The sequence below is a fragment of the Lipophrys pholis genome (genome assembly GCF_963383615.2).
Source record: "Lipophrys pholis genome assembly, chromosome: 21".
Lineage (NCBI taxonomy): Eukaryota > Metazoa > Chordata > Actinopteri > Blenniiformes > Blenniidae > Lipophrys > Lipophrys pholis.
Genome location: NC_137649.1, coordinates 20,041,962 through 20,113,489, shown reverse-complemented (window position 1 = coordinate 20,113,489; position 71,528 = coordinate 20,041,962). Strand labels below are relative to the sequence as shown.

Genomic DNA, 71,528 nt, shown 5'->3' with positions numbered 1-71,528 from the left:
GATACAACATTGTGCTGCACTAAATACAACACAGTGCATGTTGGATTATTGTTTGTGGTGGATTTCTACCAGCTCAGAACCTACCGACAGCTATACAAAATAATAATGGAGTCAAAACAGCAGCAGACATTCCTGCACTGTGCACCTGTCAATTACAATAAATACAGCACTTCTCAAGTCCATGATGTCATCTGTTTAGTCTGAATACAGATTTTTGGTTCTGTGTTAGAGAGCTTAGATGGACTTTAATGGAACGGCACCAGATTACCTTTGCAAGCTCACCCAGAACTGCTTTGTTATTGGACTCAGTCTGCTTCTTTAGTGCGTCCCAAAGGACCGCACGAACACCACGACAATAACCTGATCCTTCAAACAGTTTGTCACGAGTTAAAGAGTTAAAAAAAATGTGTAAATGATTACGTGCACCCTCTACACTAAACCCAACCAATCAGATCAGGGATCTTCGAGTCAAATCTGCGTTTTCAAAAAGGTTGCATGTTCAGTCACTCCGAGCACCCTGGTGAACGCAACAAAAGTTCCTGTTACAAGAGCACAACAAGGCCTCTTGTGATTGTGCAAATGCATTCACCTCAGAAGATGACACAGCACAACGCAAACAGAAAAACAAATGCCACCGCTCAGAGCGATTTCCATAAGCCTCCTGGGTTATTTTACTGTAACTGAATGAGTACGTTTCACCTGGTTTGTATGAGCACACTTCCAATTCAACCACCCGATAAAACTGTTCAGCATGATTGTTGACGGCCGTTGTTGCAAACTCGTCAAATGCTGAGACGCTTCATAACCGACGCAAATTGTCTTCGCGACTACAAAAACAGAACTCAAAAACCAGCTTGACTCCTGTTAAGATTGGCCTTGTCCTTTTAGCGGTACGGGCCGCGCACTGATCCATGTACCTTTTTTAAGTGCTGCATTTCTCCAAAGATCTGTCATCCGTCTTTCAAGAACCTCCCAACATTTCCCCCGCTCGACAAACAAGTGTTTTACAATAGACACGGCAAGATCCATTAATCAAATGCCACTTGTAAGCCAAGCAGTGTCCCTCGCCTATCAAACACTCTAAATACTTATTGAAACGCACAAGTTCCAACTCTGCTGATAAAGGGACTAAAGGCTTCTCAGTGAGTCACTGAGGCGAGAGAGAGAGAAAAAAAAATAAAAAAAAACACCAAAAAGATTTTCGGTGTCACTCCACAGCATGAGCCATAAGAAGAGACCTGGGCATGTAAAACAGACCCCCCTCCTTTCCCATCCATAACTTAAGCAGAGATCAGTGGCTAACACTCTTAATCCCAAGGGGGTGCTTTCTGAGCTGTAATTTAAAAATAGCGTTTTAATAACACACCACTGCTACAGTACATTAATCTCAGAATTAATTATCTACCCCACCCCCTGCCTATTTGCTTGAAAGAGGCTCTTTGCTGCATTTCTTGTGTTTTAGTTCTATTTATTCCACGAATGAGCGGATAAAGAGATGCATGTGGAGTGTCGAGTGCAGTAATTATGCGGTTGCTAGTATATTACCAGTACGTATATGAGAACAGGCGAGTGAATTAGAGCGGCGGGAAGTCGTCTTCGCAAATGGTCAGCAAGGTGAGCCGATCTTAAACGGCGCGGCATACGTTTTCGCAACATAAACAAGAAAACAATTCAATTAAGGAGCGCGTCAGATAAAAATGTGAGCGTAATCTGGAAGTATTATAGTGAGCAGCTGCTGCGTGGAGGACGACTCTGTGTCGGTTTGCATTTTTATGCAAGAAAATGTTTTTAATCAAACGTCACTCCTAGCAATAGAAAGTCAATTCCAAAGAGAAATTAAAGAGCATAATGTGACTGTGAGCCAGGCCTAAAGGCACCGCAAATATTCAAAAACAATATTAAACTGCAATAAATAAAATATGAACCTTCTTTGGCAATATAGCATTCAAGTGTCAGGGGACCTGGGCACTTAATGCAAGTTAATGAAACTCAAGAATCGTGTTTAAAGGCACAGCAATCACTGAGCATTTGTTGAAGGGTGGTGATGGCGCTGCGGAGCCCTCTGGCAGAAGTTGCAGGGCTGACAAGAGATCAAGTTGAACACTGACACTGATTATTGGTATATAAGCTTAGGATGTTAATAGAAAAAAAAAAAAAAGAAGACAAATCTTCTTCTTGTTCTCTAACCCCCCCTCCCCCCCGCTCCCCTGATTGACTGACTGACTGACCTCTATTGTCATAGCTCCGCGCCTGACAGTGATCTCCGTGCATACATCACTTTGTATGTTCTCGGATGAGTAGCGGCAACGTGCGCGAACTCTGCATGAGGCAGGTGCCCCCGGGTCTGTGTATCGCAGATAACCTTTACAAGGAGGTGCAGTTCACGCCTCCCGGCCTCGCGCCTTCCCGCTATCGCATCAAAGGATCTGGATGTGGTTGGATTCAGACACAGGAGAGACAGTTGGGGCCTGGCATGCATGATTGATGTTGAGTTTGTAACATTAGGTATCATAAGGTGTAATATGGAAGATAGTGGCAAGTGTAAGATTGCATTTGAGGCGGGTTGAAGGAAATAGGGAAGTGTGTGACAGGTCGTGGTGTTTTATGGTCTCCTGCTGGTCCTTCTCTGCTCGGAATATCTGACCATAGCTATAAATACTGGGACCTGTTATTACTTTGTGTTATGCAATGTGGTAACTCAGACTTCTCCTGTATCCTCGTCTGCCTGAGCTCTCATTTGTCTGCATTTGGCTCCCGCCCCCCCCCCCCCCCCCCTTAAGAATCCCTTTTTAGACTTTAATGTTTCAATTAACGTTTGATTGAGTTATGAAACACACAAGTACTCTTTGCGCCGAACCGTGTTTAAAAAAAAACCAAAACCTAAAAAAAAAACGACATACATTTCTGTTGTTTGTGACATGACTCCGCTCAGATTTCTGTGTCTCCTACATGACATCCTATTAATTTTGTTTATATCGAGGCAGGTGGTTGTCAGTAAAAGTCATTTCGTCAATCAATTTTTTTCCGGACTGACTATTTTTCAAATGAAAAAATAAGTTGCTAATTTTGTCAGTGCTCTTTCTAGACACTGCAGGTTTAATTGCTAATTGTTAACTGGGAATGAATGCATTTGCATATTAATTAGTTAGCCCATTTGCATTTTTAATTTGCTGCCTTCAAAGGGGGTGAGATAAAAGGTCGCACAATTCTGAATAATTTAAATAATTTATGCTCCATTGGTGAAAAGAAGCTGAACAGAAGTGTTCTGCGGATATTAACCCCTGAGAGCTTTTACCGAATAAAGCACTCCAAAAATTGTTTTAACAAATCTAATTAAACGGAAAAAGGTCTGAACACACAACCACCCAGAGCACCGGGAGCTGGAGTGTGTCCTCGGGAACAAAAAAAAAAAAAAACGCTCAGGAGAGAGTGATGGAGGGCGTATGGATATGGAGGACGAGACTTCCAGCCCTCTATCCGGATATGAAGGCCTCTCGTAGTCTTTTCATCATTCAGATTGATCAAATACCCCTACAGGAATGCTGATGGAGCCAGTGCTTGGTAATAGTAATTCTCTCTGAAGTTAAGCTGCTCTTTGCAACGTGACACACTCCATAAGCAATCAAAGAGATGCATGTACTGTGGTGGATCCTTGAAAGTTAGCCCAGACTAATTTCGACTACGCGTCTAAGTTGTCATTCTAATGAATGGACGCCACAAGCTAAAGTATATTAATCAGATCATCACAAGCAGGCAACAACAATAAATAGACAACCGTGGCAGCCATGCTTCACTTTAACTTCAACCTCAACTTTCTTCTCCTCTTCCAACTACTCAACTGTCCATTACAAAAAAAAAGATTTAAAAAATAAAATGAAACTTCTTTTCCATTTTTGCGTGCAAGGAGCTGATATTTTCACTCCCTCTTCTTCAACCAGGTCCTGACTGCATTGTGAGACTGTCTCCTCTCCTTTGTCCCAGTGATCTTAATTACAGGCCCTGGGCCTTGAGCGGAGAAGCCCATTTAAATCAGAACACATCCAGCTTCCATTATGGGCTTGGCATTTGGTCTTTGTGCCCATGCTCTTAAATTACATGCTGCCAATCCTAGTGGGCACGGGCAAGATGAGGAGCGGAGGATGGGTGAGAGAGATGAGGTGAAAGAGGGATGAGAGGAAGGGAGAGAGGGAGAGCGGAGGGGGCCACAGGCTGCACTTGTCGACAGAACGCTCACCCCTCCCTCCCTTCTTCTGCCCTCTTTATCACCAGATAACTTATGTAAAGTAGCAGATGAAACCCATTCCCATTCACGTCGGCCTGATTGTCAGAATAAGCTTGCATTCCTTTGAAAAGTGATTGACCGTCTGAAAGGGTACAAATTAGGGGCCTGTTCGTCTTTTCTTCTCCGGTCGTGGGGTTTATTTGCGGCAGATTCACCCAGGCCCAAAATTAAGTGAACTCAGGCAGGGATGAATGGGAGAGCTCTGATTGAATAATTGATTTCCTTTGTGCGGCCTGTGTTTAAGAGGGATAACTAGACATCCTTTGGAGTGTAATGATTGTAATTACTGCGATGACTGGTCATGTCAAATATGACACAGGAAAGGACTGTTATTAACCTTTATTCTCCACATAGGAGGAAAAAAAAAATACTCACCCAATATCCTCTTGTCTCTTCTGTCTGCATATGGGTTTCACCTCTGGTGGAGGCATGGCTGCTGTAGGTTGAATGCATGGATGAACTCAATCCCTGTCTCCTACTCTTGTCCCATGAAAGGTAGATGGGTAATTGACTGTGCAGTCGGAGTCACTGGTGTGTCAATGACTCAGGCGGCTAGTGAGCCTTGGGGTAACTCTCAAAGTACAATGCATTATGGCTTCAGGATTTAGGTGTAAAAGATGGGAGTTATAGTCATGTTCATGATATCTGTCAGATTCTCATATGCCTTGACCTCTCAAGCAGGGCGGCCCGAAATGGGCTTTAATGTACTTGACGTATTTGAGGGCCTCAGTGAAACAGACATTCATCACATAGTGATCAGATACAGTCCGCTAAAGTCACTGGACATGTGGTGTATGTGAATCGCTGAACTACTGTCTGGCTCACTGACATTTGCAGCCCTTCTTTCAGAGCCGCACAGAAGTATTTAGGATAACCGGAAAACTTCAATTTACACGAACAACTGTAGATTTTCTCAACTCAGCAAACTCTATATCGTTTCTTTCAGGGTTTCCACTTATCAGCTGCATATCAAGTTGAAAACACAAAACTCCCGTGTGATGACCTTCCAAACATGTTTTCTAGTCCACGTGCAATCCGGTACTGTGAGATTAAAATTTGGGAGCACTGAAACCATCCTAAATGTTTTCTCGAAATAATGACTTGAAAAGGTGATCAAACGCTCCGTAAATGAGTAACGACCTGCACCTGTTCATTCGACACAACAAAATAAAAAAAAACTTTCCTCACAATTCTGCTTAAGATTTTATGTTTATTGCAGCTATAACTATAAATGTAGGTATAAACTCCTCTGTTAGGGTTTAATTCAATTGGCAAAAAAAACATTTGAGACTATATCTATCATGGCAGTAGTAAAGACAAGCCCAGGTTATATTTGGAAGAACTGTTTGTTAACAAAACAGCAAAGATATTACAGAGATGATGTCAAAGTGAGGCCATGCAGTCTGATGATGAAACTGTACCTGTACTTGAAGTAAAATGTGTTTGACACCCCTGGTTTGGAGTCATAAAGTTGATTTGAGATGTCATTATCAGCGGTCAGTATAAAACCCAATACAGTGAGGTTCACTGTCAGCTCATTGTAAGAGACATCACAGTCACTACTGTTTCCCGTTCCACCACCATATTTCTATTTATTGTTTCGGTGCTGGTTCTGGTTAATCCTCTTCAGTCTTTGCTGTCAGGCTTGCCAGCTGTGGAGACAACAGAATACTTCATTTGCAAACTTCATTTGAAGCCTTTAAGAGGGTATCACAAGCTCTCATGACCAGTGAGCAACAGATGGCTCCAGGTAGACACTAATACCTTTTCCACGGGACCCAGGTCATTCATGTCATGTTAACGCTCCAGCGAATCAGTTTATATTAAAGAGGTGAAGCTATTATTTTCTTTAGCCCTGTGAGAGGATATCAGCGCCAGTCTTATGAGGTCAGTCCAGTGCTTTACAGTGTCGTTTGAAGCTGGGGGTGTATGAGCATCAATATCTGTTAGATTGATGGTCATGAAATCTAACCCTGACATTCCCCACAGGAAAAATGACTCTCACTTTGGTGTTTAATGGGCTTTTTCCTTCTTGGCTGTCACTCGCCTAAAATTGCAGTTTGTCAAGTATTTTTGGATCACACCTAAATATCAGTGAAACCGATGGTATTACTGTCTGCCTCTGCGAGGTGGGTCTGCGAGCAGACTGTGAGATGTGGGTCTAACTTGTTGCAGGAGGCGTGCACTTTTCAAAAATGATACCAATAAACAAGATTATCACAAGCTGCTGTCAAAATATTACATTTTCACTCCGCAGTCTTATCACAGGAACCGCGCAGACTTAAACAATAAACATACAAATCGTATCACACGAGACATGTTTAACTTTCAGATTATTCTTTCATAATTCTCACTTGAGTTGGTAAAATAAGGCTGATGGTGTCTGTGGGTGTACAACACTGGCAACTCAATTAAAATGTAGGCTGAAGCAGAATGTAGGGTCTTGAACAAGACATTGAGCTTCTTATTTACTGAAGTGAAAACCATATGCGCAGTATTCAAAGATTACAATATACTCTTCATCTAGCCACGACACTATATCATCTCCAATCGTGAACAATATTTCTAACAGTAAACTACTGTATACACAAACTGAGCACAATTTCTAAACACACCCCGTCTGATGGAAATCATTAAATCAAAGGTCCCCTGCTATCTATTTTGGTACGGTCTGGTTCAAAGCAACAAACTCAAAAAGTTGGGTTGTTTTCTCACGAGTTGCATCCAAACCTGTTGTCGCTGAGTCGATTCCAGGTTTGCCAATTTCGAGACGAGGTCGCTATTTCTGGAGTTACTTTTCCCAGCAACGCCGTGGCTGATCAATAAAGGCCAGAAATAACATGGTTGTGTGTGTGTGTGTGATGTGCACATTATTTTTGTCTGTACTTGTGTCTTGGATGCATAATGATTCCTGCACCAAATATAGCGGAAAAACAAATAAATACTTCAAATGCGTTGTCTGTTACACCAATGGTCCAGAAAAGAAAAAAAAAAAAGCATCCCTGGGGCAGATTTGACCCCTTTTCATCGTTTCCAAAACCTTTCTGAAATAAAAACTGCAAAAACGACGTGTTTTGGCTCGAAATGTTGTGTAAACGGGGTCTTTGTCCGCACCTCACAATCTAATAATGCCGGTATTGACTATTGTTGTTGTGTTTGTCTCTCATATGTCTGCCTGTATATTGTATTAAATGATTGATCTGGACAATCTTGTCGGTTTGTTGTGCATGACAAACCAAAACAGATAAATGGATAAAGGAGAAACACATCACACTGCAGGAGGAGCTCCACGGATTTATATTCGATTGTAACCAAAGTTTTATGATGACCTTTCAATGGAACACAAAAAACAAATAGAAAATTTAATTTTAACTTTTCACATTGTGATTTCAGCACAGGAGAGGGACGTCAAAGTTTCAGTTTAATAAAAAGGAGCCCGAAGCTAAACAGAAAATTTGAATTCGTGTGTAAATATAATCAATAATGAACAAATACAGACCTTTTTTTTTTTCTTCCCCCCACTCACGAGTCTATAAATGAAGTCACACATTTACTCTGGAGTTGGTTGCGACTGTGCCATCCTGCTATTTGTGTTCCTTAATGACTTTCTAATTCCTCATCAGTGGGTAGCTAGCCTCCACAGCAGGCAGACAGAGAGCAGTGGCAGGGTGCCATCCAGGAACAGGTGCTCTTCCATGTTGTGCTTATGGTGTCCGTAGGCCTCAATTACAGCCTTTAGGTTGCTTTCACATTGGAGGCATTTCAGACAGTTCAGCGTCTCTCCTCTGAGCCCCTCTTTTTCCACGCTCACACGTTTGGGTGCTTGACTCCATCCCTTCATGGGGGATCCATTGGTCCTGCTGCTCACTTGGCTAAGGCTTTGCTCTTTAACTCGGTGGCAAATAATTGCAGTGGCACTGAGCAGGAGAGAAGTGAGGGGCACTTACTCATTACAAGTCATCCCCATTGGAGGATGAGACTTTTTCCAGTGAGTTTCTGTGAGTTTTGCTTGGATAAGGTTAACTCGTCTTCCACAGTTAGTGGTGTGATATTGAGAGCGGTTAGTTTAGTCCAAAACTCTACATAGGTTGTTTAAGCCGACTTGAGTAAAAGATTAAATGAAGATAAATTTATCTACATACTGATGGTATAGGTAACTGTACGATTACAATATCAAAATCCTGTTATCCTTTTCATTTTCATAACAAATGGTCCTTTATGCACTCTGACAAACAACTTCTGGTTAAAATGGTCGTTCTTAAAAACTCCTCTTCACAAGCTCGATGTGAGCTACCATGCTGCCGTTCAATTCGTGGCTGGAGCTCCTTGTGCTCCCAGCCTCTCTCCGTCCACGCAACCTGGTTTCATTTCATTTACAAAACTCTTGTTGGGAAAACTCTTCTATATCTACAGTCCTTTTCAATATTCACAAAACAAATCACAGTTTACGTTCTAGTAGATTCATCAGTCTGATCATAACTAAAACTCGTACCTCCTCGTGTTAGTTTTTTGCTGCAAATGACTGGAATGATCTGCAACAGACCTTCAGACTTTCTACATTTATTCCTCTTTCACAAGCACCATACAACCAGTAATGAAGGATCACTGCACTGGCTTTCATCTTTTATGGATTTGATTCTTAATATGTATCACTGTAAACACTGTAAATAATTCTTGCCTTCTTTAAAGGCTGTGTGACACTGATTTATAGTATGTATGTATGTATGTATGTATGTATGTATGTATGTATGTATGTATGTATGTATGTATGTAAAATAAATAAATAATTTATTTATTTATTTATTAAATAAATAAATAAATAAATAAATATATATATATATATATATATATATATATAAATAAATAAATAAATAAATAAATAAATAAATAAATAAATAAATAAATAAATAATACAAGTAAAGTCTTACCACAAAGTAAGCAGGAATCTGTGACAATGCTTGATCTACTGTCATTTTTTTTCTTAACTTTGTTTATTTTGCTGGTAGAACATTTATACCTGAACATTGTGTTGTGCTTTGCCTTGTTTTCATGTTCTGTTTTTCACCATGTACCCCCCCCCCCCCCCCCCCCCCCCCCCCCCCATAGTTCTTGTGTTTCAGTTCCAGGTTTGTGTCTTTTTTTTAATACCACTGGTAGTAGTTCCTGTGCCTCATTGTCTGTCCTTTCCTGGTGTGTGTTGGTCTGCTGTCCCCTCATATGTTTCTGTCCTTTCCTGGTGTTTATCCCAGCATGTTTGTTCCTACTTCTCAATCCCATCCATAACCCTCTGTAGGACACTTTGGACTTTTTTGTACCATTTTGGATGTGTGTCCTTTTTGCTGCTCTGGCTTGCTGTAGGCTATTTAGTTTGCTGGGTTCGACTGTGACTAATGTAGATTATCTTTATTGTATCAGTCAACTTAGTGGGAGTTATTTGAGGAAAACATTGTTCAGGAGAGTCGTGCATTTTTCATCTAGATATTTGTGTTCGAGATCATAATCTTACAGAAGTTTGTCACAGTTTTGATAACTCGTAACAAATACTTTTTTCTGTCTTCACTTTACTTTTAGGCCTTGATTTCACACTTTTATCCAGGTCAACCTGTTTTACCCGGTGAAAATATTGAATTAGCGTCTTTCACTCATATTATCTGAAAAAAATTTTTTTATAAAAAAAACTTTCAAATGGTCTGGTGTTTCTTGCTCTCTTTTTATGCTCTGCTGGCGCTGAGTTTCTTACATCTTCCTGGATGCTTTAAAGCCCAAGCAGAGTTGGTGTTTAGGGACATTTACCTAGGAGCCACATATGCAATAGGTAACTCTTATTTGAAACACTGAGATTCAGTCCAGGGAGACGCTGATCAGAGCCTTTACTGCAGGCAAAGTACCAATCATATTTCCATAAAATAAGATTAGAATGAGGGGAAACAGCAATTGTTTACTTAAAAAAAAAAAAGATATTTGTACACTAGTTTTCAGGGATTTTTTTTTATGAATCTACATGTAAATCGTGTTGAAAATTCTGTCACGATTCACTTAATCAAGTGTGGGTGATGTCAGTTTTGTACCTCCAAAGCCTCCAAAATCAACCTGATGTAGCTATTGCAACAGGAAAACAGAAATTGCACAGTGGAAGGTTTTGTTACTGGGTCAGACATTCTTCAACACCACGAAGAAAGTTTCCTCTCTTGTGAATTCTTAGTAATTCTAAGGTTTACGTGGTGTCAGATGAGGAATTAGTTGGGGCAGTTTATTCAGTGTTAAAAAAAGACAAACTATGTTCTGCAGGCAGTCACAGAGATAAACAAGGGAGCGAAATCCAAATCATGAAGCAAACATATATGTTAGTATCAAAAACAGACCAAATATATCTAAAATACATCCAAGCCTCATTTACATGTGTTTCCAAGTGGAAAATGAAAACTTCCGTTGCATTTTTGTTGCTTTTGTTTCACCTCTCAATGCGGAACTTTTCGAAAATGCTTCAAAAGATGGAAGACACAACTCTTTTGAAAAACTGCTAGTGTGACAGTGCACCACGGCCATAGTAAATAGTTCTTAGTAGATGTAGAGTAGATGGACAATAACAACAATGGCAGCTTCCAGAGTGTCATGACTGATTCACTCACGATGTGAAAAGTAGGTACGATCCATCAATCTGTTAACAGAACAAAATTAACAAACAACCACTTCATAGCAGGACTTTTCAAATAACAGAAATAATAACTTTCTTTATTTTATATCACAGTATTGATATTTCCTTAAAAAAAAATTGCATAATTCCTTGTAATTTATAGTACCACACACTGAACACCAAACACGAAAGCCAAGAAAAGATGAAAAAATAAAAAATAATAATAAAAAAAATGTGCCAAAGGTGTTATACTGAACTCCTGCAAGGAAAAACTGACACAGGCACACATCCCAGTGAATGACACGTCTCTTCCAGCACACTGGTCAGATCACTCAGAGCAACACAACGCGGTGCACATCGAGCGGGCCTCCTCTGATCTCACCTAGGAAGGAGACAACACTTTCATATCAATACCCTGTCATCTCACGATGTGGCATCTTCCCCTTTGAAGGTACAGTAGCATTGTTGCAGTTGCTCAGATGTGAAACTCCGGCTTTTATCATTCTGTTTTGGGCGAAGAGGAGAGGAGTGGGAGATGAAGGAAGCTATTTCTTTTTAACTTGGACCCACCAAAGTGGAAAGAAACAGCGTGTTGACAGGTGTGTGAAAGGAGTACTGCTGGGTCAACTGGGGAGCTTCAGAGACCAGTTTAGAAGGCTTCATGAAGTCTTTCAGAAGAGGAGGAGGGGGGACAGGCTCACTGGCAGCAGACTTTTATAGCAATCAGAAGTTAGCACTATTTTCTATTGATCTCAGAATCAGTAAGACTAGTATCAATCCAACTTCAAGTCTGAGGACAGAAGCCAGTTATGAGCTTTTTGTCCTGTATTACCAGCCAGCTGTAAACTACAAGTCCCATCCCACAGCAGGAGCATCACTCCTCCCATTAGCCTTGGCACAGTGCCCACCACAAATGTGGAAATCCGTGGTCGTCAGGAGGCCCAGTTGGGACAGGGCCCTCTGTCACTCACCGCGACACATGTCATAAACTCATTGTATCGCCATCAATCCGGGGACCTAACCACCTCCGCAGCAGATGGAGGCCCAGCAGGAAGACAAGGGGCCATGCCCTGAGCCTCTGCCCCACACAGAGTGCACACCACAGGGGCGAGAGGGGCCACAACTATAGGGGTGCCCCATACCCCAGACTGGACCTCCTGTGGCTAAACCTCTGGATTAAGTCCTAATGTTGTCCATGATTAATTAGAGACAAGTGTGAGTAAGCCACCACTCCCCTCAAATAGACACAACTACATAAAAGTTTCGGGATATTTTCCTACCACGCCGTATCCTCAACATCAGCAATTACTGTGGATCTCATTTGGATCTCGTAGTAAAGGTGCAAACAGTGGGCACCAACATGCCTCCCAAATTTAGAAGGGAGAATAGTGATAAACACGGTCTGCAAGGGATAAAGATGTCTTGCCTTCCCTGAATGGGGATTTGTAATGATATTCATAAGGAGACCACCTACTGGGGGCACGGGAAAAACTGTTCCTTAGCAACAACATACACACTCTTACAAGCCATATCTGGGGAAATTTTGACCGGATTGGGGATGCAAACAACAGAAAAGCTTTAACTAGGGCATGTTATGAGGCTGCTCCCTATGGCTGAGTATCTGGGAGTCTCGTCTGGCACAAATCTCCCCCTAATGATACATCATGCATATAAACAAAACACAATAAAGCCAATGAAAGCCAGCTTGTGGTATTTTTTTTTTTTTTTTTTTGCTGTTGTTGTTGCTGAAGCGAGTCTCAAACATGTTCTGTTCAAAATGTGACGTGAATGATTACAGATCACATAATTAATGTGGCAATACCCATTAGGACGGCGTGCCTTATTTTTCACTCAAAGTACCATTGAGGCAATGTTCTTAAACTGCACTTAAAGATTTTACAAGGTGCAGTACAATAGACGCTCTGTGCTCTCGAAAGGTCATAAAGTCATAAAGTGGTCAATACTGCCGTTTAATTCCGGCTCTCCCTCCAGCTCTCGTTTCACATAATGATTTGATGAGAAAAATCTGATGGCTCGGGAGCATTAAGGATTGTCTTGTGCCCATTTATTGTCATTAGTGAGCGAGTCCAGCTCACGACTGCATTGTGGGATTACTGAATGTCACAAAAGTTGCATTAGGGATGGGAAAGAATTATGAAAGTACAATGACTGTAAAATCTATTTGTACCACATAAACTTATAAAGGCTTCTCTTGTGCTACTGTTTACATTTGTTAAGGCTGGTCTGTGTTGCAAAACTAGGCTTCTCACTCTCTGCACTACAATAGGAGTAGTTTAAATTGGTCAATCAAGTGTTATTATTTTTCTGTCTTCTGGGTGAAATCATCATCCTCCTCCAAAAAAGCATAAATACAATTGCCATCCAGTAATGACTGATGTTTGTTTCTCCCTGTCGTTAATTACAGTGAATCAAAGACAATGGAGGACTTAAAAGCATCTCTGCGCTAAGAGCTCAACACAGGTCAACTGACAAAACATTATCTTCCCGATGCAGCACTTCCAAGAAAATCATCAAAAAAGCCCCAAGAAAAGAAAAGAAATTGAGAAATATATATTCTTTTTTTTTTCTTTTCTTTTTTTTTTTTTAAAAAGCAAAACATGACAGATCTTAACAAATAGGAAAATTATCAATTAACGCCTCACTGCTATCTTTAGCTTGTCAAAGTGAGAAAAAAAAATTAAAATTAAAAATCCAAATGTTCGTCACTGGAAGATCAGTACCATTGTAAAAGATGAGTGGATGTTAAAGCTGATCCCTTTCACCCTGATCTGAACCAGTTGGTACTTTTTACCAAATGACTAGTCTGTTAGCAGTGTGTGAGTGTGTGTGTGTGTGTGTGTGTGTGTGTGTGTGTGTGTGTGTGTGTGTGCGCGCGCGCGCGCGCGCGCGCGCTCGGTGCTTCAGCAGAAAGGCTTCATTGCCCTCTTCTGGTGGAAACATGATTTTCAATGCTGCTCCATCACAGAGCAAAGATGTCAAACACGTTTTAGTTCAGAGGCCACATACAGCCCAATTTAATCTTTAGTGGGTAGGACCGGTACAATAGTGCTTTAATAATCTTTGAATTTAAGTTTTAAAGTTTTTCTTTGTTGGTCACTGATTATATGGGATTGAAATGTCTGGACTAAAAATTACTTCAACGTCAACATAAAGCCAATTTTAATGAAACTTTATGACACCAAATATAGTAAAATATTAAAAGAAAAGAAAAAATTTCTATAGCTGTTGCATTATGCATGTTTTTACAAACAGACCCTGACAGCGTGTCTTTGAGCAACGAGATAGCTATCTTTCATGCCATCGTCACTAATATGGACTTTCTTCAATCATAGTTGATATATCCTCGGTTTGACTTCAACCTCGGCATGTGTGAGTTTTTCTCTGGGGAGCTGGTCAAAGGTCTTGCTCAGTGAGCATCAGTGGTGGCCTGTCTGCTGCGGGGAATTGAACCTGCAAACTTGCAATCCCAAACCCACTGTTCTTCCCCCTTGGCCACTGCTCCTTCATTCAGCTCCTGATGTGGAACAAAGTTATTTACATAATGTAAATCCTTCACACTGACAAGCAAAAACATGATCCACTTTTTTTTAAATGATTTTGTTAAGTTGGTGTCGGTGTAATTAATAACAGAAGAAGTGTTCGGCACATTAATTATACGAGTCGCGTTCCAGAAAGTGTCTCAGACACAAGACGCAGTCCACACGGCTCTAATATGCGACGTACATAGAGAGCTTACAGAAAGCTCGCAAAGTTTACTGTAAATGTCAATTCACTTAATAGACTGAACAATGTGTGAATACAGCAAGGACGAGTCTGTGGAAGGCTGGATGAAACGAGCACCCTGTGCATAGAATGAAAACTATAAGATATGTAGATGAAGTGATTCATACTCAACATATATAAGCAGAACAGTTGTTTAAAACGAAATAGCTCCGCCAGAAGCGGAAAATAATAAAGGTTCATCCACACAGAAGTAGGATCAATTCAAGTGTGTTTGTATCTACGTAGCTCTCTCAATCATCCTCCTTGGGTAGCTCGATACATACAGGTAGTGTTTCTTAAGTGTTCTTTTTTTTAAAAGGTTGAACATGTTTTACTGTTTTATATGATGACCTGTGAATGAGCGAGGAACAGCTCAGTGAGAGTTCATCGGTCCAGGTTGTGACTTTATACTGTACTGTTACGACAGCAGAGGTGGACTGAGACGCCGAGGCAAAATAAAAATAAAAGAAGCTATGCTATTTAATGAATAGTACAAATGAGTTGAACACAAACCGTTGGCCTTTCTTGTGTCGTTAGACGCGTTTAATTATCAAAAGACTGGTTTAATGGACTTGGAGCAGTGTGCAGCACCACACTTTTCACACGTTACCCTGAACCCCCAGGTACTCTGAACAGGGAGAACATTCCACTCCACACAGCTCGGCCTCCAAGCACAAACTTATGCCAGGTATATTTTCACAATAAGAGACAATGACAGATGAGGAAATCAGCCTTTGTCACGTAAAAGAACACAGACGATCTCCAAAATTATGTTAAAACTGTGAAGCTGCAAAACATCAATCATCAACCATCAATCCTTTGAAATGGAATCAGCAATGTGGGCTTTAATCAAGCTTTAAGTAAATCACAGTGGAAACATTTGTGCTCGTCTCATTATGATGTCGGTTTGTAGATGATAATCCCAGCGCCGGCCCCCCTGCGTCACCAAACCGAGTCTATTTTATTAGACGCTCACCATCAAAACTGTGCGCCCGCCGTTTGTCCGAGCCATTCAGGAAACAGTTTCAGGGAGTGGCCTCGGTAGAACGCATGTGCGACGATACTGCACAAGGGAGAGAAATGTCTTTCAATGCATCTATGATGAATCACTACTTCACACGTGTGTTTTGACCTCCTTGATAGTAGTGAAAATGTAATTTTTCTTAAACGAAACAAACACAAGACTGATAAGTCAGGAAACATTGTTGCTTTAGATTTTTCTATTCACCGTCTTTTTCCAGGATAGAAGCCCAATCAAATATTGAATCAGCTGTCTTTTCTCTTTTCTAAGCATCAGTATCGTCAAAGTTGGCACGACCCAAAAGGGAAGATGTTGTTCCAAACCATGTCTGGGAGGTTCTTAAACTGAACCAGAAAATAAATAGTACTCTTCTTGCGACAACATGTGGTCTGTGTTATATTTTGGAAGCCAATTCTAATGATGCAAAATTCAGTGAAATGTAAAAAAAAAAAAAAAAAAGACAAAAAACTTCTAGAACTGATGCGTTTTGCGGCCTTTTGCGTGCATGTTTTTAAAAAGTCACCCTGACAACATGGCTTTCAGGCTACTGATCATTTTCAAGAGAACATAATAGATATTTTATGTTTGTTTTTATCAAATCAATGTTTTCTTTGAAATTTTGACATTTTGCTTGGTGGTTTTGGCGAGCCGGATTCGAGTCTCTTGCCGGTCGGTTTTGGCCCACGGGCCTTATGTTTGACACCTCTGATATAAGGGGTGTAGAAACAGATTCCAGAGACAGACAGTGATCTAAAATATGATCCCCCCCCCCCCCCCCCCCCCCCCCCCCTCAATATTCCAATATTTATTTTTTTTTTTTGGTGTGCTGTATTTTGCAGGGCCCACCCACCATAAGTAGAAATTGCATCATCGCAACAAAACTGGATACAAATTTATGAATTTCGCTTGAAAATAACAAGCAAGTAATGACAGACGTATAACAATTAATTTTATGAGCACAACTCAGAAATAATAACAGCGCGAGACGTCGAGCTGCCTGGTGATGGGACGTCCATTTTTCCGGAGGTCCGTGAACGCAGCACGCAGAGGGTTGAGAAGGACGATGGAAACAAAAATGGACCTCGACTGAAAACAGCGGGGTAAGACTGGTGCTTTCTTCAGCCTGGCGAGGACACTGGGGCCGGTTATTTGTGGTGATGGTGTCGTGCGAGGAGGCACGGGGCTTTTGTCTGAAGGACTGTCCGTTTCGAGCATGTTTGCTTGCTACGCTGTTAGCCTCGGTACATTAGCTGTGTGCAATATTATTATTATCGCTGTGACATTGGACAGAAAAACTGGTGGATTTCAGTTGAAAATCAGTGAATATCAGCTCGGTTTATCGACGTATAGCGGAATATTCATCCTAAGCCGAGTGTGAGGCTTGCAGCTTTTTACTCCACTCCCCCTTTTTACTCCATTTGTCGGTCAGCTGTTGTTGTTGTGGCTCCGCTTCTGACTAGAAACCAAACAACAGGGACGTTATTTCATCGTACTGGACCGACAGACTCTCACATCCTCCATAAAATACTCCCCCTCCAAACACACAGAGGTAACGAAGCTTTAACGTTGGAGAAACGGATTTGTAATCATTGAAAATGTCATATGTTGAGCGTTTGCTGTAGTTTGCGGGACGACCGCTGGGTGTCGCTGCTGTTTATTGACCTGCGTGTAATCGGGTCAAGACGTTTTAATGATCAGTTCTTCTATACTTTTTATCTCCCATTACAAGCTGAGCAAATTTAGCAATGACTTATTGAGTTTCATTGACATATCAGACTGATGATTTGATGTGTTTTTAACGGATATTCATGCAGCATAAATCAGTCAAAGTCGTGTGTTATTGAAGCTTTACATGATGGCACAGATTGAATTTGTTGCATCCTATTTGCTTTTTGGCATTTATCCATCCATCTAGCTTCTATACCAGGGGCGTCAAAAGATAAGGCATGTGGGCCAAGACCCGTCTAATCCGGCCTGCCAAACCCACCAATTTTCTTTTTTTTAAATGTCAAAGAAAACATGTAATTTGTTAGACATTTCTTAAAAATAGTGGATACAACACAACACGGAGACCAGAGCTCACATATCAGTGATGCTGCCATGAACGATAGCTATCTCATTGCCATCAAAGTCATGCGGTCAGGGTGAGTTTGTAAAAACATGCATGATGCGACAGCTTCATCGAAGCTACTTAGACATTTCACTGTATTTTGCACCAGAAAGTATCATTAAAATTGTCTTTATTTTGAAATCGTAGCATTTAATAGGATTGTTTGATTTTGTGATTTAGTTTTTTTTTTTTTTAACACAACAAAGAAAAACTTAAAACCCTAAATTTAAAGATTATTATGGCACAATTTTACCAGTCTAGGCCACTCAAAATGAAATTGGGCTGCATGTGTCCGCTGAACTTAAATGTCTTTGGCGCCCCCGATCTATACCATTTAATCCAATTTAAACCAGTCCATCCTGGGGGGAAAACACTGAGCAACAGACAACCACACATTTAATTTAAAATCACCAATTAACCCTGAAAATGTTTTTGATCTGTTGGAGGGAACTCAGAGCTCATAGGAAAATACCTGCATTCATACTTTAGAGCACATGGAAAAATGCAAACCAGTCAGAAAAGTTTCCACTGGACTTTTTGTCTTTGTTGACACTGATTTAACCAGAAGCTTCTGAACTGCATTTGTTTTAGTTTTAGTTTTCCTTGTTCCTGCCTCAGTGGCAATATTTTTTTTCTGCCATTAAGATTACTATCCTAGGTGCCACCGAGGATAGTAATCTTTATGGTGGCCATTTAATTTTATTATTATTTTTCTTGTACCTGCCTCTTTAAGAGGCGAGGCGTGAAGATTACTATCCATTTAATTTTATACTTGGTGCCACAACAAAGACAAATTGTGAAATATGAAATTTTGAACTTTCATTTTCTGCCAATTTTTTTCCTGCAGCGGTGCAGAAAGTTTGGAAATAGATCGCTATGACTTTTGTTGACGATTCGGGCCGACCGTTCCAGAATACGTACATCAAAAAAAATAAATAGCAGAAATGGGAATAAACGAGCTCAGCGTCTGTTGCCACGGAGACGCTGTAGCTGACGTACAGGAGCAGAGCTAAGACCGTTGAGGATGAGAGGCAGGCACGTAAAATTCCCACGAGGAACTTTTCAGAAGCGAGCTGGTGTTTTTAATCATTTTTTCTTTTTCTTTTTGTGATTCTGATGTTTGGCCTTTTTCTACCAGCCATGTAATGTCATGAATAATTGAAGTGATATACGACTAATTGTCGACACAATCTAATAGAGCAGTGCTCCATCTGATTGGCCATATTTTTTTGCGGTATGTAAACAAGACATTTATTGCAGTTTAGTCTTTGCATTGCAACGCTTGACATTGTGATGATGATACATTTGCAATATGTCGTGCGGCCGTACTAACCCACATCACCATCGTGGTCCTCTTGTCTGTATCTGTTCTCAGAGAAAATATTATCTTGTTTTGTTTTTATTTCTTCAGATTTTTCTGGGGGAAAAAAGTGAGTGAAAGAGGCCAGAGTGCGATGGAGGCTCGCTTTGGCAACATTGTGTTTAGTTCCAAGTTTGACTCTGGGAACCTGGCACGTGTGGAGAAGGTGGACAAGGGCAACTCCAGCCCTACGTCAGACACAGCCTCTAGTGGCAGCTCCCCCTCGGGCTCAAGCCTCACCCCTGACTATGAGTTCAACGTGTGGACGCAGCCGGACTGCGCCGGCACGGAGTTCGAGAATGGAAACAGGTAGCAGAAGCCTCCGATTTTGTGACGCTATATGCTTGAAAACAGAACAAATACATCATTGTTGGGGTTTTTTTTACCCATGCTTTTGCTCCCCAGATCGTGGTTTTTCTTCAGCGTGCGGGGGGCGGCACCGGGAAAGTTACTGAAGATCAACGTGATGAACATGAACAACCAGAGGAAGCTGTACAGTCAGGGCATGGCCCCTCTCGTACGTACTCTACCTGGCAAAAACCGGTGGGAAAGGATTCGGGACAGACCCACATCCGAGGTAGAGATGAGCCTGTCGGGGGAGGGGAGGAGGATGTTTGCATCAAAGTGTTGTGAAGCAGAGCGCTGCCAGATGAGCTATTATTATCGTTCGCAAAAAAACAACGTGTCTCTTCTCTTCTCTTGCTTTGCAGATCGTAGATAACCAGTTCATTCTGTCATTCTCCCACCGGCTGCTGGAGGTGCGAGGAGCCACCACCTACTTCTCCTTCTGCTACCCGTTCTCTTACAGCGAGTGCCAGGAGATGCTGCAGCAGCTGGATGAGCGTTACCCCAACGCAGCTCAGCTCAGTCTGAGCAGGTAACGGCTGACGTCCTCATACCTCACCTTATCTTGTGTTCGGCTCGTGAAAGTACACGCGCTGGCTGTTTCACTTCCTCCCTTGTCTCTTCCCCGTGTCCCAGTGCGCCAGGCACTGTGTACTACCACAGAGAACTGCTGTGCAACTCTCTGGATGGTAACAGGGTGGACCTGCTCACTGTGACAAACTGCAGCGGGATGCATGATGAGAGGGAACCGCGTCTGCCTAAGCTGTTTCCTGACGCCAACACTCCCAGACCACACCGCTTCCCTGGCAAAAGGGTAACGCTCCATACAGAAACCAAGACTGTCTGATGATAGAAAAGACTCTGCTGCTGTTCACTCACCATACAATAAATAAAAATCACTGAGGCTGACTCTTGCCATATGCGTCTGTGTGTGTGTGTGTGTGTGTTTGTTTTCTCAGGTGTTTTTTCTCAGCAGCCGGGTGCACCCCGGGGAGACTCCCTCGTCCTTTGTGTTCAACGGTTTCCTGAACTTCATCCTCCGAAGAGACGACCCGCGGGCACACGCGCTGCGCAACTTGTTCGTGTTCAAGCTCATTCCCATGCTCAACCCAGACGGAGTTGTCCGTGGGCACTACAGGTGAGGAAATCACACACGGCATTATTTTAGGGATAGTAAAACTGGTTTTGCACGAGTGATGCTGAAATCTGTATTATGACAAATGTAAATTTATTTTGAATCTATGGTGGGAGTAGATTAAATGGTAAGGGTTAGGGTTATGAGATAATAAGAGATGCTTAAACAACCGTATGTTGATTTTGGGGGTGGACTTTGCAAGTGGTGTTGATCTGGAGGATATCATGTGATTCATGTGTTCTTCCAAAGCTTAAACAGCTTTGTGGAAACAATGAGAGATCAATGCAGCACAACAGTATATATCATCAATCATTTAAGGCCGAAAGGTGACACAGATTTTCCAGTGGAGCGGCTGTACAGGTTTGAGAAATCGACATAAAATACACCACAAATGTGTACATGATAAAAATAAATGCAGCGTGTGGGCCAGTTTTGCTTTGTTTTATAGCTAATTTGCTCTTTTTTTTAATACATATAAATACAATATATTACATTTAATAGCCATGTAAGAAGCCAACAAGTGCTTATAGGTCAGTAACTGACTCCTTTGTGACGTTTCCTCAAAAGTTTAATGTGGGAAAATCTTTTTTTTTTTTTTTTTTTTTACATTCTTGCCTCAATTATGGTACATTAGCACTATATTAGCTGTGAGCCTTTTATACAAAACATCAAATCCTTGCTACAAAGTTCCGGCTGTAACCCAGCGAGTGTGCATAATTTGCACTTGAATATTTTATTGCTCTTAAGCTACACCTCCAGAATTCATACCACATTCACAACCAGGTCAGGTGGCGCATGCTGACCCTTTTAATGCCGGGCACCACTGGAATGAATAAATAATGTCAGTTCTTATTCTGTGTGTTTGATTGTCAAAGCTCTATGGATCTTTCCTCGAGGAAGAAAACAAGTGCACAATATCCGTTTTAAAATACAGTAACCTTTTCTCCTTCTTCTTTTTTTTTTTTTATAAAGAACCGACTCCCGAGGCGTGAACCTGAACAGGCAATACTTGAACCCCAGCCCGGAGCTGCACCCCTCCATTTATGCAGCCAAATCCCTTTTGCTCTACCACCACACCCACAACCGCGTGCGCAAGCCACAGTCGAGCACTCGCGGCAACAGCCCCGCTCACGCGCACACGCAGTCCACCCCGCTCAACGTCAAACCCACGAACCAGCACCAGACTCCTCCGCTCACCGCCCTGGAAGTCAGCTTGAACCAACGTAATGCGGAGAAGGACGCAAATCCCGCGCCGCCCGAAGTCCCCATGGTCATGGAGGAGAACGGCTGGGTCACCACGGAGACGGAGAAAGGAAACCAGAACAGCATATCGTCGGGTCCCGCCGAGACCGAAACACCTGAGGACGTAGAAGTCCCGCCACAGGAGGAGGAACAGGAGCCAGTGCCACCCCATGAGGGGGGCGTGGCTTATTATGTGGACTTGCACGGCCACGCCTCCAAACGTGGATGCTTCATGTATGGGAATAGCCTTCCAGAGGAGAGCCAGCAGGTCAGTAACTTTACATTTTCATTCTTTAGTGAGCTACATTTTGGAAATATATGTACGACATGTATACATATGTTTAAGGAAGGTACAGCATCTTATATATTTTTTTCCCTTCTTCTTCCTCCTCTTGTGTTTTCAGGTGGAGAACATGCTGTATCCAAAGCTTATTGCTGTGAATTCGGCTCACTTTGACTTTCTGGGCTGTAACTTCTCTGAGAAAAACATGTACGCTCGAGACAAACGAGACGGTCAGTCTAAAGAAGGCAGCGGTCGGGTTGCCATCCACAAGGCAATAGGGCTGCTCCACAGGTCAGATATTACTGAATCTTCATCAAAACAGTTGGAAAGAATCAAGAGGAGTGTATTTTACTGACATTTTATTTGTTCTGAGGAGTAAATGTACATTTTGTAGATCCAAGCTATTCTGCATTGCGGCTTTTACGTTCCTCCCTCTCAGTTCATCACAATATATTGATGTTAATATTCTGATTCACCAGCTACACTTTAGAGTGCAACTACAACACCGGAAAAACTATGAACACGATCCCGCCCGCCTGCCATGACAACGGACGAGCGACACCACCTCCACCCTCCTCCTTCCCTCCAAAATACACTCCAGAAATATTTGAACAGGTAGACGAAAAAGTTTCTGAAGTTACAAGTCGCCGAATTTGATGTGAGTTTTCAAGCGAGTTGTTGTGTATCAGGTGGGACGTGCTGTGGCCGTGTCCGCCCTGGACATGGCGGAATGTAACCCCTGGCCGCGGCTGGTGCTGTCCGAGCACACCTGCCTGACCAATCTCCGAGCGTGGATCCTCAAGCATGTCCGCAACACCAAAGGCCTGAACGCGCACGTCCACGCCCCCCCGAGGATACACCACGGCGGCAGCCGGGTGTCGCCGCCAAAGAGCTTCAACACGTGAGTGTCTCCACGAGGCCACGCAGTCCCATGCCCCCTCAGCTTCCTACCAAAAAAAAAATGACGGCGATGTTTCTGCGTTCTCGATTTCCAAAGCAGCTGCATGTCCGGATCGGCGTCGGAGAACACCCTCAGCCGCGTTCGCTGCAACAGCCACAGCAGCAGCAGCCAGACGCCCTCCCCGAAGATGCACAACTCCCCGAGCTTCACCTTTGGCTGCCCTCCATCGCGAGCTCACGCACAGCACAACGGCACGCATAGCGGCGGCCGGGGAGGCAACAAGACACTCGGGCCAGTCAGGGGTAAGTTGATCTCTCCGTTTGCCGGCTGACAGTTTGTATCGCCTCTTCCTGGGTGGCGGTTTTCTGTCCTCTTCATCTTGCAACTCATTCGGTGTCTCTATTGTTGAGCTTTTATATAGCGGATGTGTCTGACTGTCATCTTCAAGTTTCCCTTGATACTGTTTTGAACTGTTTCTCTCCTTTTTTTGACATGATCAAGCGTTTCAAGCTGTGACATCTGCATGACTCCTGCATGACCCGGTCATTTGCCTCTTGCACCGCATGCCTCGCCTCCTCTTGAGATGTACTGAGATTCTTTGGTTGAAAACACACTGGTCCAAAGTGTTTGTCGTCATGCCAGATTCCCCCTGGTTTTCCACCAGAAGCAGCTCTGTAGAGTTGCAATGTGGTTTTGGTTCCACCGTGCTTTCAGAAGCGACGCGTCAGATGATCAACATCCCTTGATTTCTGACTTTTTGTGCCTCTGATTGTCTTGCCTGTCCGTCATCAGGTTTGACGTAACGCTCCATTCACAAAGTTACTCTGGAACTTCCTGTTTCAAGCTTTATATGGCCGTTATCACTTGCCGTGAAGCGCTGAGTCACTTCGGAGGTGGATCAGAGCCGCTTCGTGGCGCTTCTGGTGGAAACGTGTTTTTACTCCCATCTTTGGCATGTAAGCCGTGAGTTTTCCTGCATGCCCATCAACCCAAAGAGTTCCAGCCGCCATCTTGTTCTGTGTGTGCGCGCACGGTCCCCGCACGTCTCTGAGCAGGTGTGTGTCTCCCTCTCTGTAGACACTAAGCCTCAGGAGAAGAGACGCCCCCCTCACCACCGCTCCGTCCTGCGGTCTCCCGGCAACAGCCACTCAACCGCCCGCCCCCCACCCTCACCCCCTTCCTCCTCTTCCTCCTCGTCTTCCTCAGTGTGCGCGGCGGGCTCCTGCCCCCTCCCGGCCTCCGTCAGTATGACAGGTCTGTACTCCCTCCAGCCTCCGAGCCTCTCCACCTTGCTCCCCTCCCTGCAGGCTCTGCCCCGCCCCGCGCTGCTCTCCAAACTGAGCCCCCTGCTCCTCCAGAGCCTCCCGCCGGCCAGCAGCACCCCTGCTGGGCCCACCCCGGACTGAGTGTGCGTGCGTGTGTGTGTGAACGGACTAAATATCTATAACAAAAAGGTGTGTTAAACTACATCAGCAGACTGTCTTTATTGAAACTAGGTCCAAAAACGTGTGTGCGTGTGTGTGCGTGTGTGTGTGTGTGTGCGTGTGTGTGTGTGTGTGCGTGTGTGTGTGTCTAAACCATCAGTGGTGCTGGCTCTTCTAACTTTTCCTGGAACGTTTTCATACACGAGTCCAAGAAACTACACGTGTTAACAGTTTTCGAACCTGAAGGAGAAACGTTACACGAGTGTTTCTCAAAACTCCTCAATGGTTGACGCATTAAGAAGATGAATCCGTCTTTCCACCAACCTTGAATCGAGTCCTGGTCGTCACGTTGTTTTTGTGGATATTCTTGACTAAACCGAGTTGACCCAGTAGAAGTTTGAATGTGTTAGTCCAGTGAAGACGCGGCCTGCGCCGTCCCTCTGGGACTTGCAGAACATATGCTAAACAATAACCGGCTGCCTTCACGTTGAAAATAATATAATCCGGCTTATTTCTACAACACGCTTCTTTCTCAGACTGTATGTAAGTGAATAAGCGACGACAACATGTAATCACTATAACTGTGCTGATCTCTAGAACATTATTTATTAGATGTCCTCGTTTTCTCAATGTTTCTGTCGAGGCTTTAATATAACGTATTGGTCCAAATACAAGACAACCTTAAAAACTCTTCTTTTTTTTTAAAATATGAACCTTTTTAACAGGTTGCAGGAACTAAAAGAGCCACTAATAACATTTTTGAAAGATACCCTCGCCACAATCCACAGCGATGTGATGCAAAACTTGAATGAGATGAATGATAAACCCTGACTAAAAAAAAGACGACCCATTATTTGTCCAATATTCTGACCAATACGGTTTTTGTTCACAATCGCCTACTGCGCTAAAGATGCACTTTTATGTTAACCATGTTAGACTGCTCATTTCTGTTAGATTATTTAATGGGTGTCTTGTGGAATTACTCCACAGTGTTGTTTTCCACTTGTTTCTCTGTAAATCCTTATGAATCACAGCCTGACCAAAAACCTTCCCCGCCATTTTGAGTCAATACACCATAAACATTAGCAGTGGTGAGTACACTGACATTCGTATGGACAGACGATGAAGTTGGATTACTATTACCGCGTCTCTCAACTATAAAAGTACCACGTCCCAGGAGAATATGGACGGGTGGTCACGACACTCTGGAGGCCGCCATTGTTTTTATTGTCCATCCACAACTACAGGTGCATCTCAAACAATTAGAATATCTTTAAAAAGTTCAATATTTTTTGTCAGTCATTTCAGAAAGTGAAACTGCTATTTTCTATTGATTCATTACACATAGAGAGAAATATTTCAAGCTTTTATTTCTTGTCGATTATGGCTTTCAGAGAATGAAAACCTAAAATTCAGTGTCTCAGAAAATTTAAATATCACATAAGATCAGTTAAAAAAAATTTTTTTTTAATGTTTTAAGCACAAATGGCAGGCTTTTGAAAAGTATTTAACATTTTCATGCACTCAATACTTGGGTTGGGCCTCCTTTTGCATGAAACACTGCATCAATTTTGAGTTTTCATTATCTGTAAGCCATAATCACCCATTTCAATCTATGTGTAAAGATTCTATATAATATATGGGTTTCACTTTCTGAAATAACTTTACAAAACATATTGAACTTTTTCAAGATAATCACATTTTTTTGAGATGCGGCTGTTTTCCGCCATCTACAGGGAGATGGAGTCGAAGAAGTTTTTTTTGCAAAAAGTTGCAATTTCCCCTTTTTTCCACGGAGATGGACTCGGGGCCTTTTCAAAAAAAGTTCCACCTTGCGAGCCATTTAAAAAAAAAAAAATAAATAAAGTTTTGTTTTCAGTGTCTGCGGCCTTCCTCTCCATGAAAACAAACTCACTGTTTAATTTAGAAACTCACTTCAAGATGTACATTTAACATCTGTGTGCAAGTTGGTGAATTAGTCTATAATGTCTATGAAGCCCTGTGTCATTCCAACAGCAGGCTGTGAACTTCATCGTGTGGTGACCAGTGACGGAGTAGCTTACTGCCAGAAACCTCACGTGGACCAAAACTATATATCGAGCTGCTCTGGAAGCTTCTATTATTGAGCCGTTTGCCAACAAGCAATATCACACGAATTTGTTTGGCTTACGCTCCTAATTTCCTTGTAGTTTTAATGTAAATAAAAGATTTTTTTTTTTTTTTATTATTTATTCAGATGTATGTTTCATCTATTTGGTGAAGTAAATGATGATTATTTATTGAGGCGGATAAATGTTTCCTGTGTCAGGCTGTAGACGGTTAACGCACTCTGTGGTCGTCGCCACGTCGTCTCGGTTTTATACGTAAACCTCATGGAACTACAGCTGTGATCCCGTCCTTCGCGATGGCGCCTGTCTTTAGGAGCAGCCGCTTCCAGCGGGTCAGCGGCCTTCCAAATGCTTCACGAGCAGCTAACAGAGCAGATTGTGAACCGGGCGTGTGACGCCGCCTCGCTGTAGCTCCTGTGTGTCCCAGTGCCGTGTAGTCATGCTGTGCCTTGCTTCGTTGTACTTTCAAAATAATTCTGCTCACTCTGAGCTCGCTCACGGTTTCTTATTGTTTGAAGGGGCATATTTAGGACTTTTATGGCCTTTTTTTTTTTTTTAACATAATAAAACTCGTATCATCCTAAACGCCGGGACGTTAAAGAGTTAAATTCTGGGAAAAGAAAAGGGTTTTAAAGTGGCTGTTTTGCATTCCTGGGACATAAACGTCTTACCTAATGCTCCTTTTCCATCTCTGTGATGATGACTTTGATGTAGCCCGGGCGGACGTCATTATGAGCTGCGACTCGGAGGGGATGGACTGTAGTTTTACTCTGCTTTCTCACTGTGAACTTTGACGTCTCTTGTTCTTGATGCCCCACCTCATCTTCATCTGAAAAGGAAGAAAAAAAAAAAACGAAACGACACTGTATGCGTAGCCACATTCTCAGTAGGTGTTTCTGCTCGGCGCTCCTTACGAGAATTGTGTTTTCTTCAATGTGGTGCTATAACCTCCTATACTGTTTGTCTCTGTCACGTCTTCACAAGCGTCTTCTGAATGTGCTGCTGTCTTTTACCGCCTTTCTGGAATAAAATCTATCCCTTTGTGAATCAAGTACTATGTGTGTCCTCTTCTCTTTTGTTTGTTTTTGCCTCTTTGTGTGCGTCTTTGTTCTTCTGTGTAGGCGACCCGCTCGAAAATCAACCCCCTCCCACTAAACCTAATCGACAGTTTGTGTTGCATAAGCCTTCAGCAGGCATCGCAGTGGTTCAATTCCCTGATGCTTCGTGCTCCGCACAGTGTGTTTATGTTCCTTCCATCTGGTTGACAGGCCTCAGCTGCCCAAACTTTCAGGCCGGGGAAGCCAGTTCAGCCGGATGGTCCAGAATGCCCTTTCCCGCGCGGCCCGCTCGTGTCGGGAGAGCCTGCCGGACTCTGGCGGTCACCCATCACCCCACAGAGGCCTGTAGAGAGGTCAGCTCACCTGGACGCTCCGACACGGACGCAGAAAGCTCCATATTCAGAATCCTACAACCGGTAACATCTCACTGTCATGTCTCCATCTGTCACAGACTGCTAAAGACTCGGGGCTTGAACACATTCTTTCTTCCATCAAATTTACCAAGTAAGTCCAACCTTTTTTTTTTGGTGTGTGCGTGTGTTGGTCTTGAACATCTTGATGCCTCCGTCTGGTGACGGCATTAGACTGGAGGCACCAGTTTCAGTAAAATGATGAGCACTCCTGAATTTTAAAAAAGTGTTTTCTTTGAAATCTATCAATCGTCCGCATTGGAGCCTGTTGCAGGCCTCATGTTTGACACATCGGCCTTACGCCTAATATGTTTTCTTCATCCTCATAAGTCTGAAATCCGACTTTTTGTCCGAACATTTCCAGCACTTCTTCCAGTTAAATTGAGGAGCAGCGCTGACAACACCCACCGAGGACGATATTACACACTTTCATTGTAACGCAGTGACTCTGTAAATAAATGTCCGTGGCTTTCTCTCTGGTACGAGCACTCACGGTGTCACCCGTCTGTCCAGGTGTGAGCTGCAGCCTCATATGAGCCGCATCCCCATCCGTAGGATGGGCTCCACCGACACTCCACAAACGCACAAGAGAGGTAAAAATGCGTCTTATTTCGTCTTATTAATATTGAACCTGATCACAGCATCCTCCAAAGAAGCCATTAGCCTGTTGGCATACTGAGATTAGCATTTAACTCCAAGCCCCGCTGTGCCTCAAGTCGCCGGTGGCTGTAGACTCTTTAGACTTGATTAGTGCCGGCGAATCATTAAGTGTCTTAACCTTCAAACTGGCCTCTGGCGGTGGCATTTGTTCAACACGCCGAGTGTGTTTTTCCACGTGCGCTCTGGAATGGGAGCCGCTTCGACCCCGCCAAGCCTCATTTACTCTCCTTTCACCAGAGTTATCCTCACATACTCTTTTGCAGAGAGAGAGGGTGTCATCCAGCTGTCCTCTAAAGCGCTCATACAAAAGAGCGCGGAAGGGATTTTCCAGTCTAAAGGAAGCCACATCATAGAAGCGGCGCCACAGACGGATCAACGACTCCAACAGGTGAGAGCAGACTGCCCGTCAAACCGTAATATTGCGTGTGAACCGAGAGGCCGCGGATGAATGGAGTGACTCAAACTGGATTGTTTTCGAAGGTTGAAGAAGCTCCGCTGATGCCTGAAGCGTTGCACCTGTGCGAGACGCCGCCCCTGTGTGGAGAAGCTTAGGAACTGCACAGAGCACCAGGCTTCGATGACGATACTCCTCCTGATCAAAAGTCTTAAGACCAGTTGCAAAATTGCAAGATTTTGCATTTTGCACTGTTGGATTTTGAAAAAGTTACAAGTCGAGCTTCAAAATACAAAAAGGCGAAAAGAGAGAAAGACACAAAAACATTCTGAGCAGGCAGTTGTCTCTCGCTCCCATTTCTTCTTTTTGTATTTTGAAGCTCGACTTGTAACTTTTTTTCAAGATCCAACAGTGCAAAATGCAAAATCTTGTAATTTTGTAGCTGGTCCGAAGATTTTTGATCAGGAGTGTAGATCTCTGCTCTCTGCGACTCAGAGCTATTGGATGAGTTGGGGACAACAGTAATCGACAATGTGCAATATAATGAATTTGTATTTATTCCTGACCGACCTTGTTTTGTACCCACCTGTTCCACGCTCAGAAGGCGGAGTTGCTCATCACAAACAATATCTTTAGTTTTTACTGGAGCTGCTTGAGGGTCAAGTGCCTTGCTCCATGACACTACCACCACAGCAGGGGTGGAGGAGTGATTTTAACTTCCCATAATCGGGTTTTCCAGACGATTTTAGATCAGTACTTGCATATCTGTGAACATTTCAGCACCAAGAATTGTCCCTTACATTTGTGTTCTCATGTCATTTCAGTCCATGAAAACATGAGAACTGCACTCTGACCAATACTGTTATGCACTGCTGAGTATTTGAGTCGGCCACTTGTACAGTTCCAACAAAGGGCCGACCGTGTTTGTATTTTTTTCTGACTGAAGCACACAACAGCACCTTCATATCACTTTTTTGATGTAGAACCAAATGTGTAATGTGGTAATTCCAAATGTGTTCTTGTGTATTGTTTGAAAATGTCTTATGTAACATGTATCATGTTAAATATCGGGTGGAAAAAGTCCATGTGTAACAGAATTGGAACATATTACTATTTTTTCCTAGATACACCAATCTTGGAAGACTGAAAGTATCTTTAAAGACCTTGAATGGTCAAATCAATGCAGTAAAATACAGGAGTGTTGTGACTTGATATGGCCTGTTACTGAAGTGGTTTTGCACCATGTTAAGAAGTGTGATACAAATTTAACACCTAGTTGCAGCAAGTTTCCTTTTTGCAACAATGATTTGTTTGGGTTGAGTGGACGTCGCATAAGAAACCATGAAAAGGTTCATGGCGAGGTGACAGTAGATTTTGTATTGAATATACTTTTCCTGTCACAGATCTGTAGGAATGTTTCGCCCTTCAGCGCACGAGAAAGAAACGAGTCCTTCATTTCATATCTAGATACTGTATATCCATATAGGATTTCATATTTTGGTGTTTTCTGAAAAAAATATTATCAACTTGTGACTGACATACTGTGTCTCAACCTCGAAATAAACTGTATTTTGAGTTACTCAGTGTGTGCATGCATATCGAGCAGCTTAAAACCGAACTGAAGTCATCAACGCAAGGGAAATTCAAACAGTTTTATTAGAAAACATTACTGTGCAAACAGTGCCATTCTTCCCTTGGAAAGAGGACTGAAGGGAATGTTGTTATTTCCAAGGTGGTGGCTTTGCTTCCCATGTCACCTGTAGAGAGAAGGGGAAAAAATGACGAGTGAAAAGGTGGTAAATCTGGATTCATGCTTGGACTTCTTAATTCCTTTTTTTTTTTAATGCTCAGTGATCGATCATTACTATCATCAGCCTCTGTACGTTTCACACAAAAAGCTGCTTAAATTGAGACTGAACCAAGTGCACTCACCTCTCCAGCCATGATGAGGAAACCTAATCCTGCTTCTTGGGGTTATTGACAGCAACGTAATGGTACAGCACAACCAGCAGGAACAACGACACTCCCAGCATGTTGGCAAAGATGGCCAGCTGCACGTCGGTCACCATTCTGCAGTGGAGGCAAATGACAGATTTTAATTGAGTATTGAGTCATCTTTAAAAGTTTCAAGCATTTCTGCATCGTGTTTACTCAGTATTACCTGAAGTTAACATTACTTTTGGAACATCACAAAGCTATTTCATTGGTTCCAGTTCATGTAATACAGGGATGCTCTGGCGAGTTTTGAGTTTCAGTTAAACACCACTGGCCTGAGGACTAATTTAACCACAGAAATCGTCAATCAGTGAAATCTCATCTCGCTTGTGAAAGAGTGGAACGGCATTTTAAAATAGATTTTCAATACAGTATAACTCCTGAGTGTGCAAAAAGTGCACAAGTGGTGACTCCTGTTCATTCCATGCAGTCTGCACAAGTGCCAGTTAAGACATTCAAAACCAAAAGTGACACAGATGTCCACCAATGTTTCTGATCGTCCTTTCATCGTCACTAAAACGGCTGGACTGTCACTCTAATGCACAACAGGATGTATTTGAAAGCCATGAAGATTTAAAATTTTCTGTCCACAAGCTTTTTTTTTTAAGCACAAATATTCAACTTAACAGTTTGCATCACTACAATAAACTTTTATAGCACTAACAGCTCAAAAAGGGTGTCGGATTTAGAATAAGAAATATGAACCACTTCCGAACATTTATGAAACAATCTGCCTTTTAATTCTAACATCGAGTCTGTTGGCAATGCTAGTAGAGCTAGCTTGTGAGCTAGCGAGCAAACTGGTTACCCTCACATTGACTGACGCGTCTATCATAAAGATTCACGCACGTAAAGCTTGAGAATTGGGACTAAAGTCTACTAGAATTCAGCTCATGGAGACTTTCTTACTTTAAATCTTCGGTTTAAATATCCCGGTGTGGACGACACTGCTGCAGCGGAGCAACAAACAGGCTAACAGTGTGACTTCCGGTCGAAGCGGAAAGCCACGTCACGTTTAAGGTCTCCATGGAAACTAATCAAATTGAGTAAAAAAAAAAAAAAAGAAAAACTCCATGAAAAGGGATTGAATAAATCATCTCTAAAATATTCAAGTCAACAACCAAATAAAGTCGCTCGAGTCTGTCACAGAAAAGTACTTTGCTGGAGTTTTCACAAAGAATGTGTTACTGTGAACAAGGAGAGCCGCCATTTCTCTCTCAACACCGGAAGTTATATGATGAACTTCCGGTGTCAGTCAAAAAACAGGCAGTACAGCATAAAACAATACTGTATAACAATCACCAGAGGGCAATAAACACACAGAGACAAAACTTCAGAATATTACATCAAACAAAAACATTAAAACAAGCACATGAATCAAAAGTCTCTCATATTGGTGTATTATATATGTTATATATTTATTTATATGTCACCTGTACAAACAATGACAAGCAGCTATTTAAGATATTTACAAGAGTCATTTCTAAAACTTCAACTGGACAACGTTAAGACTAACTTTGATGATAAAGCGGAACATTTGGAGTCTGAGGTGTTTGTATGCCTTTGGACCATGTAGGTGGAGTCTTCTTCTCTCGCTCCAGACGTTCCACTCTTGCTAAAGCTTCATGGAGTCTGGCCTTAAGAGCAGCTGGAGAAGCAGGCAGAACAGAGCAGCTCTGTGATCCTGGTAGGAGGAGGGATGAAGTAAAGTAGATAGGAAAGGAGAAAGGACGGACTATTCAGATGTACATCTGGATTCTCGGCTGTTGCAATTTGTGTTTACGGGTTTGACGACCGGACCAAGATGGCCGCCATATTTCCTGCAGCCTATCCGTCACAGTCCTCCAGGCCTGAGGGGGCGCTACTGAGCCCGGGTGGAGCCTGGGTTCCGCTCCGGAGGAGTGGCTCCAATGGTTCGACATCACCCGGCGTGAACGACTCAAGGCGGCTAAGCTACATGGTACCTGGACTCGGCAGCTAACGGTTGGGGATATATTTATTCATTCACACTGTCGCCGAGCCAGACGGGGCAGCCATGGCTCTTTACGAATACGTCACTCAGGAGCAGCTTGCGGGCTTCGACAAATACAAGGTACAGTAAAAAAGACATGCTACCTGTTAGCCACTTAGCTGTGTGTGTGTGTGTGTGTGTGTGTGTGTGTGTGTGTGTGTGTGTGTGTGTGTGTGTGTGTGTGTGTGTGTGTGTGTGTGTGTGTGTGTGTGTGTGTGTGTGTGTGTGCGTGTGTGTGCGTGTGTGCGTGCGTGCGTGTGTGTGTGTGGGTGTGTGTGTGTGTGTGTGCGTGCGTGCGCGTGCGTGTGTGTGTGTGTCTGGTTTAGCTGCTCGCTGTCACGATCTGCAGGGTGCAGACTTAAAACCATAACTCATGCTGGACAATCTACACCCGGGATTAATATCCGGAAATGTGGCCGCAATAATCAACTTGCTCCTTGGGAAGTTGTCATTCTTAATCATTGATGAAGCAGAATGTCTTGCTTTAGACACCCTCCACCAGCCCCTTGCTGTTGAATTAAAATACGCACACTCTGTTTGGCAGAATACTATGAAATGATAACCGCAGTTGTTTGACGTTCGTCTTCACTCATGTACAGAGACATCACTTACTTGGTGTGCACGTTCAAGATCCATGAGCAAAACGCTGTTGCATCTCTTCTACTCCAAATCCATCTTCTGTCTTAAGCATTTCTTTTACTTTTATAATTTCACATTCCCAGAAAGGAACTCGGTGCATAACTGAGATTGTAAACCACCAGTGCAAACATGGGAAACACTGTAGGGCTGTCATGTGACATCATCAGTGTTCCACTTACCCAGAAATCAGGTTGGTCTCACCCAACACGGAACACCACACAGTCCCGTGTGTGTTCACTTTTAATTCCCAGAAAGATGGGCATAGCTGTGGAGTGTCAACTTGATGACACTGACAGAAACATAAGAAGTTTACAGACACAAAAGCTTGATATGATATTATCACCTTAAGCTCGTTCTCTATCACCAGCGATGGCAACTCTGGTCATTTCAAAGGTCTCACAAATATAATCGATTTGCCAAAAGGCGACCAAATCGTGAATAAGATTTGTATAGCGGTGGTTTAGTCTATAAGTTTTTTCTAGAACAGTAACTGGAATCGATAACTGCTTCTAATCTAGTTAAAGTTACCTTCCACCTTATATCGTCAATTGAAAACAATAATAATTTATTCGCTCACACCTCGCCCCCCCCAAAAAAATAGAAAGGTGGGCTCCATAGCCCGCAGGCTACCAGTTGTCCATGTCTGCTCCATATCCTCTTGCTTTCATCAACACATAAATCGACTCCTTAGAGCTTGTTTATCATGAGAGACTGTTTTCCAATAATTGCTTTTAAAGAGGCTTCACTGTCTGATTGTTAGACACTGGTGGCTGGAGGACAGCAGAGGATGACAAATGGCAGTGAATTCAATTGTTGTGACCCTTTTTCGACACGGTGGCTGTTTTCTTATAAAAGTGAACAACAGAGCTTTTAAACGTGTAAATAACTGAAGTGCTGAAGAATACAGAGATGGCTCTGCAGATAGTTCATCTTACTCAGCCTCACAACTGTTGTCACACTGCAAGCGGACTGCAGTGCCACGTTCCTTTTGAGAGTAGATCAGATCAATTCCCGTATTCACATCCGTGGGGTATTGATCACCCATTGTCTGTGAGAGAGAGTCATACAGTCACAACCATAAATATCTGGAAGTTCTCACAAGTTACAGTCCCTCCACAGACCTGAAATGAAACAATCCAGATGTGCAGACGCTCAGCTTTGTTTCAATCAGGTGAGCTGTGGAGACGTTACAGCACATTTTATATGTGCCTCCACCTTTTTAAGGGTGTAAATGTAATCGGACAAATTGTAGGATCGTGTTTGCTTTACTGTTCCATGGCCAAGTGTGTGTCATTCACTATTTATAACTCATTTATAAACTGGAGATTAAAGGTCTAGAGTTCATTTCAAGTGTTGTACTATACAGAGAGATATCAAAATCATATGGTGTGGCCAAGCGTGTTGAAATAAAAAAGAGGGATTGCCATAGTGAGCAGGGTCTTTATTGTGTCAGTGTCCAGACTTTTCAATAAATGTAATTGAAAACTTACAATTCAACGGTGTTGTCCGTGTGCTTGTTATCAGTGGGTTTGATGAGTAACTCATTAGGTTCATTGTAAAGTTCACCACATAAAGTGGCATGAATTTGTATTCTTGTTTGGCTTTTTTTGCATAGACTACTGGACTATCCGTTGTAGTAAACAGTATCTTAGGTAATTTCAACTCCAGAGATTCTGAGACTGTCACATAGGGAGCATCCGATTGGGTAAAGATGGAACAAACACAAAAAGTGCTGCCTGATGCATTTATTAAATTCTATCAACCAGAGAAGGTCTGAAGCGCTGCGTCACATGGTCGTGTTTGTCATGCCTGGATAAAGTTACAGTGACTGGAATCAGGTTTGTTTTGACCTGCATGATGACATCCTGCCAAAAAGTGAGCCGGTCAACCTGTTCCCCGTCTGAAGTTGAATACTTTGTACAATTGTACAGGTATTGAAGGAATCACACAGGTGCTGCATGTCTGCTTTGTCGTCGCATCCTCGCAGAAATCAAATGCTCCTCTGTGTCTTCACAGTACAGCGCAGTGGACTCGAACCCCCTGTCCGTCTACGTGATGCATCCTTTCTGGAACTTCGTGGTGAAGGTGAGAAAGACCTGTCGGGCTCAGAGTGTCTGAGCGCTCGCTACATGATTAATGAGGTTTCCAGACGTCTGCTCCGATACTTTAAAGAGACAGACCGACGCAGCCGCACCGCACCTCTCGGTCGGCTGTGTTGAACTGAAGACATTTCATTTGTATCAAGAATTTATTTTACATTTGGCCTCAAAATGTGAACAGCAGTAAATATCTTGTTCTTGAATCAGTGAGACGTTAATAAATCCGTCTTCCTCTCTCCCCAGTTTCTCCCAACATGGCTGGCCCCAAACCTCATCACATTCACAGGCTTCATGTTCCTGGTGTTGAACTTCCTCATGCTGGCCTTCTACGACTTTGACTTCACGGCTTCTTGTAGGTCCTACCTGTTTATCTGTCTTGTGCAAGAGAGTGCTGTCGAGCTGTTATTCTGTCCTCGCACGCAGCAGCGTCAGGCAGGGCGGAGGGCGCACGCATGTGCCAGTTTGTTTATGAAAGGCAAAGTCCATAAGTCACCTCAGCGAGACGGGCCGTGCTGGTTGATGACTGTCCCACGACAATGGCACTCACACACACTTTATGCAGCCTTCATGCATGTTGTCACACACACCCTCCCTCACAGTACGGGTCGGTTGCTTATGTCATATCACTAACAATAAGGGAACTAGGCCACACTCTGTCTTTTTTGTCATTTCGCACACACATGCTTGAGACCTCCACCTTATAATTCCAATCAGTAGTTTGGCACGTCTTCTAAATCCTGCATAAAGTGGCATTCAGTGAGAACGTTGTGACATCTGTGTGCTGGTGTGTGTGCGCCTCTCAGATATTTCGCTGTCTCTGTGTGGTATGCTGTATATTTACATTATTTGTGTCTCAGCTGCAGGACAAGACCACGTGCCCAGCTGGGTCTGGGTTGCCGCGGGGATCTTCAACTTTTTAGCGTACACACTCGGTGAGTTTTAACCTCTGCCTTGTTTTCTTTTTCTTTAACTCTCCGAGGGGCTCCGAAGGGGGGGCGACGCTCTGTGAAAACTAAAAACTTCCCCTCTGCTCAGGAATGTGTTCTGGTTATTATTATTTCCCTTAAACCATGAGCAAACATGATCTATTTATTTATTTTAAACTTTCGATGTCTGTCATTTCTATTCAAATTGTGTCTTGGATTACGTCAAATCTGTAGATTTTCTTCTGATATTTCTATCAATTTTCATCAAAGGAAGCGATTTGTTTTGGAACTCTTGAGTCTTCAGCACCATGTTCTGTTCTAACGATCTCATAATAATGTAATGAGACACTTTCAAAATAAGACCTCCCAAAGCTTACCTTGCTATTTTGATGCCTCCTTTATTAATACCCTCGTTGTTTTATAGATATGCTGCTTACTCCAGTGCAAGGTGACGCCAATTAATCAAACTTTATTTATATAGAACTTTTTGCTTTACAGGGTAAAGATACCCACTCATCCACTTCTCTGCCTGATATATACACACACATTAAACAGTAAAAACTAACTCAAATGCAATTAAAAACAAGGCTGTTAATAATAATAATAATAATAATAATAATAATAATAATACTGCATTGGTTTTGAGGGTTCAGTGTCTTGCCCAAGGACACTTTGGCATGTAGGCAGGCAGAGATGGGAATCAAACCGGCAACCTTCCGATTGAGAGACGACCACTCTACCATGCCGCATCATAAGTTACTCATAAACGCACCACTGGAATGCTCTAGATTCCTGTTAATGCTCAACTTGACCTTCTGGAAGTTGTGTCCATCAGTTTTATTTGAAACTAGTAGATACATGATATTGTATCACTTTATGTTAAGTTGAATTTACCGTCGCGGTTGTTTTTGTCCTTGAGGGAAGTTGAATATAAGTAGTTGTATCGAGTCAAAACAGATACAGAAAGACATTTCAGTGCTGTTGCTTAGATGATCCGAAAAAATGGTTGGGCCAGTTGACCGCACCAGGATTTAGGATCCTGCCTTTGAAACCATATTTTAACAGTTTTAAACATGAATTTCTGTCAGAGTGTCGCTGCTAAATATTCAGAAAACGCGTTGAAGATGAGGTAAGAAATGTGGACGAGGCCGTGAATTAGAACCGCCGCTTTAAACAGCGTGTGAAGTGTGAAGTGAAATATTTAACATTTAATATGCGATCATTTGCAGAGTGTGTAATCTGCCTGATACATGTGTTATGACATCACACCCTCACACTCCGCTGCCTTGAACAAGATTAGTGACTATTGTGGCCCAACATTTACTGAAGGTGTAGCATTAAGTGTGGAAAATACGGGAGTGCATTCAAGCAGTCTGTCAGTGACATGTCCAGAGGGAGATAAAAGCACTGCTAATCTTTTGTGCTGGTATGTCGACGTATATATTCTGTGAATGCAGCGACCATGTTTTGTGCCTCTTCACGGTGTACAGCTCCGATCATGTGGGGCAGCAGTGAGGTCAGTGGTGGGAAGGAGGAATGTGGTTGTATGTGAACAATGTGAGTGTGGGCCGCAGCTTTATACAAGTGAAGATGTTATAAAACAACAAAATCTGTACTCTGAATTCCTAAATGTATAGTGAGTACTGACTTGCATTCTTCTCATGTTTTTCCTTTTTAAATTTATTTTTAAAAGATGGTGTTGATGGCAAACAGGCGCGCCGCACCAACTCCTCCACGCCACTGGGGGAGCTCTTCGATCACGGCCTGGACAGCTGGGCGTGCATCTTCTTCGTGGCCACCGTATACTCCATATTTGGCCGAGGGGAGAGCGGCGTGCGCGTGACCACGCTCTATTACATCCTGTGGGTGGTGCTGTTCTCCTTTATCTTGTCACATTGGGAGAAATATAACACGGGCATCCTGTTTCTGCCCTGGGGATACGACATCAGCCAGGTGGTAAGGACACACACACACACACACACACACTTGCACTCGTCATATAGACTGTCTTATTACGTTGGTTATTATTACTGAGAGGAAAAGTAGCTTGTTTCATAAGTGTGTCGGTGAAAGATCGGTGAAAGGTGTCGCGTTTCGTCCCTTCCCAGACGATCTCGCTGGTTTACATGGTCACGGCGGTGGTGGGAGTGGAGACGTGGTACCAGCCGATCCTGTGGCACTTCCTGTACAGGGACCTCTTCTCCTTCATGATCATCGGTGAGACGAGTGTGTCCCCCCCCCCCCGTCGGCCCGCGAGCTGGTTTGTAAAAAAGCAGCCGCGATAATCAAGGTTTTGCTGTTTTCCAGCCTGCTCCTTCACCGTGACCTTACCCATGAGCCTCTACAACGTCCTGAAGTGAGTGCTCCTCTGACGATTGCGTGTCCGTCACACCTCTCGGAGTGTTTTGTTTGTTTTTTCTCACCCTCCGTGCTTTTCGCAGGGCCCATCGGAGCAACACTCTGAAGCACGGCAGCCTGTACGAGGCCTTCCTGCCCTTCCTCTCTCCCGTTCTCCTCTTTGTCCTCTCCACCGTCTGGGTGGTCTTCTCGCCGTCGAACATCATGGAGGTGCAGCCCCGGATCTTCTACCTCATGGTGGGGACGGCGTTCGCCAACGTCACGGTGAGCCCCTCCCTTCACGCTCCTTCCTCCCGCGCCTCGACGTTTGCCGCCGTTGCTAATTATTCCCCTGCGTTCTGCCCGCCGGCGCGTCTCTCAGTGTAAGCTGATCGTGTGTCAGATGAGCAACACGCGCTGCCAGCCGCTCAGCTTCCTGCTGCTGCCCATGACCGCCGTCGTGTTGCTGGCCGTCACCGGGGTCGCCATCAACGAGACGCTGCTGCTCTACCTGTGGACGGTTTTCGTCATACTAGCGCACATCCACTATGGCGTGTCAGTGGTAAGAGCACACGAGCGGTGACATTTTAAGATTTTCTTTGAAATACCTCTTGATTGCACGGTAATACAAGGTAATGAAAGACATGAGACGATGGAATGTAATGTTGTGTATGGATTGAAGACGTACTTCGAGCAGTAGCTAAACTCTCGTTATGACAAAGAGAAAATCAGCGGGAAAACATCTGGGAGGGGAGTTGATCTAAGTGATGCATCACATCACAGATCAGGACTTTTTCCCTCTCAGAACAGTGAACGTTGCTCCTCTTCATCACTGAGATATTCCCACTGCATTCTGGGAGGCCACTTTGATTCTGGACAGTGTGTTTTTCCTGTTATGATGTGAGCTGGAAGACAAACGGGTTGAATCGCAGCTCATGAATTGAGCACCAGAAAGATTATTGTTCCAGACGTTTAAAAACAATTAGAATTAAGCCTTTTTTTACGAAAACGTCATGAGCCTTGTTCAGTCTGTTGCAAGTAGATTGTAAAACCTCCTGATGAAAAATCTTCCCAATTTTTTTGTGTTATACATCTATTTTTTTATATTCTTTGTATTCCTCAGGTACAGCAGCTCAGCGGCCACTTCAACATCTTCGCCTTCTCCCTGAAGAAGTCCAGCAGCGACTGACAGGAGGAGGAGGAGCGAATCGGCTTGACGGGAGCAGAGGTTTAGACGTCCTCCCTCCTCGGCTTACCGGCACTTCACGTCCATCACCACGGAAACCTCCCCCCCTCCCCCTCCATTCATGAGGACTCTGCAAGTGGAACAGACTATGGGCCTCTTCTGTGTTGCCTACAGCCCTCAAACACACACACACACACACACACACGCACACACACACACACACACACACATATGAACATTCCCGGACCAGCTAACCAACCACGCTCCGGTCTCAGCGGTGGGGTGGGCTAAAGGGGCTCTGGCTTCCGTCATTGGTGATTGGCTAACCTGGTTGAGCCAATGAGGCGCAATTGTTTCCTACGGAAATGTGCTTCAGCCGTGAGGACAGGAACCCAGACGAGCCATGCGAAGACACACACACACACACACACACACACACACACACACACACACACACACACACTTTTGTACATCTATCATTCTGGGGACGCTCGTGGATCCAGAGTCGATATTCTAACCATTACTACCGAGTTTTAACCCTTAAGCAGCCTTTTCGATCACGTTCGTCCCCGAGTGAGGACTCAATTGTCCTCACAGAAATAGATGTACAAACTCACCCACACACACACACTCTGCAGCACGCAGATCATTTCTATCTCGCGGCGGGTGTTTCAGTACAAAACGCAGCCTCGTGTACGAACACACAGTTATACTCGCATAGTATTATGAATGTATAATAAGCCTTGGGGATATGCCATTTCAGTTTTATTATATTAACAGGAATGCCTCAAGTAGTGTGATTACAAACTTGACTAAACCTCCGGACTCTGGTCACGCACACACATTTTTTTTAAATTTTCAGATGATTTACAGTTGAGGGGGGAAAAAAAACAAAAAATCTGTGATGTCTGTTAATATTTCTATATTTATACATATAGTGTGTTCATTGGTGTGGGGCTTTTACTGTCCAGCTGGAGTTTTTCTCCTGTAAAGATTAAATAGCTTAATTGAGTTCTGATCAGTGGCGATCAGAGCGGGATTACTAATGACTAGTGGAAGAATTGACCAGGGCGACCTTCACTGTACCTCCACTTCGACCTCTTGTCTGAGCACTGGCCTCCCGGCTCTCCTCCTCCCCCTCCCCCTCCCCCTCCCCCTCCTCCCCCCCGAGGTGTCGTGTTTTCACGCGGATTCCTATCCTATTTTATCGTCACGGTTCTTTTATTCCGCGCGTGTTTCTGTCGATCCGGTGCCACGGCGTCGGCGCGCGGTCGAGCTGCGTAGTTGCTTGAATGAAGAGTGCGTCCAAAAGCCGTCCACGGAGCGGACGCACTCTGAGGGAACAAGCCGTCGCGCGAGACGACCGCCCCCGGCGGCGACGCTGCACACGCAGGCACCCCTCACGCCTTCCTGTACGTCTCGTCCGGCGGCCGCAAACGATTTCTCATCCAACCGGTTTTTACAGCGAGGCTGAATGAGACCTGCCGGGCCTTATGTAGCTACGGCTACGTGATTGTCGGCTTGTGTGTGTGTTTGTGTGTGTGTGTGTGTGTTTGTGTGTGTTATCTCTGTGAATTCATCGAGCACAATTTCCTGTGCCTCGTCGGAAAATAGTCGCAAAATACGGGAAGTTCCTCGGCCAAGCCGGTTTTAAAAAAGAAAAACACCCAGTGGCGTGGCGAGGACGCTCAGCTGCATATCACACCTCACTTTTTTCTTTTTTTTCTTTTTTGATCTCAAAACGGTGATCGTTGAGGAAAGCTGCTCAATCAGAGTAGAATATGTAAAGTAGGAAAAGCCTGTGTTCACTTCAGGCTGCAGTTAATATATTTGTGTGTGTGTGTGTGTGTGTGTGTGTGTGTGTGTGTGTGTGTGTGTGTGTGTGTGTGTGTGTGTGTGTGTGTGTGTGTGTGTGTGTGTGTGTGTGAGAATATGAATATCCAGATGGTAGGAATCTACGTCATCTACGGGAAAATCTAGGAAAACTTGATTAACGGGCGGCATAGGAAACAGATGCAGGCGAATCTCAATTAGTTTGTTTGTCATTGAAAAATTAACCGTCTTGTCAGCTATTTTTACATTCATCATGTGTAAACACTTTCAAAATTATGACTTCTGGTTTAAAAAAAAAAAAGATGAGATCTGAAAGTTTAGTTTGTTTTTTACTTTTCAGTTGTATTCTAATCTTTAGAGGAGTATCTGACGACTGAGGTTAAAAAATCAAGGTTTGCTTCTTCACTTGCTTTTTGCATTTTTCTTTCTGTTTTTTTTTTTTTTTTTAAACCACAGACTTTTTGTACATAAACCAGTAACGAGCAGCACTGAACATGTCGACTGCAGGTTAATCAACCTTGTTGTGTCTGGGAGGAACAAAACCACATGGAACTACTACAATACCCAGCTCAGTCGCCCGTACAACTCGGGGCCGTTTTTATATGCGGTCATAAGCACATTATATTTAAAATCTATATTTGAAATTAGGCTTTTTCCCCCGCTCGCCTCCACCCGAAAGAAAGCCCACCATCGATCTGTGACAGTTGGACTCTGTAGATTGTAGTTATGTGGCAAGAACTGTGACTGAGATTTGACCTCCTGTGCTTGGTCGCGGCTCCGCGCTCTGGCCGGGCCCCCATGTGTATCTGTTCTGTACGTGTGAATATCTGTGTAAATACATATTGTTTCTTTCAGTTTTGTATTTTTAAATCACAGCTGGGTATGTGGGGCGGATTTCTCATGGAGGCTTTGTTGATTCCAATCAGCAAGTTTCATCCTGTTATTTTTAATTATTTTTTTAAACAAACTGTAGGAATGTTTGGAAATGGAACTTTGGAGCCCGGGGTGGGGGACGACCGACACGAAGACCGATGCTTTAAACAACAAGGGATGTCACAGATGAAAATGTTAGCGAGGAGGAAAAACTAAAAACTGTGCCATTGACTCAACAGATCTTATGTCCATGATCACAGCTATTTCACTGAGCTTTTTTTTTTTTTTTTTTAATGGAGAGCCTCATGCACCACTTTTCAAGGAAAACAAACAGTCTTAGTTTCTCTTTCCCTGGGTCAAGGAACTGAGTTGTTGTGTAAAACTGCCCCGGCTGACTCAATCACGGCGTCGGTGTGGCTCATTGTAATGTTGTATTTAACCGGTAAAAGAAAGGATTGTCCAGGAACAAATAAAAATACATTTTCTTTAATAAACGAGGGGGTCTCACTTTCATGAATGTCCACCAGGGGGCGACATATCTAAACATCGGAAGCGATGTGGAATATGGAATTATAAGTTTAATATCAAACCATTTGCACAGCAAGGAGACACAAGCTGCATTTAATTGGTGAGAATCTTCTTTTTGTCACTTTCCTTAACTCGACACTTAATTTCCATTTTTCTTTTTGAGTTTATTTTTGTGTTCTCCAGCACATTTTCCCCAAAGTACAATTGAAACAGTGGACTTTCCAAAAGTTTTCGATTTATTATGCATAAACAAATATTTTTCTTTTTTATTCTTGAATATTTTATTGTCCCACATAGTATTGGAAATTTTTATTATTAGAATATTAAATTATCACAATTAGATATTATTATTAGATATTAAATTATGCTCGAAACCTTTAAATGTTGACTATATGAGGACTGTCGTCACTTCAAATGTTCAGTTATGTTAATCAAATTTTATTTGTAGAGTGCCAAATATTCAAATTTCTTGGTACTTTGATGGAGAAAATCCAACAATTTAGCGTGAACAAGCATGAGTGAAAATGGAAAGAAAAAAAAACTTACCTTTAACGCTAAATATACTATATGAACTATATGCAGAACTTCAGGCTCAGGGGGCAGCGTTCTGCTGTTCGGTTGGGGTGACGGCATTGAAGGATGTAAGTCTCCAGATTCTTACTTCACATTTTGGGTGGAATGCTTTATCCATCTTCTCCTCTAGCGTCATCCTATGCAGGGGCGCTGGAGCTGACCTCAGGTTTCCAGTCCAGCACAGGACAAACGCAGTCTTTCACAGTCACACGGAGGGACAATTCAGGGTCACCAATTGACCTCGCATGCATGTTTTTATACTGTGGGAAGAAACACAGTTGTCCTCTTATTGGACTGTCGTGCTCATGTCTCTCAAACTGCTTCATTGATACCATCTCCACGTTTAAACCTTTTCCCTGACATTTCACAAGTGACTTTACAGCTATTTGTTCTTTATCTTTCCCTTTTTAATCAGCACATTACAGACCTTCCATTGTCTTTTCTCTCTGTTCACTTTTTATTCATCTACTTGGGTAAAAAGTCTTTTTCACACAACATTTACGACTTTTGATTGTATTCTAACGAGAATTTTGTTGCGAAATGTGCAGTGGTTCGCTCTCCTCTCTCAGCAATACGTTTTTGGTTTGAGGTCAACTGGTGACTAGTTTTTCTGACGTCTGCGGATGGATATAGTCCAGCCTCTCCAACAGATGGCGCTGTAGATCAACAGATGACGCGGATCAGCTCAGTTTCTGCTTCTCGTTTGAGTAAATTCAGTTTGGGATTGAGCCATCATCAAACTGTTGTCAGCTCACATTTTTTCTTCTTCTTCTTCTTCTTCTCCTTTGTTTCACAGGTAACATAACAGTTTTTCTTTGTTTGTTTTTTTTGATCTTCTGCAAACTTGAAACAAAACGTGTGTTGAACTTAGCACCTCCGACCCACGTGACTCTGCTCCGTTACAGACTTCATTAGTAATTGATGTCTGGCAGCCAAAGCTGGTGTGTTTTTGTTTTTATCATCTGTGCACTCGTGGTAACTCTTTAAATAATCCAAAACCAATGAAAAGTGAAAAATAAATAAATAAATAAAATAGAAAGAAAATCTGACCTCCTTTAATAACCTTCAAGAGAAGCTGCCAGAGAACATGAAAGAGAGAGGAAACTATGTGGTAAGTTTCCCATTAATAAACACTTGTATATCACAGAGCCGAGAGGCCCGGGCCTCCATTTTTACACGAGGAGGTGCTGAGCTGTGCCTGTCAGAACCGCTGGCGGCTGATCAAGAACTGTCCAGTCCAGAAGAATGACTCCCATCGAGCGATGACTCATCGAAACAACCAGCAAGTCTATCAAGTCCCATCCTCTTCAGTGTCTGGGACTAATGCAGCTCTGGAGGTTCTATATTATTCCCTTAATGCGTGCAGTATGGAGGGAGAATCGATGGGTATGGCCACTGTTAAATAATCAGGTATTAATACTGCAGACCAGGGCCACTTACTGTACAGCCCCCTCATTTCGAGTGAGCCGGACTGGTAAAATAGTACCATAATAACCTCTGAACTTGTTCTAAGTTGTGAGCAAATGTACGGACGCGTATCGCATTCACTTCCAAAAAAAAAGAAAATTGAGTCTGTTTCTCTGAATTAATGAGAGAATCTCATAAAAATGACAAAAAATGTATTATAAGAAAAATTCTGCTCTGTTTTTCTGAATTTATGAGCTAATGGTTTTTAGAAAATAAAATCGGTTCTGTTATTCTGAATTTATTAGTTCATTATCTCATAATTATGAAATAATTATCTCATAATATGAGACAAAAATATATTTAAAAAAAAAATTTCGCTTAGTTTTTCTGAATTTATGAGATAATGGTTTCCTGAAAAAATACATAAAAAAATTTTATTTAAAAAAAAAAAAACCAAAACATTGTCTCATAAATTAATTGAATGTTTGGTATTTTTGAGCTAAATGTTTAAGAGGTTTATGTAGGAAAGAAAATCACCCACAAACGGTTTAATCTGTAAAGTTTTCTAGCAGTTTTCTTGAGATGAGTTCGTCCTTGATAACCACAATGAGAGGCTATAAAGTCAAACTGATGTCTGAGGGCTAAGAATCAACTGCTGTTTCCAAAAGTGCACTTTTCGGTGTAACATAAAATGTATTTGTATCTGGACGTGAACATGCAGTTTCCTTGTGTTGCAGTGTTTTAAGCACAAAATACCTTATCGACAAGTTATTTTTTTTTTTGTTTCCCTAAAGATTCTTTACAGTATCAAAATATGACATTTTGTGCTGAAATAAGAACAATAACAGTGACTGAAAAAACAGCCACAAATGTGGCAACGAAAGAAAGAAAACAGTTAAAATCTCTCAAGTTAATCCTGAAACATGTGGAACTCTTCAATCGCACCCTTTGAAACTCCAACGTTATGAAACTGAAAAAACTTTTTTTTTTCTCTTTTAGTAGTAGCTCTATTATTGCTTACCTAATAATATGTGCATGCCTGATGGAAGAGGGCTAACGATTTTATAAGAAGGTCTTAATGTGTCCAGATGTGGAACACCGTTTCAGCCGGTGTCTGTCGTTGTCCAGCTGAACATTTTGCTTTATTTATTACTATTCGAATAACACCAGTAAAGACCTGTTGTACTGAATCCACTCACATTGTCAACAGACGAGACGGCACATGGCTTTCTGGAAAATGAGAAATGTACGAATTGTGTGCAGCTGTATCTTCTTTCCTATTTAATGACAAGGGGTAAGAACATGTTTAACCCAAAAGTTATTCCCAATGATAAAGTGCCTCAAATAACGGAATACTCTTTCAGAACTTCTTTTGAACATCAAACGCAGTTGATTTGGGTTTTCAGAAGCTACAAAATAATTGATAGAACAGTGGTCAGTGTCATAATCTCCTTCAAATGGAAAGAAAAAAGACTTAAAAAAACATAAAAAAAAAAAAGGAAAGAAAAGTCTGATAATTGCAAAAGCTGCTTCTCTGGAGCATGCTCTTCAGTCAGGGATAAGTAGGAGGTTCGGTGTGAAAAAATAGATCCCAGAAGTGAGTTTCATACTCGGGTAGAGACAATTAGGCTTCATTCAAACTGCAGGCAAAATTTTCCCCAGTATATCGATAGCTCACCCATATCTGATGTCTGAATGACACTCTGAGCGTGAATCTGATGTTTTTCAAATCACATCCAGATCACGTTGACATGCAGTCTTTAATCGGCTCCATATCTTAATATTTATCAGTCTGAATGTTCATGTTTCATCTGATGGAACAATAACTCATTTTAGCAGCTCCACAAAAGGCCATATAAAAATAGTGTGCTCTCTTTCCCCATCTTATTATATCATTTCATCGTGTTCTGTTATAACTTTGCCGGCTCTAATCACACAACTCTTACAAATACAAATGCTGAAATGTGTAGCAACCCAGTGAACATGCATTGTTTTAGTTAGTGAATGGGACTTGATAAGATTTTTCCAATTCCGATTCCATTTTCGATTCTGTTTAACGATTCAATTCTTTATCGATTCTCTTATCGATATTGGGGGGGGGGGGGGGGGGGGGGGGGGGGTTAAAGGACCATAAACAGGTAGATTAGTAGGTGTGGGAAATGATAAAATTTTACCAATATCAAAATCATTGTCAATTCTGCTTTTCAATCCAATTCCGTATCACTTCTCGTAACGATTCCTGAGTATTTTCTTTGAGGGAGAAAAAAGTAGTTTTACACAGTATTCTGCACCAAAAGGAAAAAAAATTTTTTTTTCCAAACATGAAACTTGAATTATAATTTTTCTCTTAAAAAAGAACAGTCAAATGTGTATTTGCCTTCATTGGATGCCCCCTGGAATTTACACTTTTTCAAATTTTGCGCTGTTGACGAGCTAACCCTCTCTGGGAGGTCGGAGGCTGGAGAGGAATGAGGAAGTGACGTAGCAGGAGGAACTCGTTCTCGGTCTGCAGGGAATGTTGTGTTTTCATATTGTATTGGTGCTTTTTTGAGGGGATTTTCAACACAGAATGATCTAATACATAGACATACAGTAGTAGACGTAAAATGTTTTACGCTATGGTGTGAAAACTAGAAGCTCAGACATATAATGAAGGATCTACTAACATATGTCTACACTAGTTGAAGCAGACATTCGCTACACGGGACAGATTGACGGCAGAGTTAATTTATTAAAAGTCCCTCGTTAGTCCTCACAGGACATTTCTTCCCCAAATGGACCGTCTTCAGGAGCCACACAGGGTGGTGCTCTGAGGAGGTGATGGAGGCCCGGGGTGTAGCTCAGGGAGTCGTTTGTTGGTCGGTTGTTTTGACTATCGGAGTACCGGAGGAAAACCAGCACACACGGAGAGAACATGAAAACTCCACACAGAAAGACTCCTGCCGGGATTTGCGCCGAGACCTTTTTTACTTATTTATTCATTTTCATCTGGGACCTTGTGGCTGTGAGGCGAGAGGCTGTGGACTCTGTGGATTCGGGACGTGGTGAGTGGAACATGAATTAACTTATCGTATTATTTTGTCGCTTATCGTCTCCCACTTTTCCTCCATGTTTTCTCCTGGTTGAAGGAGGTCTGTGTCGCAGAGTGTGTGACGTCATGCAACGTGGCACAGCGCGACTTGACGTCGTGCTGGGGAATGAATCGTTAAGAAGAATCGAACACATTTAAGGTGTATTCTCATCCCTAGTTTTAGCGTTTTCATTTCGGAAAGGTTTTGCATTTACCCGGCAATGTTTTGAAAACCAAATGGGATTTTTTTGGGATTAAATGATCGTGTGTTGGAAAACCCAGGACACACCATCCCCACTGTGAAGCATGGTGGCGGCAGCATCATGCAGTTGGGCTGCTCAGAGTTCATGGGAACATGGATGGAGACAAAAACTGGATAATCTCCGAGGAAAACCTGTCAGAGTCCGCAAAAGAACTGAGACTGGGGCGGAGGGTCACGTTCCAGCAGGACAACGACCTGAAACATCCAGCCAGAGCGACAATGGAAAGTTTTACAGCTCAAATCTCTGCCATGACTTTAGAAGTGCTGTTAACAGAAACGTCTGTGATTGCGGCTAAAAGTGTCTCCACAAAGTATTGACCTGGCCACACTTTTCCGCTTTGTTTGTAATTTTTTATTTATTTATTTTTTAGATTTGCTTCACAATTCTTTGGCTCGCTGTGTTGGTTTATCAGATAAAATCCCAATTAAATACATTTACATTTGTGGCTGTAATGTGACAAAATACTCCTCTCACGCTGTTAACTCTTGTAGGCATTTTGGCCATTTTTCTTTTCTGGCGGTTGGTTTCTCCGGTGGCTTCATCCACATTGGCCTTTTTAGCCGTTTTAATCATTTCAGTTATTTTACCTTTTAGGTTATTTTTAAACCAGGGGATGAAACTAGGACGGTGGATGGATTGATAATAATCATCTGGCGCCATGTTTTGAGGCGGTTGCCTAAAAACATGCACCTTTCTGATAACTTAACCTCTTTTTGCACCTGAGCCTGCTGCGGAGGTTGAGCTCGACACGTGCCGGGGTTAAAGCGACACACTGTCCCTCCGCTCGCGACGTCTTTTAGTGAATTGGCTGGTGTTGATCCCCACCTGACAGTTAATCAGAGGTGGCATCAATTAACCAGCGCCGCGGGGGCTCGGGTTGCAGCCCCGCGGCGCTGGACGCTTTTGTGTGCCGCTGACCCCTGTGTCTCGCACGCACGCCGGCGGGGGCGAGCGGTTCGATCCCGGTTAACCACCACACCACCCTGGACTGTTCCTCCAAAAAAAAACAACAACAACAAAAAAAAAACCTTCTCTCTCCACCTCCAGTCACTCATCTCTGTGAGGCGATGCTCAATTATAGATGACCATCATTAGAAACCAGACACGCCGGAACACAGGCTTTACCCAGACTGACACACACACACACACACACACACACACACACACACACACACACACACACACACACACACACACACACACACACACACACACACACACACACACACATATATAAACACTATGATGGGCACGCCGATTATTCCCAGAGACACCCAAAACTATTGAAGTGCTAATGGGGTAACACCATCCATTTCATCCTAGAACCACTGCACCCCCGAGCCCCCGGTGGCCTCCTGGTGACCACCACTATTCCATTTTCCACATCGAGATCATTACAAGCAAATGAATATTATCGTCAAACAATATTACATTACATCCCACAATGACGATATTACATTGCAACAATCATGCATATAGACAATACGATTATTGTAGCCGCTGTATGGGAAAGTTGATGTCGAGGGCAGCTGCGTATTCGTCCCTTTTGTTGTCCGCTCTTAATCGCATTTGTGCTCGGCTGGAGCGCACACAAAAGACGTCCCTCATCATTCATTAACTCGGGGATTGACCCTCAGTGCAGCGAGTGACGGCACAGACAGTCATACATATAGAAACATACTCGGGTTTCGTCTTTCAAAGCAGAATCCGGGCACGTCAGTTTTGCCGCCGCTTTTTCTGCATCTTCGTCAACGTCTCCATTTTCTTTCCACGGCCTCGTCTCAATGTTGGTTCCTCCAACACATTTCATTCAAATTCAACAAGTATTTAAGATGAGGAAATGTTGATTTTTACACACTTGTTTTTACACTTTACTTGATGAGAAATCTTAAAATAAGATTTTTTTAAAGCGAGTTTTAAGATTATACGGTAAAATCAAGGACTAAAAATAAGTAAATAACTTTAAAAAGAAGCAAAAATTATCAATCACGTCTAAAAATAAGATTTTAGATCTTGTAATTTGTACTGTATCAAATTAAGCACCAATGTTTATTTTTGCTGTGGCATCAGAAACTTTAACTTTAGTAGATTTAAGATGGATACAGGGGGCATACCAACATTTAAAATCCATACAAAAGTGACGGCCATGAAATAAGATACGACAGGTCACTATGAGAAAATATACTTACATACTTCATCATGCTTTTGTTGGTTCATTGTTACTCTTTGTGAAGATGGAATGTAAAATGTAGAATCACATTTAAAATACTTCTCTTGACACAGAAAGCTTTGAATAACTAGGCTCATATCTTAAAAAAAACAACCATAATATTCCAGCAGAACACTCCCCTGATAGATCCATACTGCAGTGTACCAAAGTTTCCAAAAGTACAACTGAAGCAGAGCCTTTAGGTCCCGTTTGCAAAACAATCGTTTCGGAAAAGTTTCACATTTACACTGCAGGCTTTTGAAAATCATGTTCTTTTACATGGTAATGGCGGAAACACTGCAAACGATGAAGGCCCTGTCCCCACGAGCCAAAATCATCTTTTTTCTCCAAGTTGTTCTTGAAAAAATATCCACACGTCACTACGAACATGGCTCAAAACCATGTAGTACATAGTCCCAGGCCTTGAATGTGTTTTCCTCTGTTTTCACGGAGACGGAGCATTTTCATAAAGTTCCACCCCGGGTGGGGTTTTCAGTGACTCTTAATACCGCTGCCATGTGAATGGACCCCAAACGCATTTTCACTTGAAAACGTTGTGTAAACAGGGCCTCAGGTATCTGTTTGCGTTGTAAAGCTCCCAGTTTCACTTCAGCAGGTTAACACACTTTAGCAACCCAGAAGGGAGTAATCGAACACGTTGGTAACGGAGTAGAATCACCTTTTGGTTTTTCATCATATTGGATCAAAATGAAAAACGGCATCTTGCAGAAGAGTAAAATAGTCTAAGACATCTTGTTACTGGAAACCAACAATCCTTTCCATTGGGACTTGTGGTTCCCCATGTGATTCAGACAGAATAGATGATTGATTGTTGGAAAACCATGTCTAATGAATAACTAAGTGAGTACACCTCAGTAGGAAGTATTTGCAGGTAGACAAGTTCAGGCATGTTTTGTGTCTTCATAATGGTAAAACAAATGAACACACGTTAGTAACAGGCAGTAATCACAGCTGGCAGTCTCATAGCTTTCTTCTTTTAATAAAGAAACCCTTATAAAGAGGTTTCTTCTTGTTAGAGTTTTTCCTTTCCTCATGCTTGCTCATGTGTATTTCTTGGTGTTTTCTCTGTAAAAAGAATTTAGAAATGGCTGTGTTGTATTTGGTGCTATATAAATAAAGTTGAAGTGAAATGAATTGAATTCTACCACAGGATAACTCCAGACTAGTACTATTTATGAGAGAGAGAGAGAGAGAGAGAGAGAGAGAGAGAGAGAGAGAGAGAGAGAGAGAGAGAGAGAGAGAAATACACATATGACATGTATATCTAGTTTAACAGGTCTAAAATAGGGTTGAAAGAAGTAAAACATATTTATTCCCATAATTTCTCCAATGTTCATCAATCATATTTCATAATCATTCTGCTTCCTGAATCGTAAATGAAACATACAGTATTTGGTCCACAGGACTTAAAAAAAAAATCGGCCACAGACTGTACATGATCAGAAACACATCTCCACTTTTCTCAGTCTTTTAATACCAAATTCTGTGTCAAAAGACGTTGTCAAATCATTTCATGTTGACGTTGTGTGTGTGTGTGAAGTCAACACCATGTCGAGTCAGTGAGAACGACTCCAAATCAAATGTCCCAGGTCTTTACAGGTAATTAGGTTTGAGACTAAGAACCCGCACTGTACCATCGATAAGCAGTTATTTGAGTCGCCTTTTGAAAGCCATTGTCCAAGTCACAAGCTGTACAGGAAGAACAATGCTCACTGTAGCATGCAAAGTAAACGCAATGTTCCAGTGGCCCCGGGTACATCTTTATGTGCAACATGCATTATTAATCGGTTTTCCATACCTTGTTTGTCCGATTTCTTTCATACATGTCCTGTGACCAGGCCATGTATGAAAGGGATGTGGGATAGTTCTTTAGACATGCATGAATAAAAACAACAACAACAACAAAATTCCAAGTATCTCCCGACAAATTGCTTTTATTCTTTACATTAATTTTTGTATTGCTTCCTGGCCTGGTGCCGTTGTATTCTTCTTTAGGGTACTGCCACTGTGCAGTGTGAATGTGCGATTCAGTATCAGAGCTTACTGGTTCATATCACAGTTAAGTAGCCAGAGTGGTAACTAGAGTGGGGGGGATGTATCCACCTCAGTGGGTTCAATCTGTCCTCATTGGGCACACGCATAACGTGCACCTCACCATTACACACACACGCGCACACTCACAAAACGTCAGTATTAGGTGGCCACCCTCTCAATTATTCAGCAGCGGCGAAGAGTGCCTCCATGCAGCAACCAGATTCTTCCACATCTTTGCGACTGAATATTAATGACCCACAAAGCATGAGTAGAGAGGAGTGATGATATAGAGGGATATGACACATGCCAGAGATTTCTATGAGAGATTACTAACTTTGTTTGGTGGTCAAATTGGCTTTGCAGTTGCACAGGAGCAGCTGGCTTCTTCACAATTGTCTGCGTGGTGAAAATATCTATATTTTTGTAAAAAAAAAAAACAAATTACTCCCGAAAGTTACTACGACATAAAGCCAATTTTAATGCAACTGATTAATGAATGTTGTTCCACACTCACTCTGACAGCTTCGCTTTAGGACAAATGGTGGCTTCATTTTCACAATGAGGTAGCTATCTTTCATAGCAGCAGAACCAGAATCTCAGCTCAAGTCTTGTGTTGTGTCTGCTATTCTTAATAAATTTGTTTCAAAAAAAATAAAAATAATAAGTCAATGTTTTCTTTAAATTTTTTCGGTTTGCTTGGTGATTTGGCAGCTGGATTGGAGCCTCTTGCAGACCGGTTTAGGCCCATGGGTCTTATGTTTGCTGTGTTTTTCTATATCTAGAGGATTTCAAACCTGCCAGAAAGTAGACGAATACAGCTTAGTGACCATATATCAATCACTACAGTGACTACCTCATTATGACTGGGTTTTTTTCAGTGCACAGAAGAACTGCCCAATATGGAAAGATTGTCAAACTCACTCGCTTATTACACAATTCTAAACCATAAAACCTGAATAAATATAATCATTGTAGTAGTAGTAGAAGCTATACCTTTGTGAATGTCATTGTACAAAAATGTACATTTTTCAAAAGATGAATGTTACTGTTATGATTTCACTGCAACTCCTCTGGTCTCTGTACATATCGTAAAACACTACTCACAGTGACATGAGAAGAATCCCGGTCAGGTTACCAAACAAAATGCAGCTCCACCGCAAAGTAGGTCAAATTCAAGGCCGAATAGTCTTTCCCCATCTATCTTGATGCCCATTCCAATATTTTTTTACTTAAATAAGCTTACATATGACAGCAAAGGACATAAACGGGTGACCAAAGTCTACAAAAGTACAATATTGCTCCCGTTACTGTGGTATATACAGTATATATCTCCATCTTCCATTTATTACATAAATTTTTACTTTCATAGTAAAGTTAGTAGTTTTGATGTCTTTATGTGAAGCCCAGCAATTGTTGTACCTGTTATTTCAACCAAAAATGTAATTTATCTTTCGGAAATTTGCATCATTTAGCTCTTAAAAAAAAAAAGAAAAGCGTCTTTTAATCAAATGTATATTCGTTTTAAATTGTGCTTATTTCCCTTTCCTCACAAATTCTTAAAACAGAAGGTGGCCTACTGAGAAAATACCTGCTTCCATTTGTGAGGCCAATTTTTATTTGCTGTAATGATAAAGTAAGCGTTCGCAACTGAGTATACATAGTTTGAATTGTTTGAATCATCATGATCACCTCTCCAAAGTAAAAAAAAAAAAAAAGCCACAGATACGCAAGAACAATTTTAACCAATAGTACTTTTTATTTCCATTTTCAGTATTAGTACAAAAAACATATTTAATGTTGAAGAGTCAGTGTGCGTGTTGCACTTCACATTGTGATGGGTGGAGATGAAAAAAGACTGTGGTCATGACTTTGAAGCTTCTGTGGACTGAATTCCTTTGTGTTTGAATGAGCTTATAATCACAATATTTGGCACTGAGAAGTTATTTACACTGGATGTATGCGGGATTCCTGGTAGTTTGCAAAACTTTGAGACATGAAAAGTAGAACGATACAGTAGCTTTAGTTCTGGGTCTTTTTGTAGCTGCCATAAATAGACGCTCCTGTTTTAAAACAGGCTGTCTGTCCCCGCTCTGTCCCCGCTCTGTCCTTCAGCGTGTCAGTAGTCCAAACTGTGCAGCTGGTTCTTCCTATCGGCTTTTCCCTGCAGAGCTGCGGGGAGCAGTGGCAGGTTCAGGTCTGCCACCCGGCGCTGGAGGGTCGAACGTAACTGAACTGAGTTCCTCTTGGCTCCGCTCATGCCTGATCCTGATCCTCCTCCTCCTCCTCCACCTCCTCCTCCTGCTCTCTCTGCTCCTCCTTCAGCCACAGACAGCTCCTTTCTCTTCCCCCTCTCCTGCCTGAGGCTTTTGATGACCAAAGTGTGCTGCCTCTGTGAGGGGAAAGCCGGGGGCTTGGACCCGTTCACTAGGAGTCCCGGAGGTCCAGGACGGGTCAAACCCACCCAGGTCATCTTCCGGCCTCGTCCATCATTCAGTCCCAGGTTGCGCAGGCGGGGGAGTGGGGCAGGGGGCGACGTCTGCGTGGTCTCCATGGCGCCCAGGTGGGCTCGCTCCGGGGAGCGAGCGTCGGCCTCCAGGAGCATCCGGGGAGAGACGCCGTTGTTCTCGGTGGAGTAAAACGTCTGCAGCTTCTCCAGTCGCTCATCGATGCTCAGGTGATGGGAGTCGTCCTGGCGCAGGTTGTCACGGAAACAGTCCGAGCCGGGGTCCGCCCCGTCCGACTGCGTTGTCCTCAGCAGGTGCGTGTGTCGGACGGGTCTGCATGTGCCACCGTCTCTGATTGGCTCCGGTGGCAGGGGGACTTGGCAAGGGGCAGAGTCACAGAGTTGGGACACCGAAGTTTTGGGGGGAGAGATATGGACGAGTTCCCTGTCTCCAAACACTGACACTGAAACACACAGAGTTTACAGCGTCATATGAAAAACATTGTGTTGAAGATGTAAGAAACACACGACTCTCTATATATTTCAACTCCTCACCCTCAGGAAAGAGCACCTCTCTGGTGTCCAAGGTGATGGCGATCTCCTCATCGGTCGCCCCATCCTCTGCGCGCTGATGGGCGTCGGAGGGGGAGGGCAGGCGAGGGGGCACGGAGGGGGACGCCGAGTGGGGAAGCTGAGGGAGACACGGCGATGGGGGACGGTTCTCGTCATCCTCTCTCTGGCCCTTCTTGTGCAGGTCCTCGGTCCTCCTCCTGTTGCTCTGACAGTCGGTCGTCTGCTGGGTCCTCAGAGGTCGGCCGGGCTGCTTCGAGCTCTTGTCATTGGCCGGATTGTTCTGCGGGTTAATCAGCGATCGGTTGTCAGGGTAAACATAGACGTCCACACCTGCAGGCATTTAAGGGGCCTTTCACATTCGGATAGTCCGGGACTCGGTTCACTTGGGAGGGAGGGGAGTCGAGAATTTTCACACATTCTTTTGGTTCGGGTGGCGTTCACATTGACTTTTAAGACCAGAACAAACCGCCTGGAAAATGTCACGCAATTACAACAGCTGCTGGTTTGGGGGCACTGTCGCCTGAAACAAAAACTGACCAGAGAGGAAGTAAAGAAGAAACCAGGCTCATTGATTGGTCCGGACCGAAAGCAGAAACCTCGCCGATTTAGCCCGTGGTGGCTAGGCCAGTTAGCTCGTGGTTATTGGGTTACCAGAAACAACCACAATATATAGTCTTCAGACAGGATATCAATGGGTCTTCCTCACTACTTCTTCCTCTCTACTTCTTCCTCTCCACTCCACATCTGCCCACGAGATATTCTCCAACTTTTCCTTTCTGGATCTGCTTCTTCTGATTTGCACAGTTTACTTTGTTTGTTCACTACCCAGAATGCATTGCGCACTACATCACATCCTCGCACCCCACTCGCTAGAAAGATCGTTTGGCGAACCGAGTCCTAGCTTTTGAGGGGAACCAGATAGCTCCAGTTCAGAGTTAGTGGGCGTTTTCACGTCTCCCAAACAAAACGTTTTTTCCCTGAAGAGACTCCGGTCCAGACCAAACAGTGGACACGCCCTTAGAGTCATCAATTAATATGTTTTTGGGCTGGAGGACCCAAAAGAAACAGATGTATACCCAGGTACAACATGCACAACTTAAACCTACTACATTATTGCTATAACCACGACATCATGTATGAAATATACCAAAATAAACAAATTCATCCCACTTCTGAACATCATCGGATCTTTTTTAAAGATAAAAAGTTTTTTTGATTTAATCTAATAATCTGATCAAATATCTGAAAAGTTTCATACAAATTAAATTCACTTAGTATTTTTTCAATAACGTGCAAATACTAACATGTTGATGATGATGATGATGATGATGATGATGATGATGATGATGATGATAATGAACATGAGTCTCTATATGCAGCCTGCAACTATCACAACAGTTTTGTTTTCATCATGTCACATAAATATTCTTACAAATTCTAACAAAAACACATTAGTTTAACCTGTAGTTACCCTCTTTTCTAACTTTGTTTCTTTACTAAATTTACATGGAATCTTGGCATGTTGGACCGGGTTCCACCCCTGATCAGAATTACTTTCACCTCTTTGAATGAATGAAATAGCTTTAATATTTACCTGCTTCTGCGGCTTTGACTCGCTGCTGTTCCTCTCTCGCCACGTATTCTTGCTAGAAAGACTCCAGTCATTTCCTTCCAGCTTCTGCCAAATCAGCCATGGTTATTATTTGAACTTAACCGACAGATGGATTATATTTGCTCACAGGTACCATTGTGCTGAGTGATTCTCGGATGTTTCCTAACATAACGCAGGCCTGTGTGTGTGTGTGTGTGTTTATGTGCCTGTACGGGATGAAGTGTAAACCTTGCCGGCCTTGGCCCCTTTCTGGCTCCTGTTGAATTTGCCGAGCAGCAGGTGGTAGGCGGCCATGATGGCGGAGGGTCGGTTGGTGGTGAGCGTGTTAATGATTTCAGAGAGCGAGTAGCCCAGCGTCTCTGTCATGTACGCCAGCACCGATGAGTTCAGATCCTCTGGACACAGTCTGGGAAACAACAGCGGGGGAGGATGGGAAAAAAACAGGCAAAGACGACATAAAAATGAAAGCGATGTACCCAACCACTCGAAGTCTCGTTGAGGACCAACTTCTGGTTGAGTCAGACAAAAGCGAGATTTCAAAAAGACACGTTATTGCCAGAAGAAGCCACACATGATTGCATTTCCACATTGTGTAAAGTGATAAAAGGTTTTTAGTCCTGTTCTGGTGCACTAAGCTGTTACACTGCAGACCACAAAAATGTTCATTTAGTTTGAAAACATGCAGAGATTTCCCTCTTGATTCATTTGCCCGCATTGTAAAGTTTACGGCGGTCTTTTTTTCTGAGAAGAGTTTTTGTGACCTTCTTTGCTCTTCTCGTACAGAAAAAAAAAAGGTCTTATGCAACTACAAAAAGTGCAAAAATAATACACCATAAACTTATGTTTCCATAAGAAGAAAGTTAAAGGATATGTCTATGATATAGAGAATGCCTAGGAAATGCTAAGTAATGTATTACAAAGTTTATAAAATACCTAAAAGAGAGAAAAGCAAAATAGTATTTAGAATTATATCTTTGACTTGCAAAAACACCAAATATTTCAAACATTCAGAAGTGGCATTTTTGTGGTTTGTTCCCAATAAATCTGAAAAAGTATCCCAACTATGACATGGATGCTGAGCAATGGTTTGGAAGAATGGGATCAGAAAAAAAGAGAAGTCACCTGTTTTTATGAGCTAGTGTGTGCAGTGGCTTCTTGGTGTATCCCTCATTGATCCATTTCTCCTCCATTGCTGCCCTGACGCTGGGTCTCTTCTCTGGGTCCGGCTCCAGGAGCGACAGCACAAACGACACGGCTCCTGAAGAGCGAGAAAGGAAACAAGACACACTGTCACATTTGTTTTTCCTTGTGTCAATTTTAAATGTGTTTCCTTTGGGGGAAATTACAGACTTACCAACTCTTAAAGAGTGGATATCATTGTTGAATTTCATCCTACACCTCATACATCACACATTTTGCACTGAGAAAGTTGAACCGTGTCTCTTTTGGTGTGTTTTTCACATTACGCCCATAAAAGTGTGCCGAACCCCTTCAGACTAATCGCTCACTGTGTGACTCTGGTGAAACCACATGAGAGGCAGGGTTTCCCTTTGAGTGGAACCGATTCGTCTTGTCACCCTCTGACATGAGTCTGTCCCGTGGCAGCCGAACCGCGGCTGATGGCTCGAGCACCGATGGGGAATCCAGATAAGCCCTGCAGTCTGACGGCATACGGACAGATTCGAATGGGACGGCTGCCACGTCCACAGACATTTAACCCTGCGACGCTGCGTTCCATTTACTATTAGTTCCTCTTAGTGGCTGAGCCAGCGCAGCTTTTCTCAGCCAAAGTCAACTCAAGCTGTTTGTCACGAATAAAAGATATATAATAGAGTATTTATTGGTTTTTTAAGCAAAGAAACCGGAGGAACAGTATTTATGCGAACACCCTGGATTGAACTGAAAGCTGCGGGTAAGATGATAGTGTGAAAATAAATCGTGCAATGATGAGAATAATATTATTAACAAATATCAGGAATAAATACAAAGACATGGAAATGAGGGAAGCGACAGTCGGCTCAGTCATCAGAAAAACAATGAATAGTATGAAAATTGGCGGGGTATGGTCGGGATTTCGGAGGTGAAGAAAAGTCTGAAAGGTCCAGTGGTGGTAACAGTTCTTTCCTTCGAATCTGCTCTCAACACAGTTTCAGAGTGTCGGCGTCGGACTGGTTTTCCTCGCAGTAACGGGAGCTGTGTTTGTTTGTGTTGACATGGCACCACGACAGATTGTAGAGTGAAGTAACGCCGGGAGAAAGAGGGAAAAAAGAGGTAAAGAAGAGAAACTAAACCGACTGAAAAAAAACCCAAAAAACTGAAAATTTGATCCGTTACGCCATCCCTTGTCTTTGGTTACAATATGTTGAGAAACACACAGGAACCTTTGCTGATGTCCGTCGGGATGTTGCTGATCTCCCCGTTGACCATCTTCTGGTGAAGCTGTTTGATGTTGAAAGGCTCGACGGTGAAGGGGAGAGTCCCCGTCAGCATGGCAAACATGCTCACGCCTCTGCAAACACACACGACAAACACGTCAGTGGACAAAAAAAGACACTTTAAAAGACAGTCTAATAGAAATATCTTTAATAGTGAGCAAGTACACGTGGGTCCAATTGTGAGGGGGGCAAACAGTGTGTTTGCAGGGTATGTCAGGGTTTCTCTTGCTCTTTTACTGCACCTGTTGATTTAAGTGTCTTTATTAGTGAGTTGTCTGCTTCCCACAAGTCTCTATACAGTTTAAACCTGTGGTCCAGGACCGCCCTGAATGGACGTCAGAGATCACATGGGAAGTTTTTCTTTCTTTGAGACGGTCAGAGAAACTTTTTTCTCGACCGGGAAACTGCTCTGCAGCATTTATCTAAAGTGGAAAAAGCCCTGAGGTACTGATCCAAACGTGCTGTGTGAATGTATTTGGGTGTGTTCCAGTTTACATTTGCGGCTCAAATAATCATGTAATCACATCACAGGGATGATTTTGTTGTATCGCTGGATAAACGAACCAGAATTAAGGTTCAGAAGCTCCTACATGTACAATCTATGATGAGAGGAGAAAGAAATATTTTCATGTGGAGGAATCTGACCTTAACAAATGACACATTTAGTGAACATACATAGTGTACTGTAATAAAAGGTTAAAAAAAGATTATCTGCACAAATTCCTACAGGTACTTTAGAGACTGAGGCTCCTTGGAGGCCTGAGGTCTCCTGGTTGATCCTACCCGTGGCATGTGATTCTCTCAAAGGCCAAGCCAAGAACACACCGCCGGTACAGTGAAACTGCGCCTGGCTCATTAAATCTGTTATGGTTCATCAACGCAAAATCAATATTACTCTCCAATACATAAGGGATTGTACTAAAAAACATTCAAAAAACATGAGCCCATGAAGCTCTGTGTTGGCATCACCTCTGTATTGTTTGGCACCTGGTTTGTCTGGTTTTAAAGCTATAATAATCATTCATAAGTTGTTATTTTTTATTTGACGCTAATAACCCCCCCATCCCCCCCCAGTGGTATATCAAATTAAATCCTGCGCTAGAGGGTGGGGGACGCAGGCTTGAATCCCGGATGTGGCAGGAAGGAGATCTGGTTAATAAAAAGTCGCCAAAAGTCTGCAATGCAAGCTGCAACGACTTGCTGTGGAGCCACAAAGTATGAGCCTGAAACATTTATTAGCTTTCTTGTCACAGTGCGCCGTTTTAATCACTTTAATACTGCAGTGACTGCATGACTGAGTTGATAAGAATTATATTTTCAAATTACAGTGTATGATTTCTTCTTTTTTTCTTTCTTTTTTCTTTTTTTTTTCCAGCAGAGTTAAAACATATATTTGGAATCTGTATCTGGATAATACATTCAAACAATGTGTGCTATACACAAAAATGCTAATTCGCCGTCATGAAATCAACAGCAGGGCAATAATCTTCTTGTCCACTGCGCGTTGGCCCTCAATTATCAATCTATCAGTCAACTTTTCACACAGCCAAATGCAGCACAAAGTGCTTTACATGGTAAAAACCGAGACGTACGGTCCCGTCCACCCATCATTATCCACCAAACACCCACTTTCATCCCTCAAATTGATAACAAAATAATAATACAAAGATAATGTCCCATGAATAAACTTTAAGGATGTTTCTGTGTGGGTTTTCAATAAAACCCTAAACTTAAATAAATGCTACTCTATGTGATGACTGACTTAGCTGAAATAGTACTGTTCCTATTTTGTATCATTTACACTGTGTGTTTTTTTTCAAATAGTCCACTAATTGTGTGTGAGTTAAGCCAACAAAAGCAACAACAAGGAGTTAATGCACTAAGTCATTAAAAAGTATCGTTTCCTTGAGTAGTTTAAATATTAAACGGGGGCATAAAGTGCAACTGGACATCACTTGTGGTGCATTGTCACCACTTTCGCAGACTCAAAGCATTTACAAGTTCACGTTAACATTCACACGCCAGAGGAGACAGCAGCCAAACAAGGTGTCCCACTTCAGGTTCAGCATCAAGGATGGGGTCCAATCTTTGGATTGTAATACAACCCGCTCAACCAGCTGGGCCACATTTTTCCATTTCATAAGTGGCCCACTTCATTCTCATCCCTTTTGGGTGCCTCCTCGGAAGTTTAACTCGAAAGCACAAGTTTGGTCCGGCCGTATTACTTACACAGACCAGACGTCCACTTTGGGTCCGTACTTCCTGTGAGCGAGCAGCTCGGGGGCGGCGTAGGCAGGACTTCCACACTGGGTGCTGAGGAGCTCCAACGATAAAGATTCAGCTTTCAGAGTGTTGCTCAGGCCAAAATCTGTGTGAAACATTATTGTTTTTTTAAAAAAAAAAAAAAAAAAAGTTTTTTACAGCAAGTTCCTGGCACTGCATTTTCACAACTCCTCACTTCTCACGAGACGTTGCTGGAGAAAGCATGCACGCCAACATACCTACTATCTTTATGTTGTTGTGCTCATCCAGGAGGAAGTTTTCAATCTTTAAGTCTCTGCAAACATAAATGATCGATCAGCTCAATCTCAAAGGAAGGAAGTAGTTTTATTGCAGGATTTTCACAAACAGGGATTTTTTTTCCCCTTTTGATTTTTGAGAAGAAGGAGGTGGAGATAACACATATCTCATTAAAGCACTTTTTTTTTTAAATAATGTATGAGATTGTTTTGCATGAATTAAATTGATCAAATGTACTCAAGTACAGCCCCAGTGGTAATATCCATGAGGATCCTGCAGCCTGTAACTACCACAAAGCAAATAATGCTTTTACTTTCCTATGGTGCTCAACTTCTGTCAACAATTATATGTTGTAATGTGAGAAAGATCAGTAAATCCGGCAAATTATCCTAAATGAACTATGTCCCAATGCTTTTTGAGCATTTTCCCTCACAGATTTGATGGTAGCTGTTTAACAAATACTGTAATCTGTTTGGAGTTTTTATGAGTGACCAAAAAAAAGTTTGCCAGAAAAACAAGAAAAAACAAAAGCTGACTTTGGTTTTAAGTGGAGCTCAAGCTTTAAAAAACACAGTTAAATGGGGTTCTGAATGAACAGTTGGTTGTAATCAAAGAACAAATTAAACCCCAAAGCTAGAAAACACGATTTTCAAGGCAAGTCCAAAGGCTCTCCTTCGCTTCCCAAATAGCCTCCAACGAAGATCTAATACTGTTTACCTGAAAAAGTCGCCTGACTTCCCTAGAAAGTACCCCGGCCTCGCCACCAACCGCACACTACTGCCTGCTCTAAAACGACCGTGCTAAATGAAAATCTGCGGTCAGGAGAGAGAGAGAGAGCTCCCATAAACTATAGCCTGGGAATCCGCCATGTTCCTTTCATCTGCCTTCATCTAAGCAACAGACGCTCGAAAAATCCAGAGAACCCCGCTCGCAGGACCCGGGGCGAGTTCAAAGAGGGAAACGGAGCAAGAAAGAGCGAGAGCAGACATCGCCATAAAGGAGAAAATGTAATGCGGTAAACCTATTGACTGTGGGTGGCAGGAGGTGCGTTCAAGTGCAAATTTTCCATTTATTTCCAGTTTAATAATCTCCGTGTGGGACGGTGGTCGGGGGCGTGCGCGTGGCGTGGGTGGGTGTGCGTGTGCGGGACACGGCGAGGTGCTGGCGAACGGCTGAGGAGCGTTCGTCGTTGGGGGACTTCATTAGAGAGGAAGTCCATGATGTTGTGATGATGTGTGAATCATGGCGCCGGCGCAGGATGATGAGGTCATCGCCTGGTAATCACATTCCCACCTTCAGAGGAGCCAAAGTCTTAAACCAAAACACAGCGCTGTGCGTGGCGAGTGTGGCTGCAGTGCAGCGTAAACGTGTGTGTGTGTGTGTGTGTGAGCATTGGATCTCTAACACCTGCACACACACTAAAATGCCAGTAAAATAAGACTGTCATCTCCCACACCGACCTCGTGCCAGGTATCGCCTTTCCTGCAGCTCGTCCTCCTCTGGAGGCTGTTAATGCCCTGCGAACGACTCACAGTGTGTCGGTCGGCGCTCTCAAGTGCACGAATGACCAGCAGATTCTGGAGCTACCGTTGTACCACCGTGTGAAAATACATTCTTTCCTCTCAAGTTTTGGCTCTTTTTGTTCAAACGGATCAATTAAACCTGAAATCGATCTTTAAGAGCATCAAGCGTCCTTCATTTGGTTTAGGTGGCGGTCACAAACCGCCTGGAATCAAACAGGGGGATGTGAATACGCCCTTAATGTCTCGGTCTTGTTTTGGTCTTGGGATGCTCTTCGGTCTTGAATCAGTCTTGGGTTAGGTGGTCTTGACTAGTATACTACAATTAAGTCTGTTAAGAATGGATTGCCACTAGTTGATACAGTTTTTACAATCCATTCATCATTTTAAGTGTTTACATATTAGTGATGAGCCCAGATAGAATCCGTGGCTGTAAACAAGTCGATAAAACGCTCCCGGTCTTAAAGGTTTTTTATCACAGCCCAAGATCAGTTGTGCAAAATGTATTGTTTTCATGATCAGTAAAATGGTTTTATATTTCAAATAAGCAGGCGATTATTTCATCCAGTCAGCAGGAAATTGCAAAGGAAATGAAAAAGAACTTAAGAAAAAAACATATATAGCCACAATGAACTGAGGCGAGCTAATATTGCAATATTGTGTGATTTATTATTTGGGGAGAAAGCCCTAATATGAAAGACGGTAAAATGAAAAGCACTTGAGTGAAAGTTGTCTGAGGAGAAGTTTTAATGAATTAATCCTGTCTGAAATAGACGTGCCGTATACAATGTGTGTGTGTGTGTGTGTGTAGTCACCTGTGCACGATGCCGTGTTTGTGCAGGTGCTCCACAGCGGAGAGGATCTGTCGGGTGTAGCGCCGCACCTCCCTCTCCTCCAGCCTCTTCCTGTCGCAGATCCTGTCCATCAGGTCTCCTCCGGCACAGAGCTCCATGGCCATGTAGTAGCTGTTCTCCGTCTCCAGAGTCTGACACACGCAGGCGTTCATATCACACAGCAGTACAATGCAGAGAGCAATTGCTGATGTGGGATCGTGAAAATTTGTTTTCAAGGTTTTACCTCCAGCAAGACCACAATGTGAGGATGTCGGACCATCTGATGGATTCTGGGCTCCCGCTTCATATTTTTCAGCACGTAGGAGTCCTGGCGGGCTTTCTTCTTGTCTATCACCTTGATGGCTACCTGAACACACACAATATAAGATATCTTGATAAGATAAACTGTATATAGAGAGAATATATTTAAATATATAATATTTGATCAGTGGTCTGGTACATCTACAGTACTTTCAACACGTGTGAATAATAGCTGACTTGGATGTGATCCCCAGACTAATTTATAAAAATGAGCTATGAGACTAATGCCATTGAAAGAGATGGTATTGTTTCGTGAACGCATTTCAAGTTTTAGTGGTGTCCCATCACATGTGCCTCTACGTTTCTGTAATGAACCGTTCTTGTTAAATTCACGTGAAAAGAAAAATCTTTTGACAAACACTCCCTGATTACAGGAGGAATGATGTTATACCGAGCACTGACGGGTCATAAAGAAGTCAGCTTCCATTGCATCTCATTCGCCCATCGCTCGGTTTGGACACTGGCAACAATTTACATTCTCACAAGTCATTTACCTTCAAGATAATGACGATGAGAAAAAGAGACCTTGGTTGCACATGTGGAAATAAAATTCCCTAATCAGTATTTATTATTAAAAAATTCCCCTCACTCGGAACAAAACAGGAAAACGCAGTTTAGATCAAAAGTAGTTTTACATCTTGTCTGTTTATGGCCAAACCATGACATAACGCTGAGACCGGTTCTGTAGAAGCCCGAAGGCCTCCAGCAGTGAGCGTTTGCATATTTGAAGACCTCACCTTCACATATCCTGTACCTGTGCAGGGCAACAGGGGTTAAGAGAAACAAACACCTCCCCTGGGGGGGTGTACGTTTGTCCATTGCTGCAGCAACCAGGTCAGGTACACAGCCAAGGGTCAGGCACTCAGTGACCCATGAAAGTTGAACACAGACATACGTTTACACACACAACTGAGCCACAACCGCAAACTAGACACTGTCTTGTCCACTGTGTTGCTGGGTGAAGGCATTGTATGTATGTATTATATTTACATATTCACATTTATTTATAAAAAGTAGCACAGATCAACAGTAGCTTGACTAAATGATGTCTTAAAAGAGCTTTTAATCAAGACATAATTCTTGTTAAAATTCTATGTCTCAACACTCGTGAGAATTTTTCATGGGGCCCGAAAATGAGTTGCCAACCCCGGATTTAGAGTCACCAATTAACTGTCGGGGCATGCTCTTGGGAGGAGACCCGTGCATGCACAGGGAGAACATGCAAACTCCACACAACAGACTCGGCTTGGTGGCCTCTTCTGTCTGTGATCCCAGCACAATATCATATCCATCTGAAAGTAGCTTCTCTTACACATTAAATATACCATGAGGATACTAATTGTATTTACGGTTTCGTGGTGATTAGCTCTATTAGGACAGACTGTGGAAACACATGTCTCTTTACATGTTTCAAGCAACTGTATGACACAATTATGAAATAAGCAGCTGGCCTGGCTGAGGTTTGTACACGTTACAACAGTCATAACAGGCTTCCACGTTTTTCATATAATTGGTAGTTGCAAGGCGCTAGTTGTAAACGTGTAGTAGTAATCTTGTATGTGTGTGATCCCTTCAGCCCGAGGCGTGTCCCCTCATGTCTGCACTCTCTCTCGAGTCACCAACCTTCTCCCCCGTGCCGATGTGCAGCCCCTCCATCACTTTGGCAAAGGAGCCCTTGTTGATCATTTTCCCCACCAGGTAGGAGCCCACCCGCTTGGAGTGGGGGAAGCGCCGCAGAAGCTCCCTGGGGACCTTCAGGGAGGGCAGAGGCAGCCTCTCCCGGCCCAGCCCGGGGGCCTCCCACTGGGACACGCCGCGCTCTCCCACGCCCGCTCCCTCTGCCACCATGTCCTCCAGAGCGGGCTTCACTGCTGCTGCTGCTGGCATCGCAGACAGGGCCCAGGCCCCATGTGGCCGCTTCGCACACGCTCACAGTCTAGTCTAGAAGCAGGGTGATCCTTTGAGAGCGCACATGCTTAACACACACACACACACACACACACACACACACACACACACACACACACACACACACACACACACACACACACACACACACACACACACACACACACACACACACACGTAAACAATCAGTCAGCAGCGTGGGTTACATGAAGGACATCGAACGCTGTCTGCGCTGAGCTCGGATCCAAATCCTCCAAAGGCAGGTGCAGTCCTCCACTGTTATCCTCCGTCAGGCTTGTATATCCCTATTCCCACCCTCCGCCGGTCTCTGATGTATATTTTACCTTTTGCGTCTCTCCTTCAGGTCCGGGCTGCTCTCTCCTTCCCTCATTCCCCGTCTCGCTGCCGGTTAGTGGATGATTAACCGTTGTGTTCTTAGGTCAGCTCCAGTGATGAGGAGGACATTCTACACCGTAATCGCCCCCCCCCCCCCCCCCCCCCCCCCTCCAGTTACACACACACACACACACACACACACACACCCACACACACACACACACACTGTCACGGTTACACAGTAACCTTTTAAAATAGTCTAACCATGGTTCCTTGAATCAACTTTGAAATACCTTTTCTCTTTATTGTACAATATAAATCATCTAAAGACGTTGAAACCAGAATCAGTGATGACAAAGACTTTTAAGATGTTGATCTGAATCCATTAAAGTACCTGTGAGATATTCGTGAAACACTCCAGGACAAACCTGACAAGAGGAAAAAGGTCTGCTGCTAATACCAATAAATCTTATAACGTTCATTACCTGACCGGAGTCACTATTTCAGGCACCTGGGTTCAATTTTGTGTCTGATCACTGCATAGTTTTCGATTGTTTTTTAGTGAACTGGCAGTGTGGCAGATGGTCTTTTCTTGTTTCAAGCAAGGTGTGTGTGTAGGTGTCGTTCTAATGGCATTTTGGGGGTCTGTTTACATGGCAGAGGTGGTCGTTTCTAAAAACCCTCCGACTGTGTGTCCATGTAAATGGTGGGAACGCTGCTGCTGTGCAACTCGTCCGTGGTAAATGGCTCATCTGCAAAAGAGGGAGTGGATGGACAATGACAACAATCAATGGAATCAATCAATGGAACAGTCCATATACTCTTGGTAGTTTCATAGTTGAGAGAATAGAAATCCAACTTCATCGTCAGTATACGTGAAGGTCTGCGTACTCGCCATTGTTAATGTCGACAAGGTATTGTTCTCTGCATGCATGTATGGTTTTATTATAAAAACAACCAAAAGCACCCACCTCTGGCCAACATGAAAAATCCATGATTTTCGGCGTTGCTGTCATTTCTGTGTAAACATTTACTGTTTTCATAACGTTGCCCTGGAAACGCTGAACTTTTCTGGAACGAAAATGCAAAAAACGAAGCGTTTTCACCTGAAACTCGTCAGGACAGACACACACTTCAACAACTATTCAATTTCAGGTCACCAACAAGCTTCAAAAGTAGTTTTTTTGGACCAAGTTAACTGGAGCACGAGGAGAAAACCAACACACAGGACAAGCTCAGACTCAAACCCATGTCATTTATGCCATAAGACACGAGTGCCCACCTCTGCAGGCCAGATGATTTCCACTGTGACGCAGCGTTAATGGCGAGACTGTGCACTGGAGGCTGGATGAGTCTCTGCATCTCATCATCGCAGGAAACAATTACTGGCTGAACGTCATAAATCTGCTCAAAAGCTTATTGCTGCATGTGAATTCCCTGGAATGGCTGGCGGCCTTGAGGGATTTTAAAGGCTTCAGGTGATGCTGACTTGATGATATAATACTGGCGGGAGCGATCGAAACCACTGAGGGCTGTTGCCGTGAAAGTGGCGGTCAATGGAAAGCAGCAGCGAGGTTTTGAGGCGGCGAGCCCCGTTCAGCACCGAGTCACGTCTGCATCTCTGCTACTGTGTGGATTAAAGTGCATGTCTGTGTGCACGTTCGGCTTGGATTGCACTGCTGCTCGATTCTTCCTCACTCAGCTGATGAAAGGAGGGATATAGCCTTATATCCGCCATGTAACCCAACACGCCGCGCACCCTCAGACACACACACACACATACACATACACACCCAGAGAGGCTTTTGCACAACCTTTAACTGAGCGGCTGCAGTAACCGAGTGAAGCCTCTAGAGTTACTTTGCTTTAAACATGTTGACACTGTATAATTTGATTTGGCGTTCGGACCAAACTCACGGTTGCGTCAGTTTTGGTTTTTTTGCGCGCAACCCGGCGCCGTTAAACCCGGTGTAATCGCAACGAAAACACGTCGTCGATGATTTTTTCTCACATTCGGCGGCCGTGCCAGCGCACCCCGAGATACGATCGGCAACACAAACCAGATGAGGTTCAATCTGTCTGAGCCGTGAGGCAAAAAAGAAGGCATAAGTACACAGCGCGCCGGTGTCAGGTTTGAAACGAGCCACAAAATACAGAAGCAGCCTGCGATTAGTGGTTTCACATCAGTAGAATTCAAAATGCTGTGAAAACACCAACTAAACCCTTTCAAGAAATCATTCATTTTCCTTAAAAAAAAAAAGAGTCGAGTTAATCTCTCTCTTCTTCATGCGCTGCACTTCATAAAGGCGTCTTAAGGCCCTGGCATGTGCGCGGGAGGTGTTAACACACCCCGCCTAATGCCGGGGACGGGTGTCAAGCTGGATCTGGCTTAGTACCGGATGGGTTCCGGGCGAGAGAGGACAAAAAGAAAGAGGAGGGGAGAGAGGAGGCTGCCTGAGAAAGCGACGGAAAGGAAGACAGTGAAAGAGCGAAGGCTGCAGTGGGAGACGGGATGAGTGAGAAGGAGAGAAACCGAGCTTCACAACTGCAAAACAAATGTGAATTAATAAGCTCTCAGGAGACTTTTTTTGTTTTGTTGTTTTAATAGGCCCTCACCACTGCCATGCTTAAATGTGTTGCAGAGGCTTCTCTTGTGTGTGCGTGAACGCGCGTGTGCGCATGTGTGTGTGTGTGTTTCCATGGTTCAGAAAAGGTCATTCTCACTGCCAGAGACCACAGTCTATTTGTGTGTGCGCTTTTACGAGTGCACACATATTTGTACGCCGTTTCTAAAAGCGCTGCGATGAACGTGTGTTTTTGAGATTATGCGTCTTTGCATCGAGACACACATACACATAAACCTCATTTACATCCCTCACAGTGTAATTATGAGTGTATAGATAGCCCATAGTGTGTGTGTGTGTGTGTGTGTGTGTGTGTGTGTGTGTGTGTGTGTGTGTGTGTGTGTGTGTGTGTGTGTGTGTGTGTGTGTGTGTGTGTGTGTGTGTGTGTGTGTGTGTGGTGTTGGTGCACAGGAATGCTGGCTTGCCTGTAGGACTTGGCGAGCTTCTCGGCGGTCACATTAAATGAGTAGAGAAACCCCCTTCTGCTTCCTGCCTGTAATAAATGGATCCCCAGCAACCATTAAGGCATATTTTAACACCAAATAACTCCACAAAACCACACTAGAACAGACACAGGCGACCCCCACCCTCTCAACATCCTTCTCAACTCTCTGTTTCCTATTCATTTTCTTTAAAAAAAAAAAGACTTTAAAGTGAAAATAAAATCCATTTGGTGCCACTTATTGTTTGTAGGCTGCAAGTGTGTCTCAATCACAGATATAAACAGTCTTTCACTTTTGTGCCGTTTGAGTGTTGTCGTCACAGAAAACTGTAAATTCTGACCTTTAAACAACAAACATTAATGGATGTGAGTTCAAAATGTTGCTGTTACAGGTACAAACAAACATACTGTCATTATACGACCACATTGCGTCCTTAAATTCAAAGAATGTAAAAGCTTTTTGGGAAATAGGCAAACAATCGAACAACAGGCACAAGGGTAATACACAATTTTATTATTTTAAACCCACAAAAATATTCTTTTCGGGGGGTAAAACTACCAGGAGAGTACATTTTTTGTGTGGTAAAATGTCAAATACAACCATTATTAATGTCTTCGACTTAAAAGTTTTTCGATAAGTTTTGTACTTAAATCGAGTTACTTCTCTAAAATGTCAAATATAAAATTGCATATGATCCCTCAAGTGACATGCAAGTTTCACAAGCCTACAGAATTCTGCATTACACCTGTTCTTGGAAAAGAAAAATGGATTAAAGAACAAATGATTATGACTAAAGTTCATGAAAA

At 43.0% G+C, this 71,528-nt stretch overlaps 4 protein-coding genes across 10 annotated transcripts; 2 read left to right on the top strand and 2 right to left on the bottom strand.

Annotated features, from left to right (window-relative positions):
* Nucleotides 1–16,762: 16,762 nt before the first annotated feature.
* agbl5 (AGBL carboxypeptidase 5) lies at nt 16,763–30,732 on the top strand. 7 transcript variants are annotated; one of them, XM_080491378.1, is made up of 17 exons: nt 16,763–16,820; nt 19,242–19,499; nt 19,596–19,767; nt 19,901–20,067; nt 20,172–20,349; nt 20,495–20,673; nt 21,643–22,180; nt 22,317–22,486; nt 22,675–22,810; nt 22,885–23,096; nt 23,196–23,398; nt 24,174–24,350; nt 27,897–28,039; nt 28,138–28,190; nt 28,610–28,689; nt 29,020–29,144; nt 29,237–30,728. In XM_080491378.1, exons 2-17 carry the CDS (start codon nt 19,285–19,287, stop codon nt 29,306–29,308), a joined length of 2,820 nt encoding a protein of 939 aa, XP_080347504.1. In that variant the 5' UTR covers nt 16,763–16,820; nt 19,242–19,284; the 3' UTR covers nt 29,309–30,728. The 7 variants fall into 7 exon arrangements, 4 of the variants coding, with proteins under 4 accessions (XP_080347504.1, XP_080347503.1, XP_080347506.1 ...); XR_013936460.1 differs by lacking the exon at nt 24,174–24,350 and having other exon boundaries at nt 16,765–16,820; nt 29,237–29,373; nt 29,563–30,728; XR_013936461.1 differs by lacking the exon at nt 24,174–24,350 and having other exon boundaries at nt 16,765–16,820; nt 23,193–23,398; nt 29,237–29,373; nt 29,563–30,728.
* Nucleotides 30,733–30,788: 56 nt separating this feature from the next.
* ost4 (oligosaccharyltransferase complex subunit 4 (non-catalytic)) lies at nt 30,789–32,060 on the bottom strand. Its single transcript, XM_080491376.1, has 3 exons — nt 32,055–32,060; nt 31,083–31,220; nt 30,789–30,907 (listed from the first exon to the last, which is right to left on the bottom strand). Exon 2 carries the CDS (start codon nt 31,217–31,219, stop codon nt 31,106–31,108), a length of 114 nt encoding a protein of 37 aa, XP_080347502.1. The 5' UTR covers nt 31,220; nt 32,055–32,060; the 3' UTR covers nt 30,789–30,907; nt 31,083–31,105.
* Nucleotides 32,061–33,117: 1,057 nt separating this feature from the next.
* On the top strand, nt 33,118–40,596 carry selenoi (selenoprotein I). Its single transcript, XM_080491247.1, has 10 exons — nt 33,118–33,237; nt 35,812–35,880; nt 36,138–36,246; nt 36,752–36,826; nt 38,514–38,776; nt 38,929–39,037; nt 39,128–39,176; nt 39,262–39,442; nt 39,540–39,719; nt 40,281–40,596. The coding sequence occupies exons 1-10, from the start codon at nt 33,181–33,183 to the stop codon at nt 40,389–40,391; spliced, it is 1,203 nt and encodes a 400-aa protein (XP_080347373.1). The 5' UTR covers nt 33,118–33,180; the 3' UTR covers nt 40,392–40,596.
* Nucleotides 40,597–55,270: 14,674 nt separating this feature from the next.
* LOC308126603 (uncharacterized protein) lies at nt 55,271–67,298 on the bottom strand (the record flags this gene model as incomplete). Its single annotated transcript, XM_080491104.1, has 10 exons — nt 55,271–56,061; nt 56,153–56,500; nt 57,995–58,188; nt 58,905–59,040; nt 60,164–60,291; nt 62,447–62,585; nt 62,719–62,774; nt 65,073–65,242; nt 65,335–65,453; nt 67,031–67,298. The coding sequence occupies 10 exons, from the start codon at nt 67,296–67,298 to the stop codon at nt 55,271–55,273; spliced, it is 2,349 nt and encodes a 782-aa protein (XP_080347230.1).
* Nucleotides 67,299–71,528: the final 4,230 nt, after the last annotated feature.

What these genes read in the sequence shown, in the direction of transcription:
- agbl5 (XM_080491377.1), top strand. Translation starts at nt 19,285, where the DNA reads ATGGAGGCTCGCTTTGGCAACATTGTGTTTAGTTCCAAGTTTGACTCT. An exon ending in TTCCAGAGGAGAGCCAGCAG is followed by an intron (nt 22,181 to 22,316) that starts GTCAGTAACTTT and finishes TTGTGTTTTCAG; the next exon opens with GTGGAGAACATGCTGTATCC. An exon ending in TCCACAAACGCACAAGAGAG is followed by an intron (nt 28,690 to 29,019) that starts GTAAAAATGCGT and finishes ACTCTTTTGCAG; the next exon opens with AGAGAGAGGGTGTCATCCAG.
- ost4 (XM_080491376.1), bottom strand. Translation starts at nt 31,219, where the DNA reads ATGGTGACCGACGTGCAGCTGGCCATCTTTGCCAACATGCTGGGAGTG.